Genomic DNA, 71,516 nt, shown 5'->3' with positions numbered 1-71,516 from the left:
TGGTGTTTATTCAAACACATCAAAACAAACACAAGTGTTTATTTCCAAGTATAGGATTATTTGCAATCGCCATAATGACTATATGGGTTACTTGGTCTGCAGTGAACATGCTTCCTCTGCCCCAGCATCTGGTCATCTAGCAATTCTGTAAAGTAACAATTTCAGTATTTGTACATCAATGGTATTGTTGTGTTTCTCATTGGCATATGGCAGTGCTACAAATCTTTGTGCGAAGTGACTGTACTAACCGATTCTCATTTCAAGATGTCCTTATGGTACTTGCTACAGTGTAGCGGCTCGTGTTAGGCTGGACCCGTTGGCCAGCTACCCTCAGGGTCATTCCACGGTTGATTACATGGTCCACTATTGTAGCTCTGATGTCATCAGCAATTCTATTTCTTACTCTTCTTACCCTTCCTATCCCCCCTCCTCATCCTCCTCTCCCTCCTCCTCGTCTTCGTCTTGGTCCTCCTTGTCCTTGTCGTCCTCTTCATCCTACTTCTTCACCTCCACGTCTTCTTCCTCGGCCTCCTCTACTTCTCACTCTTTCTGCTCCCTCCATTGTACTCCGCACACACAGCTTACCTGTATTATAGTGCTTAGGCTGATTGCAAAGTGAACTAATTATCTAAAAAAGTTTTGACATGTGAAAGTGTGCCAGACAGTTGGCAAAATAGTGTTAATGATAGCCATACATGTGTATACTTTGCTAGGAGTGCATTGATCATTTGGAAATTGAGTGTAAAGCAGTGAGTTGTGTTTACAGTTCTGCAAAAAGAGTGCTGTGCAGTGAATTGTAGCTACAGGTTTGCAAAGTGTGTGTTACAAAATTGCAAACTGAGTGCAAAGCAGTGTTTGTGCTCTTAGTTTTGCAAACTCAGTGAGTGGTTTTGCTATAAGTATCAATAGTTTTAGAAATTGTGCTATAAGAATCACAGTTAGGGTTTAAGCATTCAGAAAAAACTGTAATACCCACAAATTATTTCAGAATTTTTAGTAACATAATTTAATGTCTTGTTTGGATCTTGTCGTTGTAGTTACGGATGATTGGTTGTGAGCTCATCCTGACTCAGTACTGGCAAAGGTCATGTCTAAATTGGCCACTTGATTAAGAACAAGTTTCTCACTATGTAAATTATTTTAATACTTCAAAGCTCATTTAACAGCTCAAGGATCCACAAAGGTTTATATCTTCAGTATTGTAGTTAGACTAATGGAAATTGAAAAAAATGGCCATTGGTTTGTCAATGAGTTTTGCAACTAAACTGATTTCGCTTCAGGATGCATCTAAAATGCATTCAGGCTGGCTGTGTGGTGTCGTGGAAAAGTGGTACGTGCAAAAACCTTTTTTTGTCTGTCTTTGAGGGTGGGGGAAGACGCTTAATGTTTTTGTAAGTATGACTAATACTTACAAAAGTATTAGTATACTTTGACTTCTAAGGTATACACACACACACACACACACACACACACACAAGAACAACAACATAGAAGAAGAAGAGGGGTATAGTTTACTACACGTCATAAAAACACAATCAATTATCTTCCAACTGCATCTTTCTGTTCTGACATTAGAGTCCTTGTTTGTTTACTGAACCGTACTTTGGAGTCATACTGTTGTGATACTGGAGAGGAAAGGGTAAGGTGTGAGAGACTAAACCCTTACACACAAAACTTCAAAAATCATGTGTCATTGTAGATAAACTGATCTACAATGTGTTAGTAAAGAGTGACTTGCACTGCAAATTTGTTAAACCATTGCTTAACGGGCCATTAAGCAATGGTTTAACAAATCTCCTTTAACATTCACAGTGACTAAACCAGCTGTCTTACCAGCTGTTATATTCTTTAAACTTAAAATAAACCCCTGAAATTAGAGTTTGGTGTTTTAAGTCACCTATTAAAAAACACGAGTGAACACTTCTTTCTCTCAGCAGCATTACTGAAGTGACACTTTGATGATGCTTCATATCACAGTCTTTATGATGGAAAAAAACATGCAGATGTCTGCACTGCCACTGTCATGAAAATGTCCAGAGCCAGGGTTCAAGCTTCCTCTTCAGTTATCATTGATCATTAATATGGAGGCCATAGAGCGTGCGCAGTGGGGACCGCGTGGCCCGGAAGTGCCACTTTTTCGGATGAGTGAACGCGCGTGCATCAGTGTGCATGTGTGCGTCCTCATACGTGCAAAAGGTGCCCTTTCTGGCCGTCACTGGTGGAGGTGTGGGGGGCATACCTCCCACCCCCAAAGGTGCCCCTTATATTCTTCTATTGTTAAAATATGTTATGAATACATAGAATAAAGACATTTTCCATCACAGTGTTATTGCTCATCAAGTCAAGCTGTAAAACCAAGAGGGTATTTAGAAGTTCTTTGAGAAAATTCTTATACGTATCAGAGCTTTTCTATTGGGATAACAGAGACTTACAGAACGTCAGGTGGTTTTCATGCTAGTTGTAATAGTGAGAAGAGATTAGTAGTATAACTTTGTAATAAAAAATAATATTAATAAAGAAATGGTTTACAAATATGAATGTTTATTTATGTGCAGAAATAAAATGGAAAACAGCAGACTTAAAAATTGCTCAAATTAAAATGTAACGAAAACAAAATTGAGAACTGAATGTGGAAGGAACTAAACAAAACTTAAAGAAGAAACCCGAATCACAAGATCCAACAAATGATCAGGGAAAGATAAAGGAGGACAGGACTTTATATACATCGAGGACTAGTTGAGGTTTAGGATAAACACAGATGAAGACAATATGGGCAGATTGAGAAATAACAGAATAAAAAGTAGGACTAATGCAAGACATGAAAGAAAAGTAAACTTCAAAGTAAAACAGGAAATAAAAAACTGAAGCTAAATTAAAGTGAACAGCAAGTGTAAGCAGGGTTTAAATGACATTTAACCTCCACATGTCTTCTGCTGGACAGGAACAACTTTTTGTTGTTAAGTTGCAAATATGTTAATAATGTACAAATGTTAGCGGAAATGTTTTTGTAAAATATAAATGTATAACTATATCTTTAATATCTATACCAGGCTTATGTGGGTACATTTAGATATTCACACTTCAATCAATCAATCAGAACTTTATTTGTCACATGTAAGTTGCCCTCCAGTGATCACATTCTGGAAACACACTGGTCTGATTTCATAAAGAAAATAAAGTTTCTATTTACATTTATTTATATAGTTTTAATGGAGGATATAAAGACGTGCTTCTGGATTTGAAACCAAATGTTTGTTATAATAATGGTATCTATCTAATAGTTTATGATAATTAGCACGTCGCTATCAATCTGTTGCATGCAAACACAAAATTAGTCTTTAACTTAAATGCGAGTCCTTTTTGTTAACTTGAACTATGTGACTGGGAAACTGAGAGTAGAGTAGAGGCTGCTGGGATCAGCAGTGGCTGCAGCAGAAGAGGAATGAGCCTTCACAGTGCTGTAGGTCACTGCATCACCTTCATCATCACCACGAACCTGGAAAAGTGACATAACACTGTGACCCTGAAGTGGATAAGCGGTTCGATGGAAGTAGTGGAAGGGCGCTTAGAGATCACATGCTTCTGTGTTCAATACATTATTTTTACTTTCAAAGAAATTGTGGATCAAATATGATGGATTCTTTGTTTGCCCATGCTCAGCCTCTCCACCAACGTCTATGAAGTTCTGTTTTGCAGTTAACAAGTCGCCCATCAAATGTTTTGTAGTTACTCACATGATTGCTGCAGGAGGACTCAGTTAACTATGCTCACATCAGCATAAACAATCCATAAAAACTCTGCATGGTGTAATAGCTGATGTATAGCCCTATAGCCCTTGACCTTCAGAGAGGGTTGTGCTCTCTGTGAGCTCTCGTTACTGATGTTACTGAGTAAATAAATACATAAATATAAATATAGTAAATAAATAAATAATACACAAAGACAAAACCTTACCTGAACTTTACAGTTTTTTTTAATTGGTTTGGTACTATTTTCACAACTAAAGTGTGCATTTTCAAATCTCTCAGTACAAAACTCACATTTGATCACATTTGTAACACCACTAGTCATTCTTTCAAATCTGATGTCATGAGTTCATTGTATTTGCACATATTTTCATTCCACTTAATCATTGTTGCAGAACATATGATCATTGTGATATATACTGAGAACATTTGCTTTACTCACCCAAACAAAACAGTAAGATCTTTTTTCAACGTAGTACTTTTACCAATCATTTCATTCAGGAGCAAATAATACAAGGTAAGCGTTTCAAATTGTCCTTGGTGATGAATGAGTGTAACTGAACTGTAAAACTTTACACAGCAAGTATTACACTTATGTTCAGGCATAACAAAAAAAATAAAAAATAAAAAAAATAAAAAATATATTCATATATATATATATACACACATATACACACACACACACGAAAAAGGGAGAAAAAACAACAAGTCATTTACACAAGCACAATATATTTTTTATTTTATTTTTTATCACTTTTATACAATTAATCAAGCCGGTCATTAACATTGGGCCATAAGTTTTCATCAACATCCCAGTGGATGTCTTCGTTGTTCAGGCACCGTGGGAAAAATCTCCTGGCAAGACGAATCCAGGCTTGACATTGCTCAGCAGTTATATCACCACAAGCTCCACACATGGCTTGAAGAAGGGAGAAATGCTCATGGGGATGGCGATCATACACCTTCCACCACCATGTAGAGAAGAATTTCTCAATTGGGTTGAGGAAAGGGGAATATGGTGTGTTTGAAACCATTCCTGAACCAGCTGTGCATGGTGGAAGCTGACATTGTCCCACACAACAACATAGACGATGTCTTCTCCCTGACAGGCCTGCTCCAGTTCATTTAAAAAAAAAAAATCAGGTGTTCAGTGTTGTATGACCCTAGAACTGGTCTACAGCCTACCACACCATCTTCAGATATAGCTGCACACATGAGATGTTCCCCCCACGTTGTCCAGGGACGTGGATGGTAGCCCAATAAGGTTACGTCCTCTGTGTCTAGTTTTTGCTAGATTGAAAGCGGCCTCATCAACAAAAATATACTTGTGATGATTCACAGCAGCGTCCAGCTCCATCACCCTCTGTTACAGTAATTGCATGCCAGTTTAGTGTTGTACCTGAATATATTCTGAACGCAGTTGTTTCACCTGGACATTGTTCCTCTTAAAAGGAACTTACAAATGACCAGACAACAATTAGTCAAGTTGAAAATCCATGGACATAATGAATGATTCATTGATTAAACATTAAGATCGGTTGAATTAAATGACAGAAAAATGTATTACAGTTTTTTCCGATTGCTTAAGCACATTTTTTGTAACTATTGGCTAATTTTGCAAAACTCTTCACACAAATAAGAAAACCTGTCACCTAATAATCAAAAATTGTAGTTCTCTTGCAAAAGCAAACACAGCTAGATTAACTCTTCACACCTTCATAAAAATGGTGTTTCCGTATCAAACAGTACACACAAGCCATCATCTACTAAGCACACAATGCGCCAACTGCACACTGATGGTATGAATATAAAACACATCTGGCTTTTGCTTTCTCTGTGCACAAGGTAGGCTATGTCAGTTTGAGCTCATACTTCTGTCATAGATCCATAAGCATAGAGGGATCCAAACTTCAAGTACTGGTGTTTATTCAAACACATCAAAACAAACACAAGTGTTCATTTCCAAGTATAGGATTATTTGCAATCGCCATAATGACTATATGGGTTACTTGGTCTGCAGTGAACATGCTTCCTCTGCCCCCAGCATCTGGTCATCTAGCAATTCTGTAAAGTAACAATTTCAGTATTTTTACATCAATGGTATTGGTGTGTTTCTCATTGGCATATGGCAGTGCTACAAATCTTTGTGCGAAGTGACTGTACTCACCGATTCTCATTTCAAGATGTCCCTATGGTACTTGCTACAGTGTAGCGGCTCGAGTTAGGCTGGACCCGTTGGCCAGCTACCCTCAGGGTCATTCCATAGTTGATTACATGGTCCACTATTGTAGCTCTACAATTCTATTTCTTACTCTTCCTACCCTTCCTCTCCCCCCCCCCCTCATCTTCCTCTCCCCCCTCCTCGTCTTCCTCTTGCTCCTCCTTGTCCTTGTCGTCCTCTTCATCCTACTTCTTCACCTCCACGTCCTCTTCCTCGGCCTCCTCTACTTCTCACTCTTTCTGCTCCCTCCATTGTACTCCGCACACACAGCTTACCTGTATTATAGTGCTTAGGCTGATTGCAAAGTGAACTAATTATCTAAGAAAGTTTTGACATGTGAAAGTGTGCCAGACAGTTGGCAAATTAGTGTTAATGATAGCCATACATGTGTATACTTTGCTAGGAGTGTGTTGGAAATTTGGTAATTGAGTGTTGTGCAGTGAATTGTGCCTACAGTTTTGCAAAGTGTGTGTTACAAAATTGCAAACTGAGTGCAAAGCAGTTTTTGTGCTTTTAGTTTTGCACACTCAGTGAGTGGTTTTGCTATAAGTCTGAATAGTTTTAGAGATTGTGCTACAGGAATCACAGTTAGGGTTTAAGCATTCAGAAAAAACTGTAAACTGAATGATAAGAGATGCAAATCAAAAATTTTATAGTGACAACATTATGAAAGGCAGTAACTGTGAACGAAACATTTATTTAGATGAAACACTTATTTTGTGTAGTGAAAATGATATTTTGTCATTATGTGTATTGTACTAACACAATTGAAAATATGCTGAAATGTTTGAAAAAGGTGCACTTTTGATGATCTGTTGTGATATAAGTACTAAGAGTTTTGAAAATGTACCAGTTGCTTGTGAAAACTGCGCCAAACCAATTAAAAAAACTGTATTCGTGGTTTTGGTGTAGCGTAGCGTAGGAAACTTCAGGATCTGCCTACGCAGTGAAGACGAGAAGATACATGGACAACAATGATGAGATGATGATGATGATGATGATGATGATTATTATTATTGTTGTTGTAGCTTATAATAGAAGGTGATCACATGTGGGGTATGAAATGCTTTTTGTTTCAGTCTTTGTGACAGTGGAACTGAATCAGCCTGTTAGAGAAAATGGCCAGATGTGGATGCCCAGATACTTGTACCTCCTCCACCACATCAACATACTCCATATATTTATTATCTTCCGCTTATCTTTACCAGGGTCACAGAGGAGCTGGAGCCTATCCCAGCTATCATAGGGCGAGAGGAGGGGTACAACCCAGAGAGGTCGCCAGTCTTTCGCAGGGGAAACAGAGACAAACAGAGACAAACAGACAATACAGTTTTTGCCCGTTGCTTGAACACTATAAACCCATGCTTAGACTAAAGTAACACAACGTGAAGCTGTTGTTACCATACCTCAAACACATGTACCCCTACCTTAAACAAAAGCGCTGCTTTGCACCCCAGTACCAATTATGCAACACACCTACTCCCTCATGCAACACACATGGTCCTGCATGCTACACTCTATTTCATACATAAGACACTTCGCTCACAAAATGAAATCTCAGGGTGCCATTCGGAAAACACATGTATCCAAAATACAAAACACATCGGGTAATTGCAACCACTCAAATACACACCTGAAGGCACCTACTTGCAAAACCGAACACCAATTAGCCAACTACAAAAAGCCCTCAGCGTAGCCATTCCAAGAACTTTGCAAGCATGGATGGAGGGAGAGCAAGAGGATATTTACCCCGGTGCCTAGCGGGAGAGGACATTGCTTGCGATGTTGATGAGGTCCTGTGGCCAGACCCCAACAGACGGCGGGATCCATGAGCCCACTTATGCACAATTGTCATGGTTTTTTGTGTTTACAGTATAGTGTTTTTTCTATTGCAGTACTATTGTGTTGTTGTTGTTTTATTTGCTGTACCTGTATTCATGGTACTGCAATGTACAGTATTGAGTAGGTCTATTTGCGTTTATGGTTGTTTGGAAATGTGTCTCCTGTAAATGTGCCTTCTGAATAAACAATGGGAATCAAGGACTGCAGTGTTTTATGTACAGCAGACTAGTGTGTTCCCCCTGATCTGTGAGTGTTTGCATATGGTGCAGGTATGTGTCATTTTGTCAACAGAGTTACATTTTGACAAAGGAATGTTAGGTTTTGACAGCAGAGTTTAGGTTTTGGGAGTAGAGTTCCAATTTGGCACAGATGTGAATGGTATATTTCCCAGTGTTGTGTCATGTGTACTTGTGTGTACAGTTTTGGCACAGCGAGCGGGGTTTTGCAAAATGTGTTCAAGCAGTGGGCAAAAACTGTAATATAAGTAAAATCACATCAAACATTTACTTAAATATTTCAAGTGTGAAAGTAGAATATTGTTTCTCATGTTTACATCAGATGAGAAACATGAAAAACTTTTGTGCTTTTACTTTTTCATTTATTCAGGTGACACAAAAACAACAAAGAATCCAGCCAGAAAAACTGAAATAAGCACAAAATCAGAAACAACCCCAACAATGAAGAGTCCTTCAAAAGCAGGACTGAAGATTAAGCTGGTTGCATAAATATCTGTTTATTTTAAATTTATTTGAGCTTTTGAAATGATATGCAAATGAAAACTCACTTTAACTTTGTATATAAATACTTTTAAATACAAATCATATCACAGAAATTTGCACATTTATTAATAAAATGCTGTTACATTTTTAAAAGAAAGGAATTTACACGGAACAGAAAACTGCAACCAAATAATTTTAATAATCACATTTTTTGTGTTTGACAGATTTTTTGTTTCTTTGAGGTTCATTGTTGTCTCTGTGGGATTAGCAGCGCTTTTAATAACTGCTGCAACAGTCAATATAAGGACAAGACATAAAGGTACATTTAAGATTGAATGATTTTGAATTTTAAAACAAAACTGAAATTGACTTTCTTCTCTCATTTTAGGGAACAAAACTCAGATGGATGAAACCACAGTAAGTACAAATCTCAATAATCCTAAGGTTGTTATTCTGATCTTGTTATTTGATATTGTCATTGACCCATAACTGTGGATGATGATGTAGAAGTGTCTTTGGATAATGGGATTAAATAAACATGAACCAGCTGTCCCTCTCTGAGGGAGTGTTAACAAAAACAAAACTGCCTTCACAGAGACAGTTTTCATCCAGATATAACTGGACTGTGTCTGTTTTCCAGGGACTGAGTTTAAACCCTGCAGAGACTCAGTCTGCTCCTCAAACCAGCTGGGACTCGGTGTGATCACACACTTCACCCAGAGTTTAGACTACTTGTCAAAGTGTGCTCTGTAAATACAAATGTGTGTGACTCACTGTGAGAGCAGACGAGAGATAAGAAAGTTGGACAATGCAAAAATGTGTTTTAGTGCAACTGCAATTTTGTATTTACAGCTCACTTGTTTCAAAATTCCATTTTTTGAATAAATTGTTTGGATGATTGATGTTTGTTTTTTTTAAATAGCCTCATATTTAAATTTGTTTATTGATCTGAAACTTTCACATGTGAAAAACATACAAAAAAAGGAAATAAGGAAGAAGCCAAAGACTTTTTCACTCCACTGTAAATCAAGTAGTTGTAATCTTGAAGGAAGATTTCATGAATGCGGTTTCAGGGTGAAGACAGTGTCCGTCATTATCACGAGTTTGAAGCTGGAAATCAAATGGATTATGTTGAAAGTTGTCAGTTTGTCGGCCCCGAAGGAAAAGACTATTTGTGGAGTAAGATGGATAAAGATGGAAATGTGCTAAACAGTGAAAAGAGTGTGTTGGGAAGATGGAACGAGTACTCTGAGGACCTGATGAATGTAAAAAATGAGAGAAAGAGGAGGATGAATGGTCAGTTAAAAGTGTCCAATGTTGGGGAAGTCCTGACGTGAAGGGAGCTTAGGAGCAGTTACAGCAAAGGCAGCATTAATCTGTTTATCAAACATTAGATTAGAGTAAAAAAAAAAAACACTCCTAGGTTCCTTGCAAAGGTTTTTATTATTATTATTATGAATTCCTAAAGGGCCAAAGTCACAGCGGTCACAGGGACCAAACACAATCACCTCTGTTTTCTGTTCATTTAGGTTAAGGAAGTTAAAAGCCATCCATGCCATCCTCAACATCCTCCAAACAATCTAGCAAACCCTTCAGACGACTCACAGATTCACGTTTCAGTGGCAGGTAAATCTGTGAGTTGTCTGCATAGCAATGGAATGAGATCCCATGTTTTTCAAAAAATTGAACCCATGGGGAGCATATAAATAGAAAAGAGAACTGGACCAAGATTGGACTCCTTGAGGACCCCACAAGAAAGTGAGGCTTCTGAGGACGATGTTTCCCCCAATCTAACAGAAAAACTTTGGTTGGACAGGTAAGATTTAAACCACTCCAAAGCAGTCCCTTTGATTCTGACACAGTGCTCAAGCCGAGCGATAAGAATCCCATCAAATGCAGCACTGAGGTCTAACAGTATTAAAATGGCAAAATCTCCCAAGTCAGAAAAGTTAAAAGGTCATTAAAAACTTTTACAAGAGCAGTTTCAGTGTTGTGGTGCGTTTTTAAAACCAGACTGAAATACTTCACTAATGCCATTTTTATCTAGAAAGGTCTGGAGCTGAAGAAGGACAACTTTCTTTAGGAATGTCTGGACTGACAACCAAACATATCAAGCTTCTGTGTTTGAGCCAGAGACTGCACTTGTGGGTGAACAATACAAACATTTTATATTTCTTATATCAGTAATGTAACTTGCAACAAAACGTTCTGGGAAGCTTAAACTTAGTTTCAGAATAATTAAATCTGAGACTTTGTTTTATTGAAAAGGTTAATAAAGTTTGAAATTGTATCAAAAATAAAACAAATTATTAAATAACACCGGCTACAATATTGGTAACATATGTGTGTTGTTCAACAGAACTTTTTCCCAGGCTTTTGTTTATATGCTCAGTCGAAAACCACTTTAACATAATTTTCAGCATAATTACTATTTTTTGTGACTATTCAGTACTTGAGTATAATTTATTGAATTATTTAGTAATAAATATGAAGTAAAAAGTTTTGATCACAAATGGGATTTTTCCAAAACTAAGCTTGCTTAATAGTTCTGAACTGTTACTGTAAAGTTTATAATAAAGTCATAATAACCTGATATTTAGAATCTCCATATATCATTTCCTTTATGCTTATATGTTGTCAAACAATGGCAGTAAGAAACATAGTGTTAAAATAGCTCTATATAGCATTATCTAATCTTGAGAAGAGGTCAAAGGTCAGTTATGGGGTCTTGCTATATGCTATGAGACAAACATAGCACAGTTGTAAGTATCATAGTTTCTAGGCTCTAAGGCTTTGTCAGTTTAATAGTGAGCTTTACAAGATTGATTTTCGTGCTAAAAGCTGGCACAGAACTAAGTTCGCTTATGACCACTAGAGCTGGAAACAACCTCAAGCAATCCTAAGGCTAATCAGCACGGCTAGCATTGTTAAATGTTGTCATTGCTAACATATAGCTGTTTAACAGCATAGTGAGTAGCGAGAACGCTAAGTTATTGTTAGCTTTTAAAAGAAAAATGTTGGCAACCGTAACCATGGCCTGCGGAGGGTATATAAATGCTGCACAAGGTTCCATTCGTCCCTTTACACTTGCTATTGGACTTGTTTTGACCTGCTCCAACCTCAGCCTGTGGAAAGTTAAGTTTTCGGAAAATATTTACTGAAAGCGGATTTGACTTGCTCGCCACAACAAGTACTTCATCTTTGGATTGTTTGTACTTGTTTTTCATACAGCAAAGCCTGAAGATGGCTCGTCGTGGACTCGACAGCCCCCTGGACTTCGCTGCAGGTACTTTTAACATTTCTTCAGTTATTTTAAGAGCTACTAAATGACTGTAATAATTTAATAAGTTCCAGTGTGAATATCAAGTTTTAATGTTATCAAAATATGCTTATTCCAAGATTTTTCCCCGTAAATTGTTTGTATGCTTTAAATTTTCCGGGAGAGGTGTAGAAATTATTAACGACTGGTGTATGAATTTGAAAAAAAAGGTGTTACTTTGATTTGAAGGCTTCAAATTTGACACTTTTTTAATGATTTGGTTAAAAATAGCTTAACGGACTAAAATTTGTAAAATGCCCCAAAATCAGTCTCTGTGGTAACAGCATCTTCAGCATGTCATGACGTCAGAACACACAGGTGTAAACACACCAGATCCCGGTCCCTTCCTAACATCCTGTTCTTCTTGGATCAAAGGCTTTATTGAAATAAACTATAACTTTTCCCCTGCTACAAAACATGATAATAAAAAATAACAAAAATAAATGAATATAAAAAAGAATATGAAAACAGTAATCATAGTACAGTAGTAATAATGGTATCCTTATGTTATGCCACTACTATATCTTATTATATAGCAGTTAATGATGTGAACTTAGTTGACTTAGCTGTTTTTTGCTTGCATGAACAAGTAGAAGTGTCATTCAGTCTGACATAAATGTAGCCTAAAATGCTTTTCTCTCATCACCTGCTCAAACTAACAGATGTAGCTCTGTTCCTTTAGCACTTGATGTTTATTACATTCTTAATGTTATTTTAAACTTGTTTCCTCACAGGTCGTCTCGACTACGTGGTTGAGCGTCCTGCAGAAGAAGGCCTTCCAGAGGTCATCAGGATCCTGGATGACTCTGATACCGAGCGTGTCAGTGAAGGTGAGTATGGTGAGTATATCCCTCTCCCATCCTCACCCTCTTCTCCTGAAGCACAGAATCCTGATGACAGTGAAGAGGAAGGTGAGTACCCTCCCTACATACCTGAGGACGTCGAAGAGGTGAGTGAAGACACTGACAATTCCTCTGACTGGAACAACTCAGAAGAGTGGGCCGATTGGCCTAGTGACGACTCGGGGTATGACACCATGGATGAGAGAGCTGATTCCCCTCTCATCCAGGAGCTCCCTCCAGAGCCGTTTTGGCACGATTGGCAACATCCTATTGCTCCAGGTGCTGCCCCGTTCGCCATGCCGCCTTTCGGCCAGGCCAACGCCCCACTCTTCCCGGTTGGTGATCCTTTAGCTTCTCCTGCTTCCTCTGCTCCTCCCTCAGCTGCTTCCTCTCCTGCTCCCTTAGCTGCTTCCTCCCCTGCTCCCTCAGCTCCTTCCTCTCCTGCTCCTTCTTCCGCTACTCTCTCAGCTTCTCCTTCAACCTCAGCTCTCACCTCCTCAGCAAAGAGAAGCGGAGACGACACCTGCACTGATGAGGTAAGTGCAAAGAGGTGCAAGGTAAGTGATGACACGTTTTATGGCCCTTCAACATCCTCGGGTTCTGTTGGTGTCAGACGCTTCTGGGAAAGGCCTTTTAACCTTTCACTTGATGACAGCGACTCTGACTAGATTATGTTAGAACTTGTTTTTAAGCTTTAAATGTTTAAGTTGGCCTTTGCAGTGTTTGTAAATGACTAACATTTTTTTCTCAAGCTCTAGCTCACCATGCGGGACAAAGGTAAGTCCGTACTTAATGTCAACACAAATAAGTAGAAAAGGTTTAAAATGATGTCGTGAACTGACTGTAGTCTCTTGTTTTTACATAAGGTATAGCCTGTGGCTCAGGGATCAGAGGTAAGGTAAAAACACATAACAGAAGAAAAGTAAAGTGAACAACTCTGTGATCTGTGAATTCATGCTTTTCTCTTTGTCTTTTTGTCTTCAGGTGCTTTACACTTGTCCTCTCCCAGCATTCAGCACTTCAGACACTCAACGCCCAGGACGGAGCTAACACAGAGAGATACTCCACCCAGAAGACAGCCTTACCCCAACCCGATGAGAAGGATGGATGACCAAATGACAAACTGGAGAGTGGTGCTGTGTTCCAGCTATGTAAGTTATCACCTCACATTGGCTACAAACTGTCTTGAAGACTAAATCCTTCCAATAGCTGGTGTAAATCATCGTCCTACAGTACTGTAGGTTTAAGTTTAGTTATAGTTATTGTGTGTATATGTTGAGTTTAAAATTGCATTTTAACAACATGCTGCAGCTACCAACAATGGAAATGCTGTTTTGTGTTAAAATGACGTCTTTCTCGTGTTATTGCTTTGCAGGGCAGCTGAGAGTGGACAGAGCTGCACAGAGGACCAAAGATCCACTCTCAGCACTTCATACCTGACTGGCCACAGCACCACCCCTCTTCACCCAGGGTGAGGAGGGCCCTGACCCCACCTGCACAGAGGGAGTTGTGAACATGCACTTCTGTGTCGGTGGGTTTAGGAGCCTCCTCACACTCACACGGATGAAGACTGTCACTGGAAGATGTCTCCATTGCATCAGCAGGACGTAAGCATTTGTATAATATTACAGTTTGTGATGTTTTATACATGTTTTTATTGCTTCACTTCAAACTAGGAGATATAAAATAAACCAGTTTTCATAATATTTTCTGTGTATTTAGTTGTTTTCTTAATAAGTTATTTGGAACATCATTGCAACCTGTCAGCTTTTTATTGGGGATTTATAAAGTTGCTGGTGGCTCAAGTGTGTACAGTGGGGTGTTGTTTTTGTCACATGGTAAAAGTGACCTCATAGGGAGCAAAAAGAACAACTGAACAATTTGGGGATTCACAGACTTTGGTAATCATTAAAAGATGAAGAAAAATAGTTTTATGTGATCAGTTTTAAGTAGTGAGCAGCAATTTAATCAAATGCTGGGATGAAATGGGACAAAAGGGTCATGTGACAGCCACATTAGTTCCCTTCCCTCGTTTAACAATGTGTAAGCAGACTGCTTTAACCTGCAATTTACTGCATGTTATTAGGCTGCATGGTACAACCACAGTCTGCTAACCACCTGTGGTGAGCGAAGGTTTTGAGGCATTGTTCGAACTACTGATGAAGCTTTATCAATGCTTGTTAAGTTTCCCAACCACATTTCATCCCGATGGTCCAAGGCTTACATCTTTATGCTCACAAACGTGCTTCTGTAATTAACCAGTAACAAATGTATTACTTTAAGTTACAGTGTGAGGGGCACTGATGAACATAAATTAGATTTAACTTGATTATGTGTTTAGGTCAAGAGACACAGACCTTCATCTGTAAGAGGCTTTTCTTAAATGTCTGATCACGATGTTTGTGTTTGTCTGCAGCATCACTGCAGCAGAGAGGGTATAACACAAGGCCACAGTCACGTGGTATTCTGTCCTGCTATTAAGTGAATAAAATACTGAAACTCTGGCAGTAGACTGGAGCGAGGCAAAGAGTATGTAAAGGGACAATAAGAGGAAATGATGGGAGAAAAAAAAAAAAAAACATACATGTCTGAGAAACAAAGGAAGAAGAAAAATAAAAAAAATGGTGGAAAAAAGGATTAGAGCCTAAATTCTAAAGCTGCAGCTTTGCATGCTGGCAGCTCCAAGATCTCACTGACATGTAATCATAGACTGAATAAACATAGGCCAGTGTGATGTCATTGATTTGTAGACTTTAATTTGTAACAAAGGGCAACCTCTGGGTACACACGACACAACACTGGGAAATATACCATTCACATCTGTGCCAAATTGAAACTCTCAAAACCTAAACTCTGCTGTCAAAACCTAACATTCCTTTGTCAAAATGTAACTGTTGACAAAATGACACATACTTGCATCATATGCAAACACTTACAGATCAGGGGGAGCACACTAGTCTACTTTATATAAAACACTGCAGTCTTTCATTGTTTATTCAGAAGGCATATTTTCAGGAGACACATTTTCAAACAACCAAAACAACAAATAGGCCTACTCAGTATTGTACATTGCAGTACCATGAGAATGGGTGAATGACTGAATGTAGTGTAAAGCACTTTGGGGTCTTTAGGGACTGAGTAAAGCGCTATACAAATGCAGGCCATTTACCATGAATTCAGAGAAAGCAAAAAAAACCCAAAAAACACCATAATACTGCAATAGAAAAAACACCATACTGTAAACACAAAAAATCATGACAATTGTGCATACGTGGGCTCATGGATCCCGCCGTCTGTTGGGGTCTGGCCACAGGACCTCATCGACATCGCAAGCAATGTCTTCTCTCGCTAGGCACCGGGGAAAATATCCTCTTGCATGTCGAAACCATCCATGGATTGCTGTCACCTGAATGTCGCCGCAGGCCTGTTCCATTGCCTGCAGAAGAGGCATGCGGGCATGTGGTTGGCGGTCATATACACGCCATCTCCAAGCCGAAAAAAATTCCTGTATAGGGTTTAAAAATGGTGAGTAAGGGGCAAGTATACCACTTCAAATTGGTTGTGGTTGGAGAACCAGGCCTGGACCAGAGCAGCCTGATGGAAACAAACCTGGGCTGATCTGGTCTGTTCTGTACAACTATGTTATGGAGAGCATCTAGAAATGTGAGTATATGTTGGCTGTTGTATGGACCTAGTTTTGCATGATGATGCAGAAGCCCTCGAAGGCTTATGGCGGCACACAATGTGACATTTCCCCTGCGCTGCCCTGGGACGTGCACAATTGCCTTTGACCAATGACATTACGACCCCGTCGTCTTGTTTTGCACAGGTCGAATCCAGCTTCATCAATGAAAATGAATTCATGAGGCTGTGCAACTCCATCCATGGCCAAGAGAACATATTACTGTACTACAGTGCTACACATACAGAACCCCATCACACAGGTACCTGTGTAGCTCTCAGAATGGATCCATGTGGTACTGATATGGTACATATTCAGCTGCTACTGGACTTCACCAATACTGTATTGTACATGTAAAGGACAGTTACACTTACCCGTACATATTCAGCTCAAAGTCCTTTGACCCTGTCACTGTTCCTCTCAAATGGGACTCTGTAGAGCTGCTTCATGGTGATGCTGTGTTTACCCAAGATGCGTCTGATGGTGGTGATGCTCACATGGTTTATGCTGTTGAACACTTGCCTGTCTGCAAGTATTTGCTTTCGTAGCTGGTGGAGACGGATGGCATTGTCTGCCCTCACTAGGTCCACAACGGCAAGTTCCTGCTGTTGTGTGAACAGGCGTTGGCGTCCTCCCCCAGAAGGTCTTCGAGTCAGTCTAGAGAAATACAACCACATATTGTCATCGCTTTGCTTATTTTTCTTACAGTACTTTACTGTATGTACTGTGTCATCCACTGTACTTCAATATAAGTAATCATGCTATGTTTCACAGAAACTACCACTTTGGCTGCAAAAGGAGCCTTAGCACCCTGCAATACCCTGTACACTTGATATGGTAATGGTATATACTGTAGAACAGTGCTATAAAAACCATCTGAGTGGAGTAGAAGGTAGAGAGGTGAAGACAGACCTGTTTTCTAGTCGGAATGTTCTTATTACAGATGCCACTGTGAAGCAGCTTAGATGTGGGTGGACTCTCTGCCCAGCTTCCCTCATAGTCAGGCCATGGTTGATGACATGGTCCACCAAAGTTGCTCTTATATCATCAGAAATATGGGTCCGTGCATGGCCTCTTCGACTTCGACATCGACATCGACCTGCTGCTCCTCCTCCTCCTCCTCCTCTTGCTCTCCCTCCATCCATGCTTGCAAAGTTCTTGAATTGGCTAAACTGAGGGCTTTTTGTAGTTGGCTAATTGGTGTTCAGTTTTACAAGTAAGTGCCTTCAGGTGTGTATTTGAGTGGTTGCAATTACCCGATGTGTTTTGTATTTTGGGTACATGTGTTTTCCAAATGGCACCCTGAAATTTCATTTTGTGAACAAAGTGTCTTATGTATGAAATAGAGTGTAGCATGCAGGACCATGTGTGTTGCATAAAGGAGTAAGTGTGTTGCATAATTGCAACTAGGGTGCAAAGCAGCGCTTTTGTTTAAGGTAGGGGTACATGTGTTTGAGGTATGGTAACAAAAGCTTCAAGTTGTGTTACTTTAGTCTAAGCATGGGTTTGTAGTGTTCAAGCAACGGGCAAAAACTGTAATATCTCAAAAAGTATGAAAGGTATGACCACCAAAAGATACAGCTGGCATTAGCACAGGGAGCAGAACAGATTCAAGTTTAAATGGTGGAAATCGGCTGAAAACGGAGGGAGTAGTTAACCAGCAAAGGTCGGAGCAACTAGAATAAGGTAGAATAAAGTTTAAAGAGAAACAGGATCTCAATAGTGTGAATTCACACAATAAACAGAGGAGACAGTTTTCTGGTTGTATGAATCTCAAACATACTGGTTCCAGTCTGAGTACATATACTGGGTAAGTGACCTGGAAACTTACTGGAAGGTGACTCTAACGCATGATAGGTGGAGCAACATGTGAAACCACAGCCCCTAAATGTTTGTTTACACTGTCTTCTTGAAATATCTACTTGTGTGATTGTGTCTTAAAAATGTTCTGTGTCTTTAAAACAGAGAAACCTCTGCTTTTATATGAACTTTTCAGATGACTAAAAAGGACGATAACTAAAAGGTGTTTCTCATAGTTCTGTCAGTCTGTGATAAATATCTTATAAAAATCATTGATGTGTCACAGCTGTGGCTGTCAAAAATGATCTTAAATAAATACAATGAACTTTGCAAATTCTTCTTTAAGCTGACTGTCCAGAGATAAGCTATCAAACCTGTGATCGATCAATATGCCAGATCTACAAGTTTTTTAACTGAAGGAAAAAAGTGTGTGACTGAGGAAAGTTAGTTTTGCAAAACACCCCAAAAACACATTTTCAAGAAAATGATAAAAGGAATCTTGAGTCTATGTAAACCTGTTTAGAGCAGATGGTTTACTTTATTTTTACAAACATATAAACTTCATAGAAAAAGTAAGGAAACTTATATTTGGACAATCAGTTCTTTGCTGTCGCACTTCTTGGCAAAAAATCTTATGCTACTGGAAAGTGTTGGGTCTGCGCTTCCACAGGCCCCGCTGCTTTAGAGACTTATTCCCGTTAATGAAACAAGACGAACAGCTCAACCGGTTTTTCACATGCTAGCAAGGGAAGGATCTCAGAGCAGCCCCTCTGCCCTCGGTGTCAGACCACTACGAAGAACCATCACGCCACAGCAGCCTTTTATTTCTGTGACACACAGTTTACACAAACACCCATTATAAAAAAAAAACCTGTGGTTATAAAAGATAAGGCACTTTCATGTATACTTTCAGTTATCTCCTAAAAGCAGGAAAAGTTGATTTCAATCAATAAGAGACCCTCTGACTGAACTGTGCTTTATTTTAGGTCCCCTTCAGATATGCGATAACATGCTAAATGAAATATAACTCTCCAAATGATGCTATAATTGACTCTTGCACACAGGATGTAGGGAAGAAAAGTATTTAAACTTCAGTTTCACGTGGTTATTGCTTCAAGAACGTAAAATATGATTTTGTGAGTTTGAAAACACATAACATTGTGTGCTAAAATCCTTCAATTCAGAGCCTGGAGACATGCTTACAGCTGAGTTTTACTAAAGACATTGCCCATATTAGGAAAGAGACATGTGTTTGGCTTCACTGATTATGTAATTTTCTGGCCCTCTTTCAATGTGACAAATCAAATACAGTCCACTCCGGAGCTGCAGACATTTCACAACTCAGAAACCACAACCGAAAAAAAATCTGCTTGATTTATTTATGCACTTTGTAAAAGACATGATCCACTTTGTCTGACTTTCATTATCTGTATCATTATTATATTATATGTAAACAAGGAAAGCTTTCCCCTCATAGACATAGAAGTACTCCTGATAATTTTATCACAGCTGTGGTAATGTAAGCCACAGCTGGCCAAACAACATGCTAACATGTGAAAAGGAGAATCCACGTCTTCATACACTGAACAAAAATATAAACGCAACACTTTTGTTTTTGCTCCTATTCCCCATGGGATGGACGTAGAGACCTAAAATTCATTCCAGATACACAATATAACCATCCCTCCCAAACAGTGGTCACAAATCAGTCCAAATGTGTGGTAGTGGGCACATCTGCTATATTGAGATAATCCATCCCACCTCACAGGTGTGCCACATCAGGATGCTGATCTGACATCATGAGTAGTGCACAGGTGTACCTCAGACTGCCCACAACAAAAGGCCACCCTGGAATGTGCAGTTTTGTCTCACAGCAAAATGCCACAGATGCCACAAGCAATGAGGGAGTGTGCAATTGGCATGCTGACAGCAGGAATGTCAACCAGATCTGTCGCCCGTGCATTGAATGTTCATTTCTCAACCATAAGCCGTCTCCACAGGCGTTTCAGAGAATATGGCAGCACATCCAACCGGCCTCACAACCGCAGACCTCGTGTAACCACACCAGCCCAGGACCTCCACATCCAGCAGGTTCACCTCCAAGATCGTCTGAGACCAGCCACCCAGACAGCTGCTGGAACAATTGGTTTGCACAACCAAACAATTTCTGCACAAACTGTCAGAAACCGTCTCAGGGACGCTCAACTGCATGCCCGTCGTCCTCATCGGGGTCTTGACCTGACTCCAGCTCGTCGCCGTAGCAGACTTGTGTGGGCAAATGCTCACATTCGATGGCGTCTGGCACGTTGGAGAGGTGTGCGCTTCACGGATGAATCATGGTTCACATTGTTCAGGGCAGATGGCAGCTGAGAATGTCCCAGTTCTTGCATGGCCAGCATACTCACCGGACATGTCACCCATTGAGCATGTTCGGGATGTGCTTGACCGGCGTATACGACAGCGTGTACCAGTTCCCACGAATATCCAACAACCTCGCACAGCCATTGAAGTGGAGTGGACCAACATTCCACAGGCCACAATTGACAATCTGATAGACTCCATGCGACGATGTGTTGCACTGCATGAGGCAAATGGTGGTCACACCAGATACTGACCGGTTCTGGGTCCCCAGACCCCCAATAGCGCAAAAAACTGCACATTCCAGGGTGGCCTTTTGTTGTGGGCAGTCTGAGGTACACCTGTGCACTACTCATGATGTCAGATCAGCATCCTGATGTGGCACACCTGCGAGGTGGGATGGATTATCTCAATATAGCAGATGTGCCCACTACCACACATTTGGACTGATTTGTGACCACTGTTTGGGAGGGATGGTTATATTGTGTATCTGGAATGAATTTTAGGTCTCTACGTCCATCCCATGGGGAATAGGAGCAGTAACAAAGGTGTTGCGTTTATATTTTTGTTGAGTGTATATAAATTAAAGTTGAAAATAAAATAACTGTACAACAAAATACACAATACACAATATAGAACTATATAAGAATGTATGAAGAAATCTAAATATAAATAAATATATACACAATAACAGCAGCTGTACAAGTATTAACCGGAAATGAAGAATATAGTGACCAGTGTTGTGCAAAACCAAAGTCCAGAAAGTCCAGTGTGTGTGTAAGAACCATATGTGTGGGTCAGTACTGTGTGGTGGTGTGATTGAGAGACCGTATCGCCTGCGGGAAGAATCTCCTCCTCAGTCTCTCTGTGTTGGTCTTCAGGGAGCGGAATCGCTTTCCTGACCTCAACAGAGAGAACAGTCTGTTGTTGGGATGGCTGAGGTCCTTCACCATCTTCCTGGCCTTGGTCCAGCACCGCCTGCTGTAGATTGAGTGCAGGTCAGGGAGCTCGGAGCGGATGGTGCGCTCAGCTGACCGCACAACCCTCTGTAGAGCTCGTCTGTCCTGCATGGTGCTGTTCCCGAACCAGGTTAAGATGTTTCCCGCCAGGATGCTCTCTATGGTGCACGAGTAAAAGTTCCTGAGCACCTTGGAGGGCAGTTGGAAGTCTCTCAAGCGTCTGAGGTGGTAGAGACGCTGTCGGGCCTTTTTCACCACGGTGTTGATGTGACAGGACCATGACAGGTCCTGCGTGATGTGAACTCCGAGGTATTTGAAGCTGTCCACTCTCTCCACTGGGCACTCGTTGATGACGGGGGTCTGGTAGTTCCTCTCCTGCTTAGTGCTGAAGTCCACTATCAGCTCCTTTGTCTTACTGACGTTTAGAAGGAGGTTGTTCCTCTGGCACCAGTTCTCCAGATTCCTAATCTCCTTCAGGTAGGCCGTCTCGTTGTTATCAGAGATCAGGCCCACCACGACGGTGTCGTCAGCAAACTTGATGATGGTGGTGGAGCTGGTAGTGGCCACACAGTCATATGTGTACAAAGAGTACAGCAGGGGGCTCAGAACACACCCCTGGGGGGCTCCAGTGCTGAGAGTGGTGGAGGCTGAGACATGTCCGCCCATCCTTACTGCCTGTGGTCTGCCAGTTAGGAAGTTGGAGATCCACTGACACATAGATGAGCTGAGTCCCAGATGCTCCAGCTTGGTGGTGAGTGTGGAGGGAATTATGGTGTTAAATGCAGAGCTGTAGTCTATGAAGAGCATTTTAACATAATTCCCCCTTCTAGTGTCCAAGTGAGTGAGTGATGTGTGGAGGAGATGAGAGATGGCATCGTCTGTGGAACGATTTGGACGGTAAGCGAACTGTAGTGGGTCCAGTGTGTCTGGTAGTGAAGAAATGATGAAGTCTCTGACCAGGCGTTCAAAGCATTTCATCACTACTGAGGTGAGGGCTACAGGGCGATAGTCATTGAGAGAAGCAGGGTGGGGTTTCTTCGGGACAGGAACAATGATGGACTCTTTGAAGCATGTGGGGATCACCGACTGAGATAAAGAGATGTTGAATATCTCAGTGAATATCTAATTTGTGCTTTGGACTGTCACCAGATTTCTTCTAGAAGTTTCTTGCCAGTCAGCAACTATCTTGGCAACACCACTTGAGTTTGTGTGTTGCATGCTAACATCCTTATCATATGTGTAATAATACTAAAGCGTCATCTTATGCACACACAAAAAACAAATATGGCTCCTTCGTGCAGGGTTTTCTGGTATGTTCATTTATGCTTCCCAATTAAAAAAAAAAAAGAAAAAAGAAAAAGAAAAAGCAAAGTTCTTGCTTCTCAGCCACTGCGGCCACATCCTCACCGTTTTTTAGGCAGTTATATAAACATACTGTGAGTGAGTCATAAGCTTAAATACAATAGTTGAAGGAACAAAAACTTAATGTTTAAAAATACCAGTCAAATCTGATTAAAGTAAATAAATAATAAGTATACAATGTAGTTTTAAGACTTCTCAATGTTTCGTAACATTAATGTTCTATGAACTCGTGAGTCCAGAAATCTGAATGTCATGAAAAGTATTTATTATTCGTGTATTATTATTTTACAATACAAGGTTGTTTTTTTCCTGATACTTCATGCAAACCACATTTCTCCAGGCCTGTCCTAATCAGCTTACTCAGTATCACTAGATCCAATGCTGCTCCTCCAGCAGAGCACACAAAAGTAGGAGAGACCAGAGATGCCATGGCTTAGTTAGGAGACTGTTTGCTTCAAGGCCACTAGAGGGTGCTGCCATAAAACTACAATAAATGAATTGACCTTTTGACCTGCTCACACTCTTTTATGCAAAACCCTGTTGATGTTACACACACACACACACACACACACACAGATTCTAGGTCTGACCAACCGTCTCCACCGTGGGCAAAAAGATGACAGTCAATAAAATTCTAAAATTTTATTTATAAACACAATGAATAATATTTAAAAAAGTCCAGTGTCCCATTTAGGTACAAAGTAAAAACACACAGTCCAAGGCCAGAGCCAGCTATGCCACAAAGCCAGTTGCACTCCACACGTTGTTCACTTCAACAGGGGTAGCAATTGTCCTCTGAGACCCACCACCCTGTAAGTAGAAAGCCTGCACAGAGCGACAAAATAAGACAATACACTATATAATTCACAGCCCATCCATCCCAAACATATCAGATCATTAGAGGTTTTGTCACATTACATACCTGCACTGAGAGACAAAATAACACAGCAGTGTTTGTAATGTGGGCTATAAGTAGACTAGCATATCAGTGCAATCAATTACACCTGCCTCCAATTAGTCCAGCCCTTTTACAGTCATTGACTGGGTGAGAAAACACGAGCAAATCAACCCAAGAGACAAGCAGGAAGACTCTCTGAAGGCTCCTGTGGCTGCACAGGCAGTCTTACAATTACGAGGTTGGAGAGTTGTTGTTTCAAAATGTTCACACTGATTTCACATGCTCATTAACTCACAACCAGCTGACCATATATATTTCTGCTGCTGAGCTGCTTTTTGATGGAGATTTTCTGAATTTATTTTGCTACCATAAGAGCAGACTCCATGCTGAAAGCATGTGCACTGTCACTTGCAATGAGTGGCACTAATGACGCTAAATTTAATTACAGGTCATGGACAGCCTTCATAAATGCTCATATTACTCACCCACACTGAATTCCAGCACAGGTTCATCTGGGTCCTGACTATTTCCTGCAAAGTAACACAAACGTCATCAGAACATTAAGTCAGAGAAACAACATTTGGAGCTTTTGTACATGATAAATTATACTGCAGTAGTAAAACAAAGTCAAGCAGCAGTACATTTATTAAAATCACCTTCAGCTGTAATATTTAAACTGATTTAGTGTCAATTTAGATTATGTTGAGATTAAAATGAAACTAGTACCCTTGTAATGTCTTTTTAAATTAGAGGTAAATATTTGTATATTTTTTACATAATATAATTATATTTACTGGATTTTCTCTCTATTGTAGTTTAGTATTATAGTTATTACTTGTTTTTTATTGACTTGTCTTGTTTTTACAATGATTTGCTCTGAATGCAGCCTTTAAAGAAAAGACTATCTGTTCAGTAACTATCCATCAGACTGGGTCCATGTTACCAGCCAAATGGGTAATAATTAAAGTAAGTTTTGAATTACGTATATTTGGGTGTTTAGGTGACACTTTTGCAAAAAAAAAATATATAATTAGGTTTAAAAGAACTAAACATGTATGTATTTAAAAACAATAAGTGTGTTAGAATTACTACAGCAACAGCTTGTAGCTCACTGTACTATTTTTGAGCACAACTTTGGTGCTTTTGCCTCATTTTTAAATCAGTGATCCCAGTAGCACAGTCTAAGCAGAGACCTCAGTGCTTGGCAAACAATCAATAGAATCAATATAATTATTAAAAAGAAACAAAATAAATGCCAACCATATAAAAAAAAACATAAACTTAAGGAAAAAACTAAACTTGATTTTGTGTCTTTAGGCTATTGTTAACAGCAAGCATGAGGTTAGTGCATATGTATTATTATTGGAACGATTACTGCAAAGAAAAAAAGGTTGAACCAGGAGGGGGCGATATTGCTCTTCTTACCATGAGTTACATGCAGGCTATTACTTACCATGTCACTCACATTTATTTCACAAAACAGCTGAACCCACTTAATTCGATTTAATTGTATTTATGCAGAGCTGAATCACAACAACAGTCTCCTCGAGGTGGTATAGATTGTAAGGTAGAAAGTCTACAATTAAAAAGAAAAAACCTCAATACAGTGGGAAGGAACAACTCACTTTTAACAGGAAGCACCCTCTGGCAGAACCACGGTCAGGGAGGGGCAGCCCGCTGCGACCCTTTGGGGATGAGGAGACGAAAAAGGGGACAAAAGACACACTGTGGACGAGAGCCAGAGATGAACAAGAACTAATTATTGAATGCAGAGAGGTGTATAAACACATGGTGGGAATCCCCCAGCAGGGTAGTCCCAGGGTAACTAAGGGAGGATTCATGGTCACCTGATTCAGCCCTAGCTATATGCGTTGGCAAAAAGGTAACTTTGAAACTTAATCTTAAAAGTAGAGATAGTGTCCGTCTCCTGCATTCAAACTGGGAGCTGGTTCCACAGAAGGATGATCCCCTTCTACTTCTAAATATCCTAAAAACCACAAGGAAGCCCACAGTCTGAGAGCAAACTATCAAACTACGAGGTCTTTAAAATAAGATGATTATTCAAGACCTCATGTGTGATGGGAAGGATTCTAAATTTGATGCTGGACCCACAAATCATAAAAGAGAAACACTAACTCACACACACCAGAAAGTGCCAAGAATTATAATTATATGTAATTTAGTTTTGCGTTCCTTTATAATGCTTTCAACTATACAAATAAGACACTTCATGGGGGCGCCTGAGCCTTGTAGACACAACAAATACTGAACAAACCTCATGTGCCCTGTTGTTGACAAAACGATAAAAATGAATGTGTACTTCTGTCTTATTTAGGTCATTTTTGTAGTTACAGAAAATCATTTGAATTCATTTTTCCTTAAATTATTTTAACCCTCTATTGATGCTATTGAAATTGGTCTGTTGCCTCAGGGCAACAACGGCAATAAGGGTTCCACAGTGTCACAGTTTTCTGCATATAGTCGATTAATAAATGTTGAGAAAACAACTAATCGATTCAAATTTTTTATTTGAACAAGTATCAAAGTGATGTTCACAGAAGCGTTCAATGGAACAAATACATAAATGGTAAACTGACCGCTTTTTATATAGGGTTTTTGTATTTTGCTCGTGCATTAAAAAGCGCTTTATACAACATGCCTCATTCACCTATTCACCCAAACATTATTACAAGCACCTTTTCTACAATTAAGCTAAACATGCATAAAATGTTAGCAGTGGAGATTTGGCACCTGAAAGGACCCCCTTTGATCCACTCCTAGTTTGAGTCTATTTACATTTAAATACTGATACTTCAATTTTGCCTTGGTTCGAGCTCCATAAAGCAGGCAAACCAGAATTAATCACAGAAGGCGAAAAAAACACTGAAACTGTGGTGGACCACTGGAGGGCTCCACTCACACCCAGTTCTCAGGAAGTGTTGTTGCTGTGTTTTGGAGGGAAAGTGTTCAGTTCTGTGGTGATGAGTAATAAATGAGCAGTGTTTATCGAGAGCTCTCGTGTCGTCTGTATTTACCTCCACAAAACTACGTTTTAAGCTGCGAGCCAAACAAACCAAAGGTAACCGTGTTTTGAAAAGAGCTATGAAGAGAAACAGACAGACTACTGTAATTTCTCAATAAAATGTCGCTTATTATCGCTCACTCTCAAGAACAAAAACGTGAGTAATTTTCCAGTAGCTCACCATATTTGGGATCTTCTAACATCCACACTTCATGTTTAAACGGTGGTGCGGAGGCGGTGTACTGTCGCAGGACGGATGTAGCATTCAGCGCGGTGTGCCTTTTTTTCAGTTGCAACAGATTTGTCCCGCCCCTTTCGTTATGACGGGGCGGGCCAGTCCTTTGACTGGTGACGTTTCTTTGTAACGTCACCTTAAACCGACCTTATATATAGACCTGGCTGTTCAGTTGAAACGCATTCACACAGCGGGACAGCAGCGCTTTAAACGTTCAAACACGGAGTTTAACACAAAACAACATTTTAGACATAAAAAACAAAAAAGTGAAATGGCAAGCTCGAACTGTAACACAATGACAAATGATGAAACAGTTCAGACCAATGGGGATAATTCTACAGTACATGCTTTGGTATCCCTCTTGAATAACTTGTTCAGTAGTTTTTCGAACAAGCAGTGGGGAGAGCTTATCTCAGGCTATCCGGATTGCTTCACCGCTAAGCGGCTTGTAGGTTTTGTAGAGGACGTAATGGACCTGTGTGCACAGTCAGTAGCAGTATCACCACTGAGGTCTTCCCAGAACTCCCCTGTACATGAAAACTGTTCTGTCCACACCACTACTGGCAAAACGGTTTTGTCACGTGTGAAATTTTTGGACGATTCTGCTGAGCAGGAGTTTGATACAGCACAGAATATAGATGCTAACAGCCAAGAAACAGCTAACACAGAAGAAAGCTGTCAAAATGCTGACCAACACAGTGCTGCAAAACCAGAAAACAATCCAATTCCAGATCCCCAGCAGCAGAAATCCTGTGTTGAACATGAAGCCAGCATCCCACCGTTAACAAACGTAAGTCAAACGGAGTCATATAAAAAGATACAGCATCACAGATCTTCTGTAGACTGTGAGCCACCTGAAAAAACCTTAGACTTTGAAAGATGGTTAGAGACATTAATTCAGGCTGTGCTTTCAAAGCTTGGTAAACTTTTAAAGTGCCCTCATTCTCACCAAAAACGTTTGTTGGATCTACTCTTGGACAAATTCAAGGGGATGGATTTGCATTTAGACCGAAAAGTGCAGAATTATTTTGACTGCATTGCTAATGCGATTTTCACTGATATTTGTGACAAATTACATAAATTGTCACTAATATCATTGAAAATGGGGAGGAGTGGGGAGGAGGATTCAATGAATTTAATGGAACAACCAATATTTAATATCATAACTACTTCAGTATTCCAAGAACACCTGTTGGCAGTAACAGTTACTGATAGACTGGAATCATATGAAAAGAAAGAAAGATGCAGACTTTCAGTGGAAATCTTTGTGGAAGGACTGATTTCCCAGGTTGCAAAAAAATCAGGCACAGTCTTCAGCATTGAAAGTGCTGAAGCTATCTCCAACCGGCTTACCATGAAAATCTGGACTGAAATCAGGGCCGGATACGACAAAATCCCACCAGAGAAGTTCAAGAAACTCAGCGAGAGGGTTTTCAAATCCCTCTGTAAAAGATGGAAGCATGCAGCGGTTATGGTGACATTCTGGCAATTAAACTTCCAAGATCTTGATGAAGATATTGTTAAAACTTTCAAAAGAAAGATATTCACAGAACCAAGTTGCATATCTAAGTGCTTCTCATCGGTGCGGGCATTTTTTGGGAGGTGTAAGGGAAGAAACAAAGTTTCCACTTTATAGTGACATCGTGATATCAACAGCAAAATATTTTCTAAAACTCACTGGACACTTTAAATGAGCTAGTTTTACATTTAGATCAGATCAAGTCATTTTTGAAATCCCCAGGAATGGTCGCGGCAGATGGCCACCCCGCCCTGAGCCTGGTTCTGTCGAAGGTTTCTTCCTCTTAAAAGGGAGTTTTTCCTTCCCACTGTCGCCTCGTGCTTGCTCAGAGGGGTTTGTTCTTTTGGGGTTTTCTTTTTAATACTGTAAGTTGTTACCTTACAGTGTGAAGCACCTTGAAAACACCATTGTTTCCTTTGGTGCTATACAGATTGAAGTGACTTGCACTGACAACATAACTAAGCTGGGACTTTAATTTAACATCAATAAAATTATAAAAATATTACATCTTGATTTCTGCTTGTTTTCATTGTCTGTGACTTAATGAATACAAATGTGTAATTTAACAGATTTTTTCTTTATGTTAGTCTGACCGGTGATTCCACGTTGGCCTTAGGTGTTGGCGCGGATACGCTGCAGCCCCTGAGCCATTAATGGCCCAGCACACTACAGTAAAAACAAAACAACAGCCATCTGTCCAACTAGGAAAGGAAAATAATAAACTGCCTCCTTGGAGGCAACCTGACTCAAAACAGTTGCAGTCCAACTCAGACCGACTGCAATCACTCTCAGGCAGATTGATGAAGATTTGCAAATAACTGTTGTCTAATTTATAAACGCAGACAGATTGCCAACACGTCTGTTCACAATAGAGGACTGTACTTACATGGTTGCAAACTGGTTGTTATCTTGCTTATATGAAAACATTGCTTTGGAGCAATGAAACTCAAACACATTCATTTTTAAAATGCCTCAAAATGAAATTTTGAAATATTTGGCTTTATTGAGAGCAGGCATGTGCCCTCTCCAGCTCAGTCTCATATGACTGAGCTGGAGAGGGCACTACTGCAGGGAACAAAGACACACAGACACATCTGTATCCGAGCTGGGACTGAGGATACTCTTACACTCACCAGCCACTTTATTAGGTACATGTGTTCAAAAGCTTGTGGCAGTAATTTAGTGCATTTAGTCAAATAAAGACATTAGAGTGGCCTGCAGGTGTATATTTTTGTAATGTTTCTGTCTTATGCCTGAAATATGCTTCAACGGGAAATATACGCTGTAACTGGAAACAACAGCGTGGAATAGTGATGTGCGGATCGATCCTGAAATATCGATTCCTCCGATACCAGTCATTTATGTTCTAGAATCGATTCTCACATTAAAATATCGATATTTTTTAGTAATTTAGGGTAAATTTGTAGTTTATCATTAACAGCAACACAGTGGAGAGAAACTATAACATTCGGATTGTCTACATTCAAAGGAACTACTTCCTCTTCCGCCTTTCATAGTCATGTGCAAAATACGGCTGTATAAATGTCACAACAATGGCTGAGCGTAATTGTGCGAACGTATTTTTCCTCCACAAACAGCTGAGACGTGGTTTGCGATTCATGTGGCAAAAAAGTGCTCCAACATTGAGGTGTTGTGGCTATACTTTCCCAACCGTGAGACCTCAGAATTAGGGAGACATTCAAAAGGGCTGTTGGGGGGGGCGGGGGTGATAAATACATTTTACAATGTTTATTTATTGGATAAAATACCTTAAATGTCACCGTTATTATTAGCCGGCCCGGAAACAGCGGGGGTGTCGAAATTCAGAGTCTGCTTCCACCTGAGGACCCGCCCTTCACGGTCTAAAGAAAGCCGGGTAGTACGTCATGAGTTCCCTCGGTGGAGTGGAACTGCCGTCTGCTCCTTGCTATCTAAAATATAACCGGGCGCTGGCGTAAACTCTCGACCGTCTCACACTTTCTTTAATTAGTTTTCTGTTTGACGTTTATTCAGCTGTGTGAAAACCCCGTTGGAACCCTCCCGAGGTATTAATAAAGTTAAATTTAATTTAATCGAATCTAATAACTTTAATCTCAGCCAAACCGATTTACTCACGAACAAATAAAACACTGAAAAAGCCAAACAATAACATTTTTAAGTTATCAAAGTGACTTATATATCATGTTTAACCCGAGTAGCGAAAGGCAGCGGGGGTTTGAAAACGATGTGTCGATCGGCTCAGATATTTGAAGTTTACACAGCTACATTCTCACCTGAAAACATGTTAAAAGTTGTTTGTTTTTTTGCGACCCAGAAAGAGAAATAAGAGTAATATTAAAACTAAGTAGCTGCCGCCATTGTTGGAAACTGGAATTGGCTGCAATATGGTTTTTCAATTTTGTTGTCCAGGTGGAAATTCGGGAGAATGGTGGCTCCGGGATTCTCCCGGAAAAATCGGGAGGGTTGGCATGTATGGTTGTGGCAACATCACTAACCTTGTCAAACACCTCAGAGTAAATCATATCACAGAATATGAGGAGTGTATGTTAAGACGAACTGAAGAGGATGAGAGGGACAGGTGCTGCTAGGGCGAGACAGACGTCTCTCATGGAGTCCTTTAGTGCTGCAGGCAGGCAAGGTGTTCAAATAGCGCACAACTTCAGTTTTTTTTATTTCTATATGATGAACTCTGCATTATTAAGTGATAAGAACAAGTAATCTGATGTCCTGTAAATTATTATGACGCTATAATTTGAGATACAATAAATAAAATACGTTTTTGTATAAAGTATCGGTATCGGATCAGTATTGTCGATACCACCCTGAATATTACTTGGTATCGGATCGGAAAGGAAATCAGTGGTATCGCACATCACTAGCGTGGAATGGACCGGTTTAGTGTTAAGAGGTGTTACATCTGAAGTTAGAACGTAAATTTCCTGCAGAAATCTAAATCAAGCTTCAGAGGTACTGTTCCAAAAATATAGGGAGGGACGTTACCCACCAGATGTAAAAACAAACACTGTCTGCATGCACATGCCTGCTCTCAATGAGCCTAATCGTGGCTTAGAAAAAACAACGAGGAGCCGACTTCGATAAATGCCGGGGACGGAGAGCGATACCACTCGCTTCACAAATTCAGACCATCTGTGTAGAAGAATTTTAGAAACGTCTCATTAATATTGTCAGGATTTGACTTTCCAAGCACAGAAACATGTTTTTGATAGACTTTAAAATGACTGAATTTATACAATGAGCAGTATTCATATACAACTTTGTGACAAAGGATTTGCTCATTTTAAGCTAACACACATTTTAGTTCTATATTAGTGAACACATCACCGATGCGCTACGTGCCCTTTTTTTCTTGCATTAACATGATAAGCTGTGCAAAACCCCATTCTTCCAGCTTAAAACTGAAAATACTTTGTTGTACAAATCTTAAGGATAAGATAAGAAGAACTTTATTTATCCCGAGGGAAATTCTTTAGTCATACACATACTCAATGCAGCAAGAGAGACAGAGGAATAAGATATACCATATATACAATAAGAATACTACTATTACAGTAATATACAGTAGGATAGTGCAAAATACAATATCAAATAACTCTAATGAAGTTAGTTCAGTCAAATGAAAACAAGCAAAGCAGTGCAAGGACTCACCATTCCTCCTCATTTACGCTGATTGGAAAAGTAACAAAAGCAAAACTAAGAGGAAGCCATAAAATGGGAACTGAAGTATTAATGCAGAAATTGAAGAAACAAGATGACCAAAAACGACTGTTTAAATACAAATCACAAGACGAATAAAGCAAAATATAAAAACCCAAAACAGGAGCAGAGGTCATCGCTATGCGATTGCATTTGTCCCTAAACACCAGAATCCCTCACGTTAACTTTTATCAAGTGGAAAAAAGTGAAGCTGGCGTTCATCCTCCAGCTTCACTGTGCTAATGTTATGCTAACAAAGCTGTGTCGCTAGCAATCACGTAGCACAACAATATATACCAGGTAGTCCAACTTCAGTAACCCTGCAAACGCCACTGCTGTTTAGTTTTCTGTCTTCATTTATGTTGGAAGTGGTAGCAGAGCTGTACGTTTTAATTAGTTTAAAAAATCTCTCAGTCAGAACATGGTATGAAATGTTTAGATGGAAACTAGCAAGCTAACTTCCTGTTAACTTGTAACTCCGTTAAATTTAATAAATTCTGTTTTCATTGATTCATGGATGTTAAACTTAATTGTTACACCTGGTAAAGCAGCAAGGTTGATGATTTCATTAAAGATGAAAGAATTTAGACCGTTTTTAACTCTCAGTGTTCGTTTGACTTTGGGAGCTGAAGCCCACGGAGTTTTGGACCCAGATTACTCCGTGAAGCTCCTCACTACGGCAGCCGTAATGCTCTGACAATCCATCAAGCAGTGCAGCTTACCAAAGTTGTACTAAAACATTTTTTAACAGATTTCTGCACGCCAAAATCGGTTCGAGGTCAGTAAGCACAACCAGAATTCATACATAGGCACAAAATTAATTAAGTGTGTCATATAGTGTGGAAAATATGTTATACAGAAGAAAAGAATATTTCGCGATATATATCTTTACCGCACGTGCTTCAAATTATACCGCGAAATGGATTTTAGGCCATATCGCCCAGCCCTAATGTGACGCCCGACTTTACTCTCAACTTACTGTTTCTTTGCTTCCTCAAACTTCTGGATGAGCTTCCTCAGAACGCCATTTTTAGAAACCCTGGCAGTGAGAGGCCGGTGCTCCGACAGTTATGACATCATATGTCTGTTCTGGAAAGACAAACAAGGATGTTTTAGAGGCACAAAAAGAAGTATGTGCGATCACAAGACGATTTTTTTTAAATCATATGTATTTGTGTCTAAACCAAAACCCATTTCCCCTGTCCAAATCACGTTTTATGTTTTTAAACCCACTTTGCACATAGAGGCATGTTTTGAAAAATTATTCTTACAAAGGGGGAATGAAACAACTACACTTAAAATAAAGATGGTATTAGTTTATTTTGTTCCAACCTGTAATTTATTGTAGTTTACTTTTATTTGTTTGCTTTTGGTTTTTTAAAGGTTTGAGGTGTAAAAGAAACTGCAGTGGAGTTTGAAATGGCTGTGTGTGGTTTGAGGATGTGTTTGTGCCGGGGGGCTGCGAAGATTTTCTTGTAAAACAAACAGGGGTCTAACAAAAAAAAAAAAAAGGTTTGGGAACCACTGGTTTAATGTAACATCCTTTTATTTATCCTCCCTGTCCTATATATCCAGGTTCAAGGTCATGGGTTTGGTCAATCTAAGGAGAGAAACTTTTGCCTTTTGCCAGCCACTGCTTCCAGCTCATCTGGGGGAAAACTGAATTATTTCCAAGCCAACTGTGAAATGTAATCTCTCCACCGAGCCCTCAGTTTGCCCTGGGGCCTCCTACCTCCAGGACATGCCTAAAACACCTCATGCAGGTGGTGTCCAGTAGTGATGGGATTTCCGGCTCTTTTTTGAGAACCGGCTCTCTCGGTTCAACTCACTAAAAAGAGCCGGCTCTTTTGGCTCCGAACCGGCTCTTCAGGTTGTTTTGTTGCTTTAATTAATTTGTTATTAACAATAATATAAAATTATGCACAAAAGGAATTACTAATGTAAAAAAAAAAAAAAGGTTTTATTTATAAATGTTTATATATAAATATATGCGGTGGCCCCTAGAGACAAAACACGTACAAACTCTTCCAAAACAGAGCTACCTAGATCACTTAAATTACACAATTGAAAGCATGAAAGCATATGTGTATTGTTTGTGTATTTATACACAAGAATTCGTATATAGTCAAATAAATAAAAAATTAAAAAAATTTTCATTTACCTGTTATTACCACACACCAAATACGGTCGTTGGTACTTGCTGGCTTGTGTAGCCACTAGGTAACAAAAGTTCAACACTGCTCCCAGCATCCTGGAGCACTTCTGTTGTCTTTTGTACGTGTTTTGAGTTTTTATGTGTTTCTGAGTTTTTACGTGTTTTGGAGTTTGTACGTGCTTCGGGGTTTGTACGTGTTTTGGAGTTTGTGCGTGTTTTGGAAATGTACGTGCTTCAGGGTTTGTACGTGTTTTGAGTTTTTATGTCCTTCTGAGTTTTTACGTGTTTTGGAGTTTGTACGTGCTTCAGGGTTTGTACGTGATTTGAAGTTTGTATGTGTCTAGTCATCAAAGAGATGACTGAACTAGAAAAATATAACTGATAAATGCAAAGCAGTGCTAAATATGATGGGACCGTCCAAGTGCACGACCAACGCAGATGTCTGACAATTTTCAACTAACAACTCATATAGATATTGAAAATAAGACATTGATATATGACAGCAACATAGATCCTGATTGTAATTTCTTTAACAATAAGACAAATGAATGCAATTATTATACAAATGAGCAACTTAAAAAGGAATTCAAGGTAGAACAGGGTATAACAATGGTTCACTTTAATAGTCGAAGCTTATATGCAAACTTTCAATCCATCAAAGACTACATAACACAGTTTGAACAGCCATTCAATGTGATAGCCATATCGGAGACCTGGATAACTCCTGGAAAAGAAGAAGACTTTAAAATAAATGGATATGAATTCCTTCATGTAGACAGGATCAACAAGAAAGGAGGTGGGGTGGCACTTTACATTGATAAAAACCTAAAGTACAAAAGAATGGGAAGAATGACAACTGTTATTGATGGAGTGATGGAATGTTTATCAGTGGAAATAAGTATAGAAAAAAGGAAAAACCTAATTGTCAGTTGTATATATAGAACACCAGGATCTAAGATTGAGATATTTAAGGATAATATGGAGGACTTATTTACAAATATAAATCAGAAAATAATGTTTATTTGTGGGGACTTTAATATTGACTTATTGAATCCAAATCATAATAAGAGTACAGAAGAATTTATTGATTCCATGTACAGCATCGGTTTATTTCCACTGATAACAAGACCGACCAGAATAACATCTCATTGTGCAACTCTATTAGATAATATATTTACAAATATAATAGAAGGAAAGATAAAAAGTGGGCTGTTAATCAATGATATAAGTGACCATTTACCAGTCTTTGCATCTTATAATTGCCATTATAAAGTGAATAACGATGGACATAAGATTATTTACAAAAGAATAAGAACAGAGAAGACCTTAAATTGTCTTAGAAATGAACTTTTAAAGCAAGATTGGAATATTGTATATGAACAAACAGAAGTTAATAAAGCTTACGAAGGATTTTTAAGAACATTTAACACATTACTTGATAAAAACTGCCCAGTAATTGAAATCAATAGGAAACACAACTATGCAGGAAGACCATGGATGACAAAAGGACTACAAAATGCCAGCAAAAAAAAGAATACCCTATATTGAGAATTCATAAAAAAGAGAACAATAGAAACTGAAATGAAGTATAAAACTTACAAAAATAAATTAACTAATATAATGAGATCCTGTAAAAGAGAGTATTACATTAAAAGGTTAGAACACAATAAAGATAACACAAGAGATATATGGAATGTATTAAACAGAATAATCAAAAATGAATCAAGGAATAATGATTACCCTGGGTACTTTATAGAAGGGACAAGAAGTATTAATAACATGGAAGAGATAGTAAATGGCTTTAATGAATTCTTCATAAACATAGGGCCAAAACTGGCAGAAGAAATAAAGGTTGATGGAATAGAAAGGGACACTGCTGAAAATATTGAAAGGAATAGTAGCTCAATGTTTTTAAGAGCAGTGGAAGAGAAAGAGATTTATGACATAGTTAGAGGACTTAAGAACAAAACCAGTACAGACTGGAATGATATTGATATGGTAACGCTAAAGACAGTTATTGATGGTATCGTAAAACCATTAAAATATATATTCAACTTGTCGTTTCAAAAAGGAGTTTTTCCACAAAAAATGAAAGTTGCTAAAGTTATTCCCATTTACAAAACCAGTGAAAGACATCATTTTACAAACTATAGACCAGTGTCAATACTCTCCCAGTTCTCTAAGATACTGGAAAAACTCTTCATAAAAAGATTTGAGTTTTGTGGAAAAATATGAATTAATGACAGATAGTCAGTATGGGTTCAGAAGCAACAGATCAACAGCTTTGGCACTGATAGATTTAATGGAAAAGATAACGGAATGTATGGATAGTAAGAGGTATGCGCTCGGAGTTTTCTTAGATCTAAAGAAGGCGTTTGATACTGTTAATCATGAAATTCTATTAAAAAAAACTGGAAAAGTACGGGTTTAGGGGAGTGGTTTTGGAATGGTTAAAAAGCTATGTAGGGAATAGGCAACAATATGTACAAATAAATGAATATAAATCTAATTTGATGGATATAGCTTGTGGAGTACCTCAAGGTTCAGTACTGGGTCCAAAAATGTTTATTATGTACTTAAATGATATCTGCAGAGTATCGGAGATTTTAAAGTTTGTAATATTTGCAGATGACACAAATATACTGTGTTCAGGAGGGGAATTGCCACAGGTTTTGGAAATGATCACACAGGAATTAACAATATTAAAGAAGTGGTTTGATATAAATAAATTATCATTGAATCTAGATAAAACCAAATTTATGTTGTTTGGAAACCAAAAAGAAAAACATCGAAGTAGAAATATGTGTTGACAATGTAAAGAGTAAATGAAATAAAATTTCTTGGGGTGATCATTGACCACAAGCTCTGTTGGAAGCCACACATTACTTAAGTTCGGGGGAAATTGGCACGGGGCATTGCCGTCCTGGGGAAAGCAAAGCATATGTTGGATCAGAAAGCACTGCACATTTTATACTGTGCTTTACTACTGCCATATATGAGCTACTGTGTAGAGGTCTGGGGAAACACATACAAAAGTAACACACAAACAATAACTATAATACAGAAAAGGGCCATTAGATTAATAAATAATGTAGGGTACAGGGACCATACAAATGCACTCTTTGTCAAAATGCAAGCTATTAAATTCCAAGACTTAGTGAAGCTTAAAACAGCGCAAATAATGTATAAAGTAAGAAATAAATTGCTTCCCAAAGAAATCTGTAAATTGTTCATAGAAAGAGAAGGTGGGTATAACTTAAGAGGGAAATGGAATTTAAAAATACAAAGTGCTAGAACAACTTTAAGAACTATGTCAATCTCAATTGCAGGAGTTAAATTATGGAACAGTCTAACAGAAGAAATAAAAGACAGTCAAAACATAAAACAGTTTAAAGTAAAATATAAAAACCTAATTTTAAATAAGTATAAGAATGAAGAAAACGGGGTTAACCCAGGACGGTAATGTTGCTGGCAATGGTGTTGCGGTTCTTTTTTGGGGTTTTTTTTTTTTTTTTTTTGGTTTGTTGTTTTTCCATAACTTGTGTATCTGCAAATATACACATTCTGTATTTTTCATATGAAAGAAACTATACTGTGGTGGGGCTTGCTAATTTCTTGTTTTTGATTTATGTATGTTATGTTTTGTTTTACTTCATATGTTTCATATGTTGTTTGTTTAATTTAAGACAAAAGAAAATTAAATGAATGAGAGGTAAAACTTGAGGGGGTAGGGACAAATAAGTAAATACTTCAGCCTACTCCTTTTCAAACAAATAAGGGAATGATATTTTGTAATGATTGTGAAGGCACATGTTTGAAATGTTTGAAATAAAAATGAACTGAACTGAACAATTGCACTTTGTGGTACTAAGGTAGAGAAGTCAGTAAAACCAGGTGTCTATTTCTATAACTGTGAGCAGTTACAGACTCTGCCATGAATCATTTTATTGTGGTAATGCTCAACCACTTGAAAGGCATTCTCTCTTTTGCATCACTGAGCAGATACATGCAAAATTATAATACAATTCTCCTGCTGCACTTTGTGAGTTGGCACCATGTCTGATAATTTAGAACTGAAATGATACAAAACAAATGCTCTAAGGTCTTCTGGGGGATTGGGAACAGAGAACGGAAAGTACACAATGAGATTTCAAACCATTTCAGCTTTTTAGTGTCATTATCCCAAAGAAAGAAAGAAACAAAACCCTGAACCATGCCACTCAGTTTGAATTCTTCAGTTAGGCTGCAGGACTGTAACAGCGTTATTGGGAGTGCCTCTTTGTTTTGATGAAGTGAAATTAAAACGTGCTCTTCTGTTCCCATTGTTGTCATTGATTGGAGTCATTTCACATTCACTGCGGAGCGTCCAAGGTCACTGCTGGTTTCGACGAGGGGCCGGGCGCCTGTTCAGGAACAACTGACATTAATCTCTTGGTGACACGCAGTAAAGAATTGCCGTTGACATGTTAACCCTTCAGGATCCAGTTATCAAAACAGCAAGGACACTTGTACTGTGGCGGGTGCCGGCTGAGGGATAGATGGACCTTTTGTTTAAGCAAAGGGAAATACTAGGGATGTGCATTTCACATTTGAATTTTAAATACTGCCTGGAAAAATCTAAATACTAAAAGCAACCTTTTATCTTTCATCAGTGTGAAAAATTTATGATTATATCTCAATTTAGACCTTCCAGATCCCTCAGGTCATCTGGATCCAGTCTTTTATCAGTTCCTAGAGTCAGAACCAGACACGGAGAAGCTGCATTCAGCTTTTATGCTCCTTATATCTGGAACAAACTCCCAGAAAGCCTCAGATCAGCTGAAACACTCAGTTTATTTAAATCCAGGTTGAAGACTCACCTGTTCTCAGCTGCTTTTGAATAAAGCACCAAATCCACACTTTTAAGCTTAAATTTCAAAACTTACATTTTAACTACTGATTTTATCTACTGTTTTTTGTTTTGTTTTTTTTAATCGATTTTAAATCATGCTCTTTTTATTGTTTTTGTTTTTTAATGTCTCTGTAAAGCACTTTGAATCACCTTGTTGTTGAATTGTGCTATATAAATAAACTTGCCTTGTCTTGCCACTGAAGGAACAATAGGCTGGAAGGTCAGTTCATTGATCAATAATATACAAATTGTCATGGGCCCTGATCAAAGACCTCAGAAACCTGCAGTCCGCTGAGACTGAAGAAGTCACGTGGATGAGTGACGAAACGTTTCTCCCACCTGAAAACGCTACGTCCAGATGAACAGAGTCAATCTTTTGGACCACCTATAATTCTAAACATTTTGGTAAATGACATTGCTATTACATGTTGGTACAAACATATGGATTCTTCATACCTCAATCTTAGTATAGGAGGTCGTCTGGAGCTGTACACCATAGGCAGAGTGGTTTACTTTGACATGGGAGACCTTTATCTGATCTCCCACATGAACATTGTAAATTGATGCCTCCCTCCACAAGGAGACAGTCATGGTATGCCCATCCTGAAATCACAAACATGACAGAATGAAAGATTTATTCATTAACTAATACAAATCTCAAATATGCCTATTTTCACCATTTTCAATACTACACTTTAGTTGCACCATTACCTGCTTTAGCTGGAGCGTTCGTATAGGCACCTGTTGTTTGCCTGCGAAAACCTTCCTCACTGCAGAACACTGAAAATTCAATTAAAATATAATGTCAGTTATTGTGATTGCATAAATCTGTGTGTGTACATCTAGGTGCTTCTTTCTTGACTTACTACATCTATTATTTTATTATTGTTGTTAATGATAAATCTACAACCATTTACAAAATAATAGCGGTTGATCTTGTTCTCACAATTTTGTGTTTGTTTGACGACAACAACAACAAAAATTATTATTTTTACTTTTAAAGACAAAAAAGTAATGGTTTCTTTGAAAACCTAAAGCAATATCAGTTCTGATGGAACCACAAATATTTACCTCCAGAACCTCCCCTTCCACTATAATAAGCCCTCCAAACGTTGGGCTCATCTTCAGTGGTGTTGGCTGGGGAAGGTGGATTAAGAAGCTCCTCTGCCTTTGTGATGAGGGCCTCTGTGACTGCAAGGGCAGGAGCTTTAAAAAACTGTGTCCTCGCCGTAATGTTGATTAGATAAGGGGAGCTTGGCCCCTCAGCTCATGTCCCCTCATCATATAAGACATGCCCTCTTTGACTTTGGATGAGAATTCTTCAAACAAAGTAATTTTTGCCACTGTCTCTCCGTCAGTGATTGTTGCCACCGTATTTTTTTTGGTTAACAGTGGTTTGACCCCTCCATCTTGGATATCCCAGCTGATCCTCCTGTGTGTCTGTGATTTGATGCTATATAAATAAAATTGAATTGAATCACCTTTAGCTGGTTGCAAGATTTTAACACCCGGATGTGAATGGGTGGGGGCCTGAAGTACGGCGTCTCAGGCCGGTTATTGGTCAATTTCATTAAGGCCATTCTGAAAAAAAAAAAAAAAAAAAAAGCAAAAGAAACACATTAACAGGTTCATACATTTCTGCTGGATCCAGTTCTGATAGAATACAGTAACACCTGTTGCTTTTATGTTGTCTCTTCACATTTTGATATGAAACAAACATGTGTCGCGACCGACACATCTGTCTTCTTCTTGATATCAAATATATCCATAATAGGCATTTCAGTATTTTATACTTTTTATTATGGTTTCCTGAAACACTTCTTTTTTTTTTTCTCCCATGAAAGTTTATTGAATTACAAACACTACATTTGGCACATTTAGAAACTAAGATTATCAGAACACCAAAAAACTCATTATCAGATACGTCACCTCATGAAAGCGCATGATGAAGCTTTGTAAAAGCTTTAAAAACAAAAAAAAACAAAACAAAATGATGCAAAATAGTAACTGTAATAAAATAAATACTTACAATCATAAAAAGAAAAGTCCCTGATTAGATTTACTATATGACAGCTAAATATTACACAAAACAATAACAGTCAGATGGCTGGGGAAAAAGGCATCAGACTCACTTGTTTCATGCAAGGATAGTCCATTTCACCAGGCCCAGGCTCCTGCAGCCGCCGCGCCACCGGGCCCAGGATCCTCTAGCAAGGCACCAACAAGTAAACAGAGGTGGGACCAAGTCATTGTTTTGCAAGTCTCAAGTCAAGTCTCAAGTAAGTCTCAAGTCTCAAGTCATGTCAGGCAAGTCAGAGTCGAGTCTCAAGTCACTGGTGTAAAAGTCCAAGTAACGTCACAAGTCTGAAATTTTGAACTTCAAGTCCTTTCCAGTCTTTAAAAAAAAAAAAAAAAAAACGAAAAAAAAAGCATGTTGCAGTTATATGCTAAATGTAAATATTAGACCATGTAATTTTTAAATCTGTGTTTTTCTCAACACATGACAAAATAGTGAACGTAGAAAATATACACAAATTGTGAAATTGCACCTCTTTAAAATGCAGCTCAATTAAACCTAGCTCCAAGAATTATTTTCACCGACAGTTCTGAGATAAGCTGCATGTTATTCTTGGATGCGGTTGTAGGACCAGCTTTAAAATCGCATGACAAAAATATCATACACATTAAAAAAAAAAAAACAACTGTATCACCAATGTAGCCTGGACAACATTTGCTAGTTAGATGCTAGTTAATTTCTCTTCAACGACGTAATCCAATAACAACCGATCTCTTTACCCGTCGGCTTCCCGTGGCTGTCATGCGACCGGCTATTGCAGTTAATAATACAACAGCTTCTTGACATTTTTGTGTTTCTTTTTATCGCTGTATAACTGATTTTAATTGAAAGCCTGCGTGCGCTAGTACCGCTTGCCACGAGTTCCCAGAATCCTTTGCGGTTCTACCCGTGAATGACGTCACATTTTCAATCTCTATATAATATGCATGTTAAATCCAGATGAACAGAGTCAATCTTTTGGACCACCTATAATTCTAAACATTTTGGTAAATGACATTGCTATTACATGTTGGTACAAACATATGGATTCTTCATACCTCAATCTGTAATAAAATAAATACTTACAATCATTAAAAGAAAAGTCCCTGATTAGATTTACTATGACAGCTAAATATTACACAAAACAATAACAGTCAGATGGCTGGGGAAAAAGGCATCAGACTCACTTGTTTCATGCAAGGATAGTCCATTTCACCTGCCCTGCGAGCGGTTAACAGTTTCTGCCAGCTGATAGCCGCCGCGCCACCGGGCCCAGGCTCTTCCTGCAGCCGCCGCGCCACCGGGCCCAGGCTCTTCCTGCAGCCGCCGCGCCACCGGGCCCAGGCTCTTCCTGCAGCCGCCGCGCCACCGGGCCCAGGCTCCTCTAGCAAGGCACCAACAAGTAAACAGAGGTGGGACCAAGTCATTGTTTTGCAAGTCTCAAGTCTCAAGTCTTTATCCTCAAGTCACAAGTCTTAGAACATTTTTTTCAAGTCAAGTCTAAAGTCATAAAATTAACTAGAAAGCCGCCGCTAATCACCCAGATAGCAAGGAGACATTGAACAGATGTTGATTTTCCATCTGAACCATCAGAATCGTCAGGATTGAAATGTCAACACAAAACCAATGTTGAAACAACATTGAAATACTGATGAAACCTGACACTGACATTGAAATAACATTGATTCACTGTTGTTCTGTCATCGTTGATTGTTGATCTATTTATAGTTGACAAGGTGACAACAATCACGTTGAAAAACCATCGATTTATGGTTGAGCGGGAAATTAAAGCTGCTACCACTTGGACTATTCCGCAGCACCCCTCTCAGTGGTACATCCCTCCAGGTAACCATTGTCTTGTACAGTAGAGCGGGACATTAGATTTACTCTCAGCGGAATTGACCGGAGGAGGCATCAGTTCATGCACTGCACTGGCCTGCGCCACGATTAGTATAAGGTAAGAATGAATGACTTTTGTTCTATTCGTTATTTCCACGGTTGCATTTGAATAACAGTAAAAAAAACAACAACTTGTTAATGTAAAGTTTCGGATAAAATGTGGGAGCCCGAAATTGTGTCTACTTTCATCTTACAATCCGGCAACAAATAAATTGCACTGCAAACAAAGTCTATCAACAAAGAAAACATTTCCGTTATATTCCCTTACAAAGCTAGCTTTAACGCTTCGAGGGTTCCTTTGTTCTTGCCGTCGCCTCGGCGCTTGACCCAGACTTTCGCTCTGTAGTTGCTTTTTAGCATAGTACTACAAAAAATTGTAAATCTGTGATATATGATTGATAAACGTAAAGGTAACTGTATAAATGTGTTCAATGACTTTGTTACTTTTAATGATTGGAGAGCACCCGCTTCGATTCGCACTCAATTCAAACTTTACGCTGCACGCTCACCTAACTTTACGCTGCACGCTCACCTAACTTGCGTTTGCACCTTTTGTCCACACGTAAACTGCGTTTAGCATTTACGTGTGGACGAGCAAGACGGAGAAAACGCAGCGTCAAAGGTGTGCGCCTATTTTGACGCCACACTGTGCGCCAAGTTTTTGTCTCGGTGCCATGAATTCCTACAATGGCAGACTTAGACAAAATACTGTTAATTTTATTATCTTCAGTGTTTAAATGCTTACATATACGGGTTTGCTTGTAATTGTTGCCTATATACATTTTAAGCTATTATTTATTATTTAGTTCAATCAATAGATCAAGTTTTGTAGTGACTATGAAATATATTGTAATTATCTGTTTCCTGTTTATCCTAGACAGGGCAAAAAGGACTCCAAATTTAAAAAAAAGATAAAAATGAAAGACTGGTGCATTGTGCAGTTTAGCACTGGTGGTACAGAAATAGTCCCTAGATCATGGATAAATGGGGAGAAATTGTCATGGCCTCCATATCCTCCGTGAGACACATTCAGGATCCACGACGCAGTAAAGAGGAGAGTTCATCCTGGTGCAACATGGCTCACCTATGCACCAGTCCGACTTCTAATAAGCCATGGTGGGTATCATCTGGATTGGTGTTGTATAAATGTAACAATAACAAGTTTTTCGTGTCCTAATTTATGTCTGGCCATACATTGTGTTTGTACTTCCAGACACATTTCACGAAGCAGAATGCAGTCTTCAGAAATATCTAAGTGAACACTGTGATACGTCTGACCTTCAGTCCGAAGCTGAAACTCAGACCAGTCATAAAAGAAAGCACAAGTAAAACTTTTTTTATTTCACAAACATATCTTTGATTGCTAAGAATTTATGATCTTGTCTTTTATACATATCTGTGGTGCTTGCATACTGCAATATCACCACATAATATAGTACAAAAAGTGGAAGCTTGTAAACTTTTTATAAATGCAAAGCCGTGTACACTTGTGCACTTCAAAAATTCCTTGTATACTGTACCTTCTTGCACATCTCCGTTTCCTGTGTGTGTTGTTATAAATCAAACTGTAACTTTAGGAAAAAATATTCCAAAAGCACATTTGTAATTACTTATGACCGTTTTCAACTTTTTTTCTTTAGACCAAATCCCCTGTACACATATAGTGACTCAGAGGATGAGCAGCCCACAAAAAAAATGGTTTCCCCAGGCCCCTCGAGTGAAAATACCAGGTAATAAAATACTGTCTAGTGTCTTTGTACATATCTGTGTGTGACACAAGGAAACGTTTGACAAGTTGTCTGTATTCTTAAATACTTAAAAAAAAAAGCATCTTTTTCTGTCAGACCTGACGAGAGCTGTTAACGAACTCCGTGAGGAGGTCAGAGCCATCCGCAATACCGGCTGCAATGAATCGGTAGATGCTGGGGTACTGGCTCTGGATTTGCCCTTGCACAACATTGAGGAGCTAAACAATGCAGAGCCAGCTCTTCAATCACAAGAGGCAAATAAGGCAATGGTAAGTATATAAAGGTTATGTACACTTTGTAACTATAAAGTGTAACAGCTGTCAGATGTGATTTAAATACATAACAACGGCCTGTTGATTAAACACACAAGCACTTGCATACACATTTAAGACATGAGACACGCTAATTCCATCTCTTAAAATGTGTCTATAGGTGAGACGCTTTGCCTTGATTGGAGCCTGACGCAGCAGTTAGGGGCAAACTCTATGTCCGAGTTAGTCTTTGCACAAGCAGTGCAGAAATGGCTCCGATACGCCCCAGATCGTTTGGGTGGTGCAGGACGCACATCATGCAAAAAAATTACAAACTTCTGTGAATCATATAAACGTAAATAGGAAACTGTCTTTTAATAAAGTATTTAGCAAACGAAACATGCCTATTGACCCTTTTTTTGTTTATTTTTTTTCTGTTACATCACATGCAATGCTTTCTTATTTTAGGATATTAATATTGACATGATACATTGTGAGACATTTGGGGTTTTTTTTATAAAGGGTGTCCAATTTAAGGAATAAGTACAATTATGTGTTTAGGTGGTTGAAGTATTGATGGAAACATGCAGTAGTTTAGTATTGGTTAAAATACCTATAAAGAAAGGTAGGTTTCCAGTCATGATTTAACTGTTGTTTTAATAAAAAGCAACTGTGCAAAAGAGGCGGAAAATCAACACCATAGCTCAACAGTGTTTCAATATCAGAATCTGACATTGTTTCAATGTCAGCAGTATTAGAAAATATAACGTTGAATCAACGTCAGGTTTCAACATTGATTCAACATCAAAACCTGACGTTGTTTCAACATTAAAAAAGGGTGCAAGAGTGACGTTAGGTCAACGTCACACTTCAACATTGGTTCAATGACACAGCCTGATATTGACTCAACATTGTTTCAATGTTTCCTTGCTATCTGGGCAGTATAGGTTGCCATTCAAACGGCTACAGAGAGCAAAACTCAGTGGAGCAGCCATTCTCCACCATGAACTATGGTAAAACCAAACACCGCTCGAGCCTCACAGATGACAGCTTACAGTTTTGTGTAAAGATGAGGTGACTTCGTACAGCCCCAATTTGTAGACACTGTGCGCAGAGGTTCATAAGCAGACCCGACAATGTTTGCATGAACACACTTTGAAGCATTACGTTATGGACCACTTTTCACACATAGTTGCTGTACCCATACAGCCGGCTGTAGCTTTTCATCTCACAGCCCGACACATACAAAAAAAAAAAAAAGCAGAGAGAGCACAGACTTCACACCTGAGAGGCGTGATTGCAGATGCCGCTGAGGTGGGTCCACCTCCCCTGCAGCGGCACTGCAGACCACGCCCTGCCACACACATCAAACACGTAAAATAAATATTTATGCACTTTTCATTCACTTGGTTTTTTTTTGTTATTTTTACACAGTGTTCTGAATGATTAACAATGGTCTACAGCCAATCTTGTGTATTATTATACAAACTTTGGTTGTAAGATTCAGATAACTATTTAATAAAAGCTAAATATTTTATATGAGAGTAAGAAAGAAAAGTATATCTTTGTCTCATACTCTCATCAGACAATACATGAACCTCTCAATAAACAAAATATATGCTCGGCTTAAATGACAAACCGCTATTTTACACAGTGGAACACTTATTTTTAAACAAAACCAATGCAGTTCGCCACTGACAGTGCTTACCTTTGCACATCACAGTAAACACTGAACCAAGATGGCGCCCACGCGAACGAGAAATCTGAACTACGGTGTCCTGCAGAGGACAAATGGTCAAAATTGCTAAAATATACAACATATATGCAGCTCAACAGCGACACCTTGTGACTTATTCCAGTCACTACCTTAAATATACATAACGTCTTACCTGACATTCAGTTCACCGGACACTCATACCGAATCACCAGCCCATATAAATGAAAAATAAGTCCAGCAGCCCACCAAGAGTCATCACGAAAGACTAGGGGTGACACGAGAGCGTGAGCGGGCCTGGGTGTCAGCCAACCCGACCTGGGTGTCAGCCAAGCCGCCCTAGCCAGCTAGCCGGCTAGCTGCCATGCGGCGCTAGCAGTAACATCGTGAGAGATATGGGACTTCTTGATAAAATATGGGACTTCTTGATAAAACGAGCAGATATTTGAAGTTTACACCCCTACATTCTCGCCTGAAAATAGGGGAGGCTGTCATAAAGTTCAACATCAGTAACTTAGCGCGCACAGCTGTATGGAAACTCCGTCGTGCTAGCTAGCACGCAGTACAGTTATTGTAACTGTCAGCACAACGAAAATAAACTACACCTAAACTCGGTTTATATCTGACCCAAATAGAGTGCAGTTAATAACGTCTTACCTGAAATTCAGTCCACCAGCCGCCTGCTTCTCCTGCATTGGGTTTCCCTTATCCACGATTGAGCTCCGCGTTAGCCACCACCGGTCGATCGGTGGCCGCCTCGCATGTTTCTTTCCCCGCATACGAGGGGAAGAGACATACACCGGTGGCTAACGCAGAGCTAGCTAGCCACCGGTATATGAACAACTCAGTTATTTTTTCCACATCGACCAGCATCATCGGCCCATATAAACGAAAAATAAGTCCAGCTAATACAAAGACTGTTTGCGGAGCGATCGGGGGTGAAAGGAGTTAGAGACGCCTCACTGAAAGCCAAGCCTGGGTGCTTTTGAGTGAAGCGGCGCTAGCCGGCTAGCTAGATCATTATCCGCCGTTCTTAAGCTGAGAGACGTACTTGAGCTGTGGCAGCGGGATCCCCAGACCAAGTTTAGCTGCTACGTAGGCCAAAGGATAACCAGTCGCTTTACTGGCCAGAGCAGAGCTCCGTGACAGGCGGGCATTCACCTCAATGATGTAGTACTGCAACACATTATACATAGAAGATACAATTCAATCACAGACATTACGGGAATTAGACCAGGAGCAGGAATACCAGCTCCCCATGCACACAAGACCTGTTTAAAGGCCTGTTCTGATACATAAAGCCTATTCATACAAATCTATTCCTGGTTTGTATGAAATGAACTTGGTCACATTGATACCTAAAACAATTTTCTTTTAAAACTTATTGAACTAGGATTTACATAGCAAAGGCTTTTTACAACCTTGTTATGGAGCCAAAACAGTAAATGTAAGCCGTTGACATACCTGGCTGTTACATTATCTGCAGATCCAGCCGCACACTCTGTACATCCTATAGCCATATAAACTGTATATACTTCAAGTCATGTTACCACCCATGCTTATTTCAATATACCTACACTTTCTGTACTATTCATTACAGCATGTCACTGGCTTTAAAATAAGGAAATGCAAAACATCCACTTTATAGGTGAACACAGTCCTATTTGTGCTTTTCATCACCCAGGTCTTCACATATATGCTTACCTGTTCAGATTCGGGGTTAAGAGCGTACTGGATGTTACACTCTCCCACGATGCCGAGATGTCTGATGACTTTAATGGCCGTGTTTCTCAGCATGTTGTACTCGCGGTCATTAAGCGTCTGACTGGGAGCCACTACAATGGATTCCCCAGTGTGGATACCCAGTGGGTCGATGTTCTCCATATTACACACCTAAACAAGAGGAAACAACAGCCACTTAAATCTATGGAACGCCAGGACTGCCATAATGAATTAATTAAATACACCATTAAATAATTAATTAAATGTGGCAATAATTAATTAAAATTGGAATTAATTAATTAAATAAATAGTTATGATATATGTAATTAATTAATTATTGACACATTTAATTAATTATTTATGTATTTCACATTTTAATTAATTATTGACACATTTAATTAATTATTGACCCATTTAATTAATTATTTAATGATATATTTATTTATTTCATTTTGGCAGTCCTGACGCCTGGCTCTCATCATGAAATAATTTTATCTGTCAGCCTCACCCATCAAACTCAGGGGGCGGGGTTAACGCTGATCGAGTCAAAACCATTGCTTTGGCCTGGTGGCCATTGTTTCTAGCACACAACAGAAAGCTAACAGAACTGAGCTTTGAAAAACCCTGTTTGTGTGTTACCAAATACCGTTTTAATATTTTTTTAGCCGAGAATGTAGTGGTTTAATCTTCATGTGTCTGGTCGGTTTGTCAAGATACAGCCTCTTTGCAAAAGTGTTTCGATGATTTCGGAGATGTCTGCCCAGTCTCACGGCAAAGCGTGGGATAGACCCGCTCGCCTCGCAAGCAATCCCACCGACAAAGCGCAGGCCCCGGTACACAGCTGTAGTAACCCCCGCTGACTTCTTTTACTGAGGTTATATTTATCGATGTTTTATTTCCTGATGTTCTTATGTGTCCTACGTGTTTCAGTCGCCAATTCTGAATTATAACTAACATTAAAAACATGTTTAAGGAGGAGAGAGAGCAAATAAATCTGTTTAACATCTGATCTTTGGGTTTTTGTTCAGTAATCAGCGTGACCTGTGTATAAACACATAAAAGAGATAACGTTGGTGTTTCCGTCATGTAGTAACTGCTGGCTTTAACTGTACAAAGGTTGTTCGACACTATGAAACACATACAGACTTCATGATGTTCGGCTAATATTTTTATTGTGAATATTAATCATGCTGACCTCGCTCTGTACACCACGCAGCGAGGTCAGCATATCCACGATATCCTCAGCTCCATGAGTTAACACAAAGTTTCCCAGCTGACTATCTAACTGCCAACTATTCCAGAGACGTGAAAATATACAGCATAAAGAAAAGTGTAAGAGACTCAGCAGCAGATTAGAATAACAGTTATACATTTAATAAATCACCAAATGAATCCAAGAAACGAGCAAACCTGTTCCGACAATTTGAATTTGTATTCCCTCAGCTGCAGACTCGCTGCTGTTTAAATGTTTGAAAAGGAAGATTAGATATAAACAAACGTCAAACATAGACTCAGTCTGCCTTCACATTTGATATGAGGCCAGCACGTATAGTGGCCTCAGCAGGCTATTACTGAAATACACGTGCTATATCATAAACTATGATATAAATAGGGAGGTCCTATTAACATGTTTAGTTTTAAAGGACACCTTCCTGCCTTTAGTCTCATTCATGAGCAGTATTAGTTTTCTTCTAACATCCAGAAGTCTGCACAATGTGTTTCATAGTTTGTAACAAGCCTTTGACAGGTAAACATAACATGACCGAAAAAGCAAAAAAAAAAAAAAAAAAAAAAGAGAGAGAGAGAGAGAGAGTGTTGACATAAGAAGAGAAAATGCTCTCAATTATGGAGACAGGCAAATGGTTCATTTATGTTTGATGTGTGTTTATTCCTCCCTAAATATCGTCGGTGAAGTTCGCCATGCACGTCAGATTTTCCTGCGCATTTTTATACCTCTGCCAACAGAGAGAGAGAAAAAATCACATTCTAACAGACAGCTGGTGCTTAGAATACAGTTGAATAACTATTAAAAAACAGATGATATTTAGATGATAGTTCAGTCTAACACATGTGCCAGTGAACCATTAAACGTCTGTGAAACTATGCAGTTATGAAACGTAACTTTAACCTCAGCCAAACCGATTTGCTCAGTTGTAAATAAAACAGCGAAGTAAACGTGACCCGACAGACAGAACCTGAGTGAATGAAGTCCAGCGTTTAACCACTGAGAGCTAAAACTCAGCTGAGGTTTCAAAGCTGTGTGCTGGTGATTGGACATCAGCCGCTGATAAAGCTGGCTCGCCTATAAAGTGCTCTGTAAGGAAACGAGCTCCAGCAGCTCTGCGCTCGGGGAAAATACTATATTTACTTATCTTGTGCAGAAAAATGCGCTGACATTGCGTTATATCGAGCACCGGCTGCCCAGTTAAACTGTGACTATCACCAGGTAACTAGGCGTGTTTCTTGAATTAGCAGCAGGTGTTAAACAGCTGACAGATGAGGAGGAGGATGCATGCAGGTAAACTGAGGGTCTGCTGAGCTGATCGCTGGTTTCGTGAGAAAAATGTCAGCTCGTTCTTTATGTTACAGAAGCACAGAGACACAAGACCAGGCGGAAAGAGACGATCGTTCGGTGAAAATGAGAATCTGCGAATGCAACATGTGGAACACGGAGAGTGGAATATGTAAACAAACCGGTTAACGTAACCCCCTCGGTGCACTCTGCATGCTAACTGTTAGCAGAGCTAGTGAAATCTCTGAAAACATCTGAGCACTTTTGCAAGCATGTTCTATGTTGACAACCTGACCAGACATACGGCGCGACATTCGCGGCTAAAACACTGTTAAAAGTGTAGCTGGTGACAGAAAAACGGGGTATTTTAAAACTACACCACCACCATTGCTGCCTGTGATTTGATCTGCATTCTGGGATAACTGGCTGCCCCAAGTCTACACAAGCAATCGATTATCTAGGATCGACCTGTTTTGACTTACTTTGCACGGCAACCAATCAAATGTTAGAGAAGCTGCATGGGCAGCGTTAACCCCGCCCCCTGAGTTTGATGGGTGAGGCTGACAGATAAAATTATTTCATGACGAGAGCCAGGCGTCAGGACTGCCAAAATGAAATAAATAAATATATCATTAAATAATTAATTAAATGTGTCAATAATTAATTAAAATGTGAAATACATAAATAATTAATTAAATGTGTCAATAATTAATTAATTAAATGTGTCAATAATTAATTAAAATGTGAAATACATAAATAATTAATTAAATGTGTCAATAATTAATTAATTACATGTGTCATAACTATTTATTTAATTAATTAATTCCAATTTTAATTAATTATTGACACATTTAATTAATTATTTAATGGTGTATTTAATTAATTCATTATGGCAGTCCTGGCGTTCCATATATTTCACCCTCAGTTTTTTTTTAGTGAGTATAAACCGTTTGTTCTCTGGTCTCCTTTTACTCACAGTCACACAGTTGTCATAGGCGTCCCGGACCACCTCGTACTCGATCTCCTTCCAGCCTTTCAGGGATTTATCCACCAGCACCTGAGAGGTGTGAGCGAATGCTGCCGTTACCAGAGAGGTCAGCTCCTCTCTGTTGTTGGCAAAACCGGAGCCGAGGCCTCCGAGAGCGAACGCTGAACGAACCAAGACGGGGTAGCCAAGACGCTCAGCAGCTGCCACCGCCTACAGCAGAGTTAATCAGATAAATTTAGACTTCACTGGGGCAAAAAACAATCCAGAAGCTATTAATTTATAAGCGAACACGTCTCCTCACCTGTTCCACCGACAGAGCTGCTTCACTGGGAGCTACATGCTCATTGATCTCTTCCATTTTCTCCACAAAGATTTTTCTGTCTTCGGTCATCTCAATGGAGGAAACAGGAGTTCCCAGAACCTGCACTTTATATTTCTCCAGAACGCCCAGCTTGGTCAGCTCTACACCGCAGTTCAGAGCAGTCTGACCTCCAAAAGTCAGCAGGACGCCGTCCGGGCGCTCATTTTTTATCACCTGTAACAACAAGATGTAATGACACGAAGCACTCACAACACATGAAAATGAGACAAACAGCTCTGTGGATTTCACACTGGGAATTTCATCCCATCCAAGACATTTGGAAGTCTGCAACTGAACTAAAAGCAGCTTAAGTGATCTTTGATTTTTTACTGTAAAAGCCTTTTAGCCTCTTCGTTTCCACTCTATACTGCCATATGATGGATGCAGGTAGAAAGCTGAGCAGGGATTTTTATATCTTTGAGCCAGCACATTTTTACAGAAACGTATTATGAACACTGAAATTTAAAAATAAAAATAATAACATAAACTACATTAAATAAACCTGGGCAAAGAAGGTAAAAATCTGAGGGAATATTTGTCCTCAAACTTGTTTCTTTTCATTATCATTATTAATCCGCACTCTTATTTTTCCTCTTACTAATTACTGGCTGTTGTCTCTATATTGCATCTATATAAAAACCAGAGTGGAGCAACGAGCTCTCTTTAGTCCACCAGCACCACCCTTTATCTTACATGATGACTTCCATGGAGCCGCGGATTTAAGGGCTGCAACACAAAGCTCATGTTTTGCCTTTGCTTTTAAACACTTGTGCTGCATTCAAGTGTTCAACCAAACAAAGTGATGGACCACGTAAAAGTATCTTATCCACAGTAAAGAAATAAAAATAAAGGTTGTCCTAGAACCCACTGTCCCAATTCCTACAATACAGACACAAAAGAAGACTGAACTACCTTCAACAGTCACCAAAGCTACAAACACACCTGTACAGAACTGCTCTGTGTTCTTTGGTGGGTGTTACGGCCCTAGCAGGGCCTCCTCCTGAAGGTGCCTGTGTGGGCGTGTCACACTACCTCTTCTGCCTGAGGTGCCACCTTTCCCTTTTGTGCAGCTGACTCTCGTCAGTAATCAAGGAGATTTAACTTGTTTATTTAGTTATTTGTTATGCCCCACTGTTTGTTTGCCACTACACCTCTGTAAATAAAACCACCGGTATCTCATCCACTGCCTGCATCTTGGGTCCTTCTTCCAACTCCACGCGGCTCGCCTCGGCAGCCGTGACAATTAAAGCTTCTGCTATAATAATGCCTCATTAGAGGGCACCTTGGTTAAGCTAAATGTATAATTATAGATTTTGTTAACCGTGGGAAATGTCTTTTATCCATCTTTTAATTAGTGTGTTATTTCCTCTTGTTTCTCAGGTACGGTAACCGTGGACACAACCAACCGTGCATCCATAATGGGACAGAGCGCTGCTTCATCACCAGTCAGAATCACGGCTTCGCTGTCGACCCTGACACTTTGCCCAAAGACTGGGACGTGCTCTTCACAAATGCTAACGACCACACCAACGAGGGCATCGTACACAACACAAAGCCTCTGTTCAGGTAACAGTCTGTGAAAGATGGAGTCCAGTGGTGATTCACTCTAGAAGTGACTGGTTCTGGTGCCTTAAGTGCCTCTGTACTGGCCGGAAAAAACCCAATTAACAAACTCCCCCTCACCATGACAACAGCAGATTTCAAGCACAGTCGAAGGACGAACTGTAAGCTCCGCGGCTCTACGGTTACAGCTGGTTGTTCAGCCTAGCAGTGGCGTTAAACGATATTAACAGGGATATATTTAATGTAGGAAGGCCGTCTGTGCCGGGAAGGAGTTTCATGAGCGGGAGGCCAGCCGGAGGCAGAGGGAGACGCCGTCTGACTGTGTGATCAACAACATGGCTCTGCTTCAGCATCCCCGGCTGCTGCTCGCCTGTGTAGGGCTGCTGCTGCTGCTCACCTTTGGCAGCATCGACGCTCGATCTTCGCCTATATCGGACTTGAAATCCAAAATATCCGGGGTGGAGGAGCTCTTGGAGGAATTCCGCAAACAGCTGCAGCAGGACCAGACCTACAGGACAGGTGAAGTGATGGACTCCTGCGTGGGCGACTTCAGTGCCGCGGGGGATCGCATCATCCGGGCCAAGGACTCCATCGAGCAAGGAGCCACCTTCCTGCTGGCCCCGGACAGGGTGTACACCAGGAAGGACTGTGTGCACGCCTGCTGCTCCCAGCCTCACTGCACAGTTGCGGTGCTTCACGAGGACCAAAGGCAGCCCGGGGACAGTCTCCGCTGCTACCTGTTTAACTGCACCTACAGGAGTAAGAATGTGTGCGCCTTCTCGGCTCAGAAAGGCTTCACGACATACAGCCGGACTCCCAACACAACGCAGGGACACCTCCCTGTTTCATCTAGCGACTCAGCCCGGAGGCCCGGAGAAGAAGCTCCTGATGAGGATGATGCAGACGTGGATGAGCCTCCTCGCAGTGACGCTGGACAGGATGTGGTTATCCAGCTGCCCACAGATTGGGCTGTGCTGGATGGCCGTGACAGCGTGGACGACCACGGGATCCGCCGCTATGAGTGGAGTCTGATTAAAGGAGACACAGCCATCAATATGAAGTCAACACATCCAGGTTTGCTGAAGATCAGTGGCCTCCAGGAAGGAGTCTACACGTTTCAGATGACAGTCACTGACACGGCGGGACAGAAGAGCTCCGATAACATCTCTGTCACCGTACTGGCTCCAAAACACCAAGCAGAAGTATGTACCGGTCACTGCTCAAACTACCAATTTAAGTGTGATGACGGTTGCTGTATTGACATCACCTATGCCTGCGATGGGAAGCAGCACTGTCCAGACCGCTCAGACGAAGGCTTCTGCCCAAACTTCGATGGCAGCCGAAAGTCAGTGACCCACGCTGTGGACCTGCCCAGCCCTCAGCGGCCTGTCGCTCAGACAAAGAAAGCTGAAGACGACTCCATGCTCCCGACTGGAGCCAGAAAGACCATCACACCGCAAGACACAAGCAAGGCGGCTCCTTCTCAAAGTGCCAGTGAGCAGGAAGCTTCAGTCAATCAAGACCCATGTGCTGCTGCTCCAGTTGTGGGACCCTGTAAAGGCACCTTCCCACGGTGGTACTACGACCAAAATGTGGGAGAGTGCAAACACTTCCTGTATGGAGGCTGCCAGGGAAACCACAACAACTTCCTCCAGGAGTTGGACTGTGTCAGTGAATGCATACAAAAAAGTCCAGCTTTCAGACCTGCCAGTGTGGCTCCTCCAGTCACCAAGCAGACTGAGATAGCTTCCCCTAAAGCCAACCAGAGCCAAGCAGTGAGTGACGCCCCCATCTCCAAACCATTTCCAGTTCCTCTGACACTTGGCCTAATCATCACTGCCGTGCTGCTGCTCATGATCTGTCGTCTGATCTGTGAGCCAGCATCAGCTGAGAGATATAGAGGAGAACAGGGGGACAACAGACAGCTCTCTGTAGTTGACAGACTGGTAAAAACATTGAAAACAGTTTTTAGATATTTGCTTCCTGTATTTGCAGAAGTATCTCCAACACAAACTGTAACAGCTGCATGCAGGGAACCACTCAGTCATGTTTATCCTGCAGGACAGGATCTGACAGGGAAAGAAGGAAAAATAAGGGAACCACGGACAACTTTGATAATGCTTTGATTTATCCACAGTACATTTAGTTCAAATATTGTTTCCATCACAGAGGGATTGTGCTGGTTTCAGTGGGGAAAGTATGCAGCTCATTTAAATGTTCAAAGAGCTGTGAAAAGTTGTCCGTTCATAAAGTGTGTCAGTATTTTATAAGGATGCCATGTTTCTGTATCATCTCTCTCCTGTCAGAGCCTCTTCCAAACATCAGCCTGTTTAATGCTCTCATATCTTCAACATCTCGAGTAAATTATACTGCACAGTTTTCTCTCCAATAAAAGAATATTTACTGCATGAGTCTGTTTTCCATTTTATCTGAAACATTCAAGGAGGAGATCTTTTACTGTATTTTGGTGATATTGCCCTTAAATGTGACTAAAGCTTTCATACAGTGGTGATCACGGACATAACTCTGAGATCAGTCTGACTGAACTCTGAAAATCACTGAGTGTTATTTCACAGAACCATAATTAGATTAACTCAAACGGAAACACGCGGTGTTAAACAGTAGTATAATTATCATTAACTGTCAAAGTAAGTGCGTATTTTGCTTGTTTCCGTTTCCATCAAAAATCGAATTAATTAATAATTGTTTGATTTGTGTTGATGAAGGCCTGCCTCCTTCTCCTCACAGTCACTTTTTACGAGACCATGAGTGTGTTTCATTTTTTGTTCTGTCAGTCTTGGATGTGACTCCTGAAAAGAGATTCACCATGATTCTGGTTCTCCTTTCACAGTCAGTACTGCTGGTTTCTCTCTCAGACTGACTGAAGATGAGTGATCTGGAGTCTCCAGGATCCAGCCGTCTGTCTGTGACCGACACAAAGTAAGATACTGTCTCTAATGTACACGAAGGAAATAGAGAACATAGGTGAAATCAGTATGTAGAAACAATTACAAGTTTAAAAGGACAAGTAAGATTGAGTGGGAGAGGACTGGTTTAACAGGAAGAAGAGAAAATTCCACAGTATCCGTGCAAAAAGTTTCACTTTGAAATCTTTAAAAGAATGTGGACAAACAGGTGGACTTGGTGTCAGTGGAGTTTACTCCTGGAAGTTTGAGATTATGATGATTATTACTTCAAAAACACCTGTACAGACGTTTATCACTCATTCCATACCAGCGCAGTGCCCAGTAACACTTTGAGGTGACTGGAGCTTTATATATAAAATGAATGCAGTCCGATCAGTTTATGAGAATAGTCAAAGTGACTTTGGTAATATTAGTTGCCAATTTTTAGTTGGTATTGGTTTGTAAGATTAGTTTAAAATAAAGACTTCATTTTAACTGAATTTTGTTACGTCTCAAGAATTTGGACGTTTAGCCTTAAGGACAAACCTAAGGAGGAGGTTGGACTTTAGAGTTGAGCCCAGAGATGTACGGCTGAGTGAGGGGCTACTTTTTGTCATCAAACTAAAAAGAAATAAAATGTAGGCTTAGAAGACACGGTTGGTTGTTTGGTTCAGCATCTCTGAATATCTTCAGAGCTGTAGAGGCTTCAGAATGTAGAAGTTTGGATGGAAACTCCAAATACTTGAAGCCCACAAGATGCATCTTTAAAAAGTCAAAAAGAAGCGAAGAATTGCTGTCGCTAAAACCAAAATAACATTTATAACAACAACAAAAGTGTATGATTTGGTAATATGATTGGAATGGAACAAATGGATTCTGAAAATCAGAGATTGAGTTTCCAAGTGAATAATGCAGCTGAAAAATTTTCCTGTTATATGAAGACTTTTAACCTGTAGTTCAGTATTGATCTGCCACAGTCAGCGAACAAAACTGCCAAAAAGGAAAAAGACATTAAGATCCTCAAAAGCTTGGCATAATATAGTCATACATTTTCACCTGAATACATCTGCCCTGTGCAAATCCGTTTCGAAGGCCTTTGCAGCTAATAATGGTCAATATATTAATTTAAAGAACACAGAAAAACAGCTGGTTCTTTTTCAGGGTTTCATAGCTTTTTTGTGTAGAATGCCAAGCTTTAATATTATAGAGATTTGCAAGTATCTACAAAGCATGATATGATGTGAAGTTCAACATCTGGGACATGTGTCCCGCTATGCATTGCAGAAAATGACTCAATCTCTTAGTACAGCAAACAAACAATGCAGGAGGGCGGGAAAATAATGGTCTCCTCTGCCGTGGCATCAGAAGTTGAGAATTGACGGGACAAAGTGTTGGGTTTCTCGTTTTGGGTTGCCGGGTCTATAGATCATAACACAGTTGAACCAAGCAAAGGAGAGGGCCCACCTGGTTTGTCTTGAGTGGCTGCTGTGAGATATGCAAGATGCTTGTGGTCAGTCAAACGATGAACAATGAGCAGGTGTTCTGCTCCCTCCCGCCAGCTAGCAGTTCCACTTCTCCCACGTCATAGTTTTGCTCAGTTCGAGAAAGACAGCAGAAGGGAAAAAGCTGCATTTTCCCTTCCTTGTTCTGGAACAAGATGAACTCCATCAACGATAAATTGTTGGGTGGTCACACACAGCTGACTGCAGCTTTCCAGTCTTATAAACAGTACATTTGTACAATGACTGAAACCAGCCCACTGGCTGTGACGTCAGTTCCTTGATCATGAATATGCAAATTGTCATGACCATTGATCAACAATCATTGATCAAAGACCATTGATCGTGGAATAATCTTCCACACTGCACCTAACGTGACAAACTGAAAGCAGTCATTGGGTGGGAAACCTTGAGGAGAACACTTTTGACCTTAGAGAAGAGCTCTGCATAGAAAAGGATCAGGTTTGAACTTAGTTTGTGCAGCTGTACCTTTAACTAAGGCAAGTTCCTGCATCAACTCGTCCTGTTGTCTTTTTGAACTGTGCTTCACTATTCACTACAGATGAATGCACTGTAAACACCTGCGTGTGAGTCACTTTGGTCACTTTGACAGTTGCACTGGTAATAATAATTTTCCCTTTGTGTCCTCAGAGAGAACAGTGATGTTGGTGTGGAGGAGGAGGAGCAGTTGTCCTGCTGTGCTTTGGGTCAAGATGTCTCAGAGGATTCAGTCGCTACCAGTTGTGGCATCTCTGTCCAAAGTAAGAGTCGGTATCCGTGTGCTGATGAACACATTTTTGAAAACTTGACTTCTTGTTTTGTAGGTGCATGAAAAAGATTTCATTCGATTTTTTATGGTATAGGTTTTTTTCCTGTTTTACTTTGAATGTTGTTTCCTTTCATGTCTCACGTTAGTTTTACTTCCTGCTTTGTGATTGTCTTAATTATTTTTCACCTGGTTTGCTAAAGTTCAGCTGTCATGTTCCCCACCTGCTCACAATATCAGGCAATCCTCAATATATACTACTCAAAACAATCAGAGGAACACACTGAAAACATAATGGCTCTCGCGCGGAGAAAAACATGCTGGAGATCAATACTGATGCAAACTGGGTGATGTGTTAGAAACGAAAGGATTCAATTGTTTGTTGGAAATAAATGATCAAAATACTGGATACTGGCTGAATCCAAATACAAACAGAAAATCAGAGTAAAAAACGCTGCAGCAGGCTTTTCCATTTGGCTCTGATTTCATAGCAGCAGCTCAAAATGAAATAGTTTGTATGGCTGCGTGTGCTGCTGGGCCAAAAGTTTAGCTGGTCATTTGTAGATTTTTAGATGAAATAAAAAACAAAAAAAAACACTCAACAAAAGATCATCTAAAGAAGAGCAGAGTTCATGTACACACTTTATTAAGCAGCTACTGTACAACAAGAACAGAATCATGTAAATGGCCAAACAACAGCAACAGTAATCCCAGGGTGTAGCACAGCAGGCAAAGAGACGCAGTAGCACAGAGAGAGTAAAGGATCACATGGAGAACAAATGCAGCGCGCTCACGAGCCCTCTCTTCGTACAGAGCCAGAAACGTCTGACCCACAGAGCTCACTAAGACGACAATAACTCGTTTTTCCCACACAGATTACATATAACATCACACTGAATGACATTACATGTAGCAGATTACATGAACTATATAAGATGAGGATTCGCGTATTAAGCATATTCAGAACTATTTCCTTCCATTATTTTCTTGGGTTAACAGTTTTTGTTGCTTTTCTGCTATCGCTTAAATTTTATTCATATAGCACCAAGTCACAACAGCCACCTTAAGGCACTTTATAGTGTTAGGTAAAGCCTCAGTAATAAAGCCTCAGACAACTCCCTACGAGCAACGACTTGGAGACATTAAGAAAGAAAAACTCTCTTTGTACAGTCGAACACTGAGACGGAACCAGGTTCAGTGACGGGCCGCCATCCACCACGACTGGTTGGAATGAGGGGAGGAGGGCAGGATAAAACCTGCAGGCTGAGAGCAAAGTGCTCCATCTATCTGATATGATACTGTGAGGCCTCTCAGATAAGATGGGGCTGTTTTATTATGGCCCTTTTTATGTGAGAAGCATTTTGAATTCAGCTCTGGATTTAACAGGGAGCCAATGATGTGAAGCCAGTATGAGGGGGATTTTCCCTCCTCTTAAAATGTCTCATTAGGAACATTTTTAACAGTTGCTTCTTGTCTCTGCTGTGACAAAAAAAGGTTCTGATTATGAATCAAAATGTTTTAAATAAGTCACACACTGGTTATAACTTAATGCCGAAAATGTCATGTTACACGATTTACTATTTTCTGAAGCTTATTTACAATTTACAATGCTTAACACCATTCCCATCCCTCCCGTCAAAAGATAAAAGTCTGTTTTTCATGCAGTTTCACACACTAAAGACATTTCATTCTTTTTGGTTTCTTGTTGTCAATCAGCAGATGCGAGTCTGGAAGAGGTTTTAGAAGAATATAAGATCAGTCTGAGGAGGAGGTTTGAAAGTGTGACTGAAGAAACTGATAATACAGGAAGTGGAACCCTCCCGAACAGGATCTACACTGAGCTCTACATCACAGAGGGACAGAATGAAGACGTTCATAACCAACATGAGGTGATGCAGCTGGAGACAGCTTCCAAGATGGAGGCTCTTGATGACATTACAGTCAGGTGTCACGACACCTTTAAAGCCTTACCTGACCAACAGAGACCCATCAGAGTGGTTCTGACCAACAGCGTCGCTGATCAGAGACGAGCAGTACAGTCTTCTGGAGCTGCTCCATGTTTTCCATCCAACATTACAGAAGGTCACAGCAGAGAAGCTCGCTGTCTGTAAACTTTTGTTCATCTTTGACGGCCTGGATGAAAGCAGACTTGGATCATTGGATTTCACCAACGGGAAGCTGCTGTCTGATGTCACAGAGAAGTCATCAGTCAGCCAGCTGCTGACAAACCTCATCCAGGGGAATCTGCTTCCCTCGGCTCTCGTCTGGATAACTCCCCGACCTGCAGCAGCCAATCAGATCCCTCCTAGACGTGTTGACAGGGTAACAGAAGTACGAGGCTTCACTGATGCCCAGAAGGAGGAGTACTTCAGGAGGAGATTCAGTGATGAAGAGCTGTCCAGAATCATCTCCCACATGAAGACATCCAGGAGCCTCCACATCATGTGTAGAATCCCAGTCTTCTGCTGGATCACTGCTACAGTTCTGGAGCACATGTTGACTACAGAGCAGAGAGGAGAGCTGCCCAAGACCCTGACTGACATGTACTCACACTTCTTGTTGGTTCAGATGAAGAAGGGGAACAAACATGTGGGGGGACATGAAACAAGTGAGATGGCTGAAAGGAAATTTCTTCTGAATCTGGGGAGGCTGGCATTTAAACATCTGGAAAAAGGAAACACCTTCTTCTACCAAGAAGACCTAGATCAGTGTGGTCTGGATGCTACAGAGGCCTTGTTGCACACAGAAGTTTATACGGAGCTCTTTAAACAGTGTTTGTTAATCTTGAAGGTGGCTTTTATTTGTGATTCAGGTCTCAATGTCTCTTTGTGTATACTTATATGCAGAAGTAACACAAAAGAAGAAGTGGGAGCTGGCCTGACACCAGTAACTGACTTCCAGTGAAAGCTTTGGCTAATAATATTTTTTAGCGAACATTTTTCTTGTAAAACAAAGGGGGGCCTAGCAAAAAAGGTTTGGGAACCACTGCTCTACAAGGTTGGCGAAATAAAAAAAAATGTATTAACATTTTTTTATTTGGACTTTTATTAGTCCAAATTTTTTTATTTGGACTAAAAAAAATGTTCGAAGTGGACTAGGTGCTAATTTTCAGATGTCAGGTCTACATCTAGAATCAAAATGAGCACATACATAAACAACCAAAGTGAAGCATTAAGACAAAACATAGCAACGTCAAACAGCGTCCACACATTTTGCCACAAATACATGCAAAACAACTAAATTGGGCCACAAAAGTGATGTAAATTGACCAAACTAAGACACAAATCAGACAAAAACAGATGCAGGATGATCACAAACAGACACGTCGGCTACAAACTGATGCAAAATGACTAAAATCACACGTGTAACACTTTCTACATATTTGACAACAGAAGAAAAACACAAACAAACTTGGAATGCATTTTTAATTTGGATTTTTTTTATTTCATGCCGAATTAGATATTTTAAAAATCAAGCCAAAGTCTCCTCCCTGTTTGTACTGTAAGGTCAAAGCCCTACTGTACTACAGAGAACCCCAACAATCAAATGATCCCCCTCTGAGCAAGCGCGAGGCGACTGTGGGGAAGAAAAACTCCCTTTAACAGGAAGAAACTTCCAACGGAACCGGGCTCAGAAGGGACGGCCATCCGCTGCGACCGGTTGGGGGGATGGAAATCAAAAGGAGACGAGATGGCGTGAACTACAGTTCTAAAATTTGGATTTGAGGGCTGATCCCAAAATTTTATGGTGATGTTTTTAAAAAAAGGATTTGGTGCTAAAAGTCTGCTTCAAGATTTTAAAAGAAGCAGGGCAGTGGGAAAAGCCAAAATGGTCATTTTAATGATCTCTGGCTTTAGTGAACCACCTGAAGGGTTTTAGCAATGTTTTTCCCACCGCAGAAAAAAACCTGGATATTTTGGACGTCTTTGGGGGACCCGGGATGACTCCGAGAGTGATTTTTAGATGTCTAATCAGAGCCTCATCAAAAGATGAATCATTTGCCATCAAAGCCTTTAAGACATTGTCTGGGGAGCCAAACTCCTTGATGAGGCGTTTGGCTATTTTCTTGATGAACTTTGTCTTGTCATTTGTCAGACTTGTGGCAGACGCTGTGCTGCTGAGTTCAGGCTGCATTAGATTGCTCAGACGGTTGATGACCGTGTCTATTTCTTTTGTAGTAGTTGCGATCCGAGCAGCAAACTTTTGGGTCTCAGGTTTAGATTTATAGATGACTCTCATGATAAGGAGCAACGCAAGGTCATTGGAAATTTTCTCAACATCAGAAGATGAACCTGACACAGAATCCATCTCTGATATTTTGGAGGAATCTTTGAGAGAGTGTTTCAGGCTCAAGGCTCCAGATGATTTATCTGGAGAAATGCTCCCAGGTTGTGGCATTTGAGGTGGTTTTTCAGATGCCACAGAGCATTTATCTGGAGAAATGCTCCCAGGTTGTGGCGTTCGAGGTGACTTGTCAGATGCCACAGAGCATTTATCTGGAGAAATGCTCCCAGGTTTTGGTGTTGGAAGTGATGCACCAGATTCTTTTCCTCTGCCATCTGAATCAGGGCTTTTTTCCTGTGTTGTGGTCTGTGCTCTTTTAATAAAGTTGTGGATGTCTTCCAGGGCCCCAGAAATCTTGTCCATTTGAATCATTTGATCTTTCTCTTCATTGCAGAAGAGTAAAAGCTTCTGCAAAAACCTTTCTACTGTGTCATCTATGAGGACATAGAGGACTTCAGCAGAAATGCGACGCTTTGAGCCCTGTACTGATTTCGGAGTCCTGGAGATGACCGTGTCTGAGAGGGACCTACCCATTAGAGGTATGGGGATTTGATAGCCTCGATCCACCGTAAGTAGATCAAACAGGTTTGCCACTAAGTCCTCCGTAAAATTCCTGATATGCCCACTATTTTTAAAGTCCCCCAAGGTCTTATCGATGAGGAAGAGTTCTTCTTTCTTTGTTAATTTGTCAAATAACTGATTAACGTCTGATCTAATGACGTTAAAGTCGACTGAAGAAGAACGTTTAATTGCGGTTCCCAGGCTTGCCGTATGTCGAGAAGGGGAGCGATGAGCCTCTGTACTCTGGGGAGCAGCCGTTTCAGGTACTGACCCTGGGAGAATGAAAACTATACTTTCATTGGAGGGCGCAGTTTCCTTCTTGGGGTGATTGCAAATGTTTTGTAGACAAACAAAATGTTTCCTGTTTGCCTTTATTCTTTTTTTCAGCTCTGTTTTCATTTTTTCAAATTGTTTTTTTGCAAACATGGAAAAGTTGTGTTTGCGTGCTTTGAGCCTGGCGTGTGAGGTGGATGGCACACATTTGGAGAAGAAGTGTCTCACCTTGTGGATAATTAAGCCTGCATTAAAGGCAGGTTTGGGTAAGTTACATTTCTCACAGAGCTCTTCACTGCTTGAATCCATGTTAGCAAGTATCTCACCTACGATGTCAACTGCAACCATTTCTACTGGGGTTGGAGCCTGGATACTTTGTGTTTCTGCAGTGGGTTTTATATGGCTTTGTGATTCTTCTGGGAGCTCATCTTTATCTTTTCCTGTCATCTCTCCATCTGAGCTCCTTGTTGACAGAATAACAGAAATCTCTGCGATTGCTGATTTCACTGATATTTTTGAACCAGTACGTTCTGTACTGGAATGAGACCCATTTGTCCCACACTGGCAGCGCAGCTTACATGCTGCATACCTTTTCAGGCATGAGGCAGCGCAACAAACCATGCGGTGTAGTTTCTTAATACTACTAAATTTGCCGCTAACATAAACGGCAGGGTCTACTGGGAAATCGGGGCTTTTTTCAATCAGTGCAATGGTTGAGCTGACCTTTTCTGAGATCTCTTCCTCAACCATCAGCGTCAGCTTGTCAGCGCTCTTATCTTGCTGTTTTGAGACATTAAGAGCGCCGGCGATGGCAGCTGAGATCGAGTCTCCGAGGGACACCCTTATTTTCCCCTCATCCATAAACTCTTCCCTTATCATGGGTTCCTGAATAACAGGAAGGGCAATCTCCAGGATGCTGGCAGAGGCGATCTGAATGATTTCAGAAATCATATCAGCGAGCACGGCATGGACGCTGGAGTCGCATTTTCCATTTTCTATAATGCTCCACTGAACTTCAGAGAGCCTTTCAAAGCACCTGTTGATTGGCGGGATAATCTGGTCTGGTGTGACCACGATTGAATTTTCGTTGATGGTTTCCATTGTTGTGTCACAAATTAGATTTTCTCCGTTTGAGCGTGTGAGAATTTTCTTGTATTACAGAGCGCCGACTGCTGAACGTTTTGCAAACAGATGAGCATCGAGTTCTGATTTTTCTGTCTGAGAGCCGTTATTTATAGGCTCGGTTGTCTGTGACGTTACTGACAGACCAGCGCGAACGCCTTTGATCTGCCAGTGACGTCACAAGAAACGCACGCGGAGAGGCGGCGTTCCTTGCGCGCTCACAGATTTGAATGACGCTTTGGAGTTGACGGCACGCCGCAATGCATTGTGGGAGCCCGGCACCATTTTCGGGGTCTACGAATCAAAACAAACACGCTGTGTTGGAACGACGATTACAAGATGCTTAAAAGCAGTTCCTGACCCACCAGGATTCATTGGAATCATAGGTTGGAGGACGTTTTGGGGAAATGGCCGACGGTCGAAGCGGAGAAGAAATAAACTCTTAAAAGTTAGTTCTGGGTTTTTATCCCACTTCATATATACACCAGGACACATGTTAGCATAATGAAAGAATTGTAGAATTAAGTGGAGTCAACAACAGCAGCATAGTGCAGTCATATCACAAATGTTAGCGTAATGAAAAAGTCTTACAAAGTCAAATTTAGCTAACCTTCGGCTAAGTTACGTGACGTTAGTGATATCGCCACTTAACGCGGCTCTTTGGTCGGTTAGTTAGTGTCATCCAGGGAAGACGGACGTTGTTTTGCTGTGCTGTATTTTTATGTGAAGTGTATATATTTATTTTTTATATTGCATGTATTTTGTGCAGTGTTTTATTTAGTTTGCATGTTTTTAGTTGCCGGCAAATTGTCCTGGAGAGACTCCGCCTTTTCCCCCGTTTTTACTAATTGGACACACCTGAGAGAAAAGAAAAGGTAATTTACAGAGTGCTCAAGGACACATAAGAGGTTTGGAGCCGGTGTTCAACAAAAATGTAACACGGAGAATGCGAGACAGACAGAGGAAAGACACAGACGATCAGAGGGGAGAGCGAGAGACGATCAGAGAGTAGAGATGATCAGATGGAGCAGACGACCAGCGACTGGGAAGAGAGATTACCAGCGACTGGAAAGGGGAAACGATCAGAGGAAAAAAAGGCAGATGACCAGCGACTAGGGACGCGTAGCGGCAGTCTGGTGGCAATAACGACAAGAGCCAGCTCGTGCACTGCGGGAGAACAGAAGCAGTGAGACCGCGGTGCCGATTGCAGTTTGAGGAAGCGGCGGGCGGAGTTGAGAGCTCTGCCCACCCGGATAAGTCTTTGACTTATCCTTTTTATAAAGTAAACTGCCAAAGGAATAGTGACTGCCGCTCCCTCCCTTTCTTCAGTGCACCAGGACGTGGAATGCGGGGAGGAAGGCGAGGACTCCGCTGGGTTTCCCTCTTTTAATACTACGCTGGACCTCTTAGTTTTCTGTGACTTTTAGGCCGTGGTGGATTCCACTGGACTTCTAATGTTGTGTGTTATTGATTTTTATTGTGTCTTCCCTTGGCCAAGGTTGTTTTAATTCATTTTATATTTTTAACTATTTAAACATAATAAATTATATTTTTAATTCTACAGTTTTTGTATCGTGTGCTTTTCCCTCGGCGGCTCCACTGCTCTGCCCGCTTTGAGGAAGGTTTCCTTCCTTTTAAAAAACACAAACCATCTTGGAAACATAATCAGCCTTTCCGCTCCGGTGTCATATTAGTTTAGGTTTGTGCCGAAGCTGGGTCTGTTTGTCAGTGTGAAGCCAAACGTGCTTTAACGTTTTAGGAAACACCGAGCAGACGGTTCATACTTGCCAACATTCAAAGGGCTGTTGGGGGGGGCAAATATATTTTACAGTGTTTATTTATTCGACAAAATACGTTAAATGTCACCGTTATTATTGGCTGGCCGGAAACAGCGGGGGTGTCCAAATTCAGAGGCTGCTTCCACCTGAGGACCCGCCTTCGCGGTCTAAAGAAAGCCGCGTAGTACGTCACGAGCTCCCTCGGTGGAGTGAAACTGCGTCTGCTCCTTGCTGTCTAAAATGTAACCGGGCGCTGGCGTCAATTCTCCACCGTCTCACACTTTGTTTAATCAGTTTTCTGTTTGACGTTTATTCAGCTTTGTGAAAACCCCAGAGGACCCCTCCCGAGGGATTAATAAAGTTACATTTAAAGGAGCCAGCATCAGCTGAGAGATATAGAGGAGAACAGGGGGACAACAGACAGCTCTCTGTAGTTGACAGACTGGTAAAAACATTGAAAACAGTTTTTAGATATTTGCTTCCTGTATTTGCAGAAGTATCTCCAACACAAACTGTAACAGCTGCATGCAGGGAACCACTCAGTCATGTTTATCCTGCAGGACAGGATCTGACAGGGAAAGAAGGAAAAATAAGGGAACCACGGACAACTTTGATAATGCTTTGATTTATCCACAGTACATTTAGTTCAAATATTGTTTCCATCACAGAGGGATTGTGCTGGTTTCAGTGGGGAAAGTATGCAGCTCATTTAAATGTTCAAAGAGCTGTGAAAAGTTGTCCGTTCATAAAGTGTGTCAGTATTTTATAAGGATGCCATGTTTCTGTATCATCTCTCTCCTGTCAGAGCCTCTTCCAAACATCAGCCTGTTTAATGCTCTCATATCTTCAACATCTCGAGTAAATTATACTGCACAGTTTTCTCTCCAATAAAAGAATATTTACTGCATGAGTCTGTTTTCCATTTTATCTGAAACATTCAAGGAGGAGATCTTTTACTGTATTTTGGTGATATTGCCCTTAAATGTGACTAAAGCTTTCATACAGTGGTGATCACGGACATAACTCTGAGATCAGTCTGACTGAACTCTGAAAATCACTGAGTGTTATTTCACAGAACCATAATTAGATTAACTCAAACGGAAACACGCGGTGTTAAACAGTAGTATAATTATCATTAACTGTCAAAGTAAGTGCGTATTTTGCTTGTTTCCGTTTCCATCAAAAATCGAATTAATTAATAATTGTTTGATTTGTGTTGATGAAGGCCTGCCTCCTTCTCCTCACAGTCACTTTTTACGAGACCATGAGTGTGTTTCATTTTTTGTTCTGTCAGTCTTGGATGTGACTCCTGAAAAGAGATTCACCATGATTCTGGTTCTCCTTTCACAGTCAGTACTGCTGGTTTCTCTCTCAGACTGACTGACACACGTTGAACCCGAGCTCATCTTCGAACAGGTAAAGCCACTTATTACCGCACAAAGTAACTGATTTTGTTGTTAGCAACGACTGAACGCTGGGTCTCGCTTTGAGTAACCGGAAGTATAAAACCGGACAACGGAAGTAGTGGTCTGTCATGGCAGCCTACGTACGCTCTTACAGAAACCTGTGGATACAGCTAAAAAACTGCGACCTCAAAACCGCTAGGGAGTTATTGTCACCATATAGAGAATCTAGATATGCGAATATTTTCCTAATCTGGTCTCTATCTTTTTCTTCTAACACGCTTACTTGACGCTTTGCCTCACCGCTTAAAGCCCCAATTAAAATTTCTACTTTCCGGGCCTCAGCTATTTCTTGAGCATTCAATAAACCTTGTATTTGTTCTTTCCAATCTCCATATGAAACATCTGCTTCAGGACCCTTATATTTTGGTACCCAAGGGGCACCCGGATACACCGGCATCATCATCTCTATATCTGCACTCCAGGTGCGGAACACTGCTCCCCAAACTTGTATCCTGTCGACAAACGCCAAAATTATGTAGCCGCTAAACTGGTGGAACTAAATCTTCACCACCACGCCTATACAAGCAGAAAGGGGAGTGAGTGGGTCAGAGCTCAGAGGACAGAAATTTAGCTGGCTTCAAACACACCATTTATTTTCAGGATAAAACACAGAACCCCAAATACAAGCTAAAATCCCCGTATACAATAAAAATAGTGTTTACAACCCGCTAAAAACCCTGCCGGCAGGAATGATTAAACGCTAAAAACACAAAGCTAAATGAATGTTTTTCCCTATACTAAAAACTCCCCCCCAGGGTCCTAATTCTCCCAGTCCCACAACACACGGGCAAATTCTCCTGAGCTGAGAGAGACAGGAGAGGAACTCCTCTTCCGGGATGTGGACTCTCGCCAGCAGAAGACCAGGGAGGAGGCTCCTATCTCCACCTGACTGTGCGCAATCGTGCAGTCCAGCTACTCTCCACCTCCGCGCACGGCCTCCCTCGTAGCTCCGCCAGATGCAGGCAGAGGCGTACCCCTGCCCTACTGTGGATTTCACGCGTCGCCTCCCACGGTCGCTATTCTGTCCGTCGGGACTGGATCGCCGGGTTGTGCTGGCCGATCGCCGAATGTCTCGTGGCGCCCCACAGTCAGGCCAGAGGTCCTTCTTCTCATATGCTGGCTTGCACACGTTTTGTTTTCCAGCTCTCCACTTTTCGTGTGTCTCTCTCTTTTTAGTCTTTGCGCTCACTATCTCCCTTAAGTCAGTTTGGTGGCTGATAGGCCACCACGGGGAACGCCCCCACCTCACAGGTGCCTACAATTGTCCGCTTAATCCACAGTGGAATAATAAAAAACATATTGTTCAATCAACACTACACACACACTATAAATATGGAGATAAAATCATGCAATAGGAATATCAATAAACAAACATGCAATATCACTATTACAATAAAATCATGCAAATAAAATCGACACCCTGTACCAACACAGTCTGATCCAAAACAAAATATAAAAACACAATTTTCCACTGTGTGACATTAATAAGTTTGAAACCACCACTCAACCCATTTGAGTTCAGATATATACACTTAAAAGGGCAGGTGCAACAAGCCAAAAATAAAATTAATAATAATGTTGTCCCCTGTTGAAGAAATAGACAAATCTACAGAGGCACAAGAGGCCAGGTCCAGCTCCATAGAGCGAAGACTAACAGAAAAGGGGCAGGAGATGCATGAACAGGAAGCCAAGAAAAATGAAAGGTCATTTAGCAAGGCATATGAGTCCTGGAAGGAGTTAGCAAGAGGAGTTAGAACAAAGCTGAAAGGTTTCTGCTCAAACGAAGACCTTGTTAGAACACAAACGGACATTAAGGCTAAAGAAGTATTAATGCATGAACTGTATGAGCCTATCCGACGTAATCATACTTCTACTCCAGATGTTGTCAAGAAAATGCGTGTGTTGCCCTAACAACAGAAATTTGTGATCTCATTAGTAAACGACTAGAAGATATAGATAAGACTTTTAATGACAGGCTCGAGAAGGAGCGTGTAAGGATGATATTAAGTAAGGAGGAGTATGGATCTGTTTTTGGGAAAACAGAAACAGTTATTTCAGAGCATTCAAAGGGCTCAGATTCATACTCTGGAGCCACCTCTACGACTTCTAGCAAACGTGTGGATGCCGAAGCTGACCTTGCAGCTAAACTAGAACAGGCGAAGGCAATGCAACGAATACATGAACAGCAAGCCAAGTTGAGTAGCTTAGAGCATGAGTGGAAAATCAAGGAAGCACAAATGATTGCAGAAATGACAGCAAAGCTAGAGGAAGAGAGAACTAAACTGCAACAGCTACAGGCAGAAAATGAGGTAAAAGTAGCAGCAGCCAGAGTGAGAGCTTACAACAACTACGATGGATTGGAAAGCCTTAAGTATGAAGCAGATGACAAATCACAACTTGATAGCCAAATCATTGAATCTCAGAATCCATTGAATCCACAGGCTGAATCATTTCGACCTCAGTGTGCACCACCTGAGATTTTGCAAAAGCAACAGGAGGTCAGCTTAACACAGGAGCTTGCAAGCTTGTTCGTCTCCAACCGTCTGCCTGCACCTGAACCCACAGTGTTCACTGGTAACCCTTTAAAGTTTATACACTGGAAGATATCCTTTATGGCATTGATTGGCCACAAACCCCTCCCCGCAGGAGAAAAAATGTTGTACTTGAAAAGTTATCTTGCAGGTGAGGCACGGAAGGCGGTCGAAGGATTCTTCTATCGAAACTCAGAAGATGCATATCAGGGTGCCTGGGAGATTCTTCAGG

The 71,516-nt window shown here is 40.4% G+C and overlaps 5 protein-coding genes and 2 long non-coding RNA genes across 11 annotated transcripts; 3 read left to right on the top strand and 4 right to left on the bottom strand.

Annotated features, from left to right (window-relative positions):
- Positions 1-22,910: 22,910 nt before the first annotated feature.
- Positions 22,911-33,317, bottom strand: LOC308397719. Of its 2 annotated transcripts, XR_013971828.1 has the most exons (4): positions 33,218-33,317; positions 25,374-25,473; positions 24,234-24,278; positions 22,911-23,675 (listed from the first exon to the last, which is right to left on the bottom strand). It is a non-coding gene; the product is annotated as an uncharacterized lncRNA (long non-coding RNA). The 2 variants fall into 2 exon arrangements; XR_013971829.1 differs by lacking the exon at positions 33,218-33,317 and having other exon boundaries at positions 25,374-25,995.
- A 3,392-nt stretch (positions 33,318-36,709) lies between these two features.
- Positions 36,710-42,739, bottom strand: LOC308397718 (uncharacterized protein). Of its 2 annotated transcripts, XM_080883797.1 has the most exons (7): positions 42,528-42,739; positions 41,417-41,491; positions 40,766-40,865; positions 40,356-40,475; positions 39,996-40,064; positions 39,741-39,887; positions 36,710-38,796 (listed from the first exon to the last, which is right to left on the bottom strand). In XM_080883797.1, the coding sequence occupies exons 3-7, from the start codon at positions 40,862-40,864 to the stop codon at positions 38,746-38,748; spliced, it is 486 nt and encodes a 161-aa protein (XP_080739923.1). In that variant the 5' UTR covers position 40,865; positions 41,417-41,491; positions 42,528-42,739; the 3' UTR covers positions 36,710-38,745. The 2 variants fall into 2 exon arrangements, with proteins under 2 accessions (XP_080739923.1, XP_080739922.1); XM_080883796.1 differs by lacking the exon at positions 41,417-41,491.
- Positions 42,740-43,828: 1,089 nt separating this feature from the next.
- Positions 43,829-45,637, top strand: LOC308396893. Its single transcript, XR_013971645.1, has 5 exons — positions 43,829-44,355; positions 44,453-44,564; positions 44,880-44,969; positions 45,084-45,256; positions 45,420-45,637. It is a non-coding gene; the product is annotated as an uncharacterized lncRNA (long non-coding RNA).
- A 2,320-nt stretch (positions 45,638-47,957) lies between these two features.
- Positions 47,958-48,846, bottom strand: LOC308397366 (uncharacterized protein). Its single transcript, XM_080883223.1, has 2 exons — positions 48,657-48,846; positions 47,958-48,128 (listed from the first exon to the last, which is right to left on the bottom strand). The coding sequence occupies exons 1-2, from the start codon at positions 48,834-48,836 to the stop codon at positions 47,973-47,975; spliced, it is 336 nt and encodes a 111-aa protein (XP_080739349.1). The 5' UTR covers positions 48,837-48,846; the 3' UTR covers positions 47,958-47,972.
- A 24-nt stretch (positions 48,847-48,870) lies between these two features.
- LOC308397587 (multifunctional protein CAD-like) lies at positions 48,871-52,757 on the bottom strand (the record flags this gene model as incomplete). Its single annotated transcript, XM_080883563.1, has 3 exons — positions 52,476-52,757; positions 52,106-52,384; positions 48,871-48,876 (listed from the first exon to the last, which is right to left on the bottom strand). The coding sequence occupies exons 1-3, from the start codon at positions 52,563-52,565 to the stop codon at positions 48,871-48,873; spliced, it is 375 nt and encodes a 124-aa protein (XP_080739689.1). The 5' UTR covers positions 52,566-52,757.
- Positions 52,758-54,252: 1,495 nt separating this feature from the next.
- On the top strand, positions 54,253-56,979 carry LOC308397586 (low-density lipoprotein receptor-related protein 11-like; the record flags this gene model as incomplete). The annotated part of the gene is made up of 2 exons (XM_080883562.1): positions 54,253-55,970; positions 56,894-56,979. Exons 1-2 carry the CDS (start codon positions 54,434-54,436, stop codon positions 56,977-56,979), a joined length of 1,623 nt encoding a protein of 540 aa, XP_080739688.1. The 5' UTR covers positions 54,253-54,433.
- On the top strand, positions 56,016-61,380 carry LOC308396918 (uncharacterized protein; the record flags this gene model as incomplete). Of its 3 annotated transcripts, XM_080882552.1 has the most annotated exons (4): positions 56,016-56,457; positions 56,950-57,038; positions 59,155-59,264; positions 60,986-61,380. In XM_080882552.1, the coding sequence occupies exons 2-4, from the start codon at positions 56,986-56,988 to the stop codon at positions 61,378-61,380; spliced, it is 558 nt and encodes a 185-aa protein (XP_080738678.1). In that variant the 5' UTR covers positions 56,016-56,457; positions 56,950-56,985. The 3 variants fall into 3 exon arrangements, with proteins under 3 accessions (XP_080738678.1, XP_080738679.1, XP_080738677.1); XM_080882553.1 differs by having other exon boundaries at positions 56,016-57,038; positions 60,989-61,380; XM_080882551.1 differs by having other exon boundaries at positions 56,016-57,038.
- Between the last annotated feature and the right edge of the window lie 10,136 nt (positions 61,381-71,516).

Source organism: Rhamphochromis sp. 'chilingali', assembly GCF_963969265.1.
Source record: "Rhamphochromis sp. 'chilingali' genome assembly, chromosome: 5".
Classification (NCBI taxonomy): Eukaryota; Metazoa; Chordata; class Actinopteri; order Cichliformes; family Cichlidae; genus Rhamphochromis; species Rhamphochromis sp. 'chilingali'.
The sequence above is the reverse complement of the archived record's forward strand: the minus strand, read 5'-3'. Positions and strand labels throughout refer to the sequence as shown.

Bases quoted from the DNA above. Each gene is read 5' to 3' on its own strand.
- LOC308397718 (XM_080883797.1), bottom strand. From the start codon at position 40,864: ATGGCCTTAATGAAATTGACCAATAACCGGCCTGAGACGCCGTACTTC. The intron at 40,476-40,765 runs GTGATTCAATTC...CTGCCCTTGCAG, and splicing joins AATCTTGCAACCAGCTAAAG to TCACAGAGGCCCTCATCACA. The intron at 40,065-40,355 runs GTAAATATTTGT...TTGAATTTTCAG, and splicing joins TGGAAGGGGAGGTTCTGGAG to TGTTCTGCAGTGAGGAAGGT.
- LOC308397366 (XM_080883223.1), bottom strand. From the start codon at position 48,836: ATGGAGAACATCGACCCACTGGGTATCCACACTGGGGAATCCATTGTA. The intron at 48,129-48,656 runs GTAAGCATATAT...AATGTGTTGCAG, and splicing joins TTAACCCCGAATCTGAACAG to TACTACATCATTGAGGTGAA.